Source organism: Dasypus novemcinctus, chromosome 14 (assembly GCF_030445035.2).
Source record: "Dasypus novemcinctus isolate mDasNov1 chromosome 14, mDasNov1.1.hap2, whole genome shotgun sequence".
Classification (NCBI taxonomy): domain Eukaryota; kingdom Metazoa; phylum Chordata; class Mammalia; order Cingulata; family Dasypodidae; genus Dasypus; species Dasypus novemcinctus.
The window spans coordinates 11744920-11817008 of record NC_080686.1 but is presented as its reverse complement, the minus strand read 5'-3'; the positions used below and the strand labels follow the sequence as shown (position 1 = coordinate 11817008).

Below are 72089 nucleotides of genomic sequence, written 5' to 3'. Positions count from 1 at the left end.
AAGGAATGACTTCTTTGCATATGGTTGCTTTCATGTTACAACAGCAGAGCTGACTTTTTACAATGGTAATCATATGGCCTGTGAAGCATAAATTATTTACTATCTGTCTCTTCAAAGAAAAAAATTTACCAGTCTCAAACCTAAAGCCACAAACTGAATTTTAACCCTCTGATGAAATCTATCAATGACATTTACCTTGTTGTGTGGATTGAAGTTACTATGTTTAATTCAGGACTTCCAGAAGTAATGAGTGAGGCAAATCCTCTTCCCAAAGAACTGAACAGAGCTATCAGAACAACAATTCGGGATGCTGGAAATTAACCAAAGGTATAAAACACATTTATTCAAGAAAAAAATGCTGAACCTTAGTAAGAAGACTGAGAATCTGTGTTACTTTAACTTGTGGCAGCTCCGATGCCTCCATTACCCACTGGTGCAGTAATTCTACCAGAGTGGGGGCAGGATGACAGGGCAGTGACTCAAAAAGAGAGGAGAAAGCAAAAGGGACAAAAACGTGTTTTAATAACTTGAGGCCAGAAACTCCCCCCAAACATGATGAAAAGCATTGATCTACACATCCAGGAGGCTCAACAAACTGCAAAGAGATTACATATAAAGACATCTACAACTAAATACATTGGGTGTCGTGGTTAGAGTCAAAGATAAACAGAAAAGCTTGAAAGCAGTAAGAGATAATTACTCTTTGTGTAAAAGGAAACTGCAATAAGAAAAATAGCTGATGTTTCTCTGGAAATATAGGAGAACCACACACAGTATGATTATATCTTCAAAGTACCAAGACATTTATACTCAATAAAACTTTCCTTCAAAAATTAAGGCAAAATAAGGACATTAACAGATAAAAAAGACAGAATTTGAGACTGCCTTAAAAGAACAACTAAAAGTTGTCTTTTAGGCTGAAAGGAAATAACGACAGATGCTAACTCTAACCATATAAAGGAAAAAATCACTGATAAAGATCATGTAGTAAATGTAAAAGTGCATGTGTGTGTACATTTTCTATTTTCTTCGCATATTTAAATTAAAATATTATAGAACAATTACTAGGTAATTAAATGAAGGAACTGTGTGACTTATATGTTAATACATATAAGATAACATAGCATATATATATATCTCATATATATCATATAGATATATATACACAAAGGAGGAGAGAGAAAACTGTACAAATGAGGCAAAGTTTCTATTGCTTACTGCAATATATATCATGGTAAAAGGTAGACAACGTAGAAGAGAAAAGAGAAAATAATTTGTTGATTGTGTAGTATTTGGCAGTATCTCATTTAACTAATGGAAAGAAATAATGAATAAAGTAACATTTTATCAGTTACAGATCCTTATGCCATTATATGGGGAAATATTTATTTAAAAATCAATTTATAATAGTTAAGACCCTATCTTTTTAAAACATATTTTGAACATCAGTCTGATTTTGATTTAGCAGGGATGTGTCTGTGTACTTATGATTTGGGTAGTGAATGCTGAGGTAATCACTATGCCTAGAAAAATGCCCCTACTTATCTTCAGTGAAAGATGGGGAGTTGGAAGTTTGGCCATGACCAAGAAGAATACTGAAACATAAGAACTGACCAGGTTTTCTAATTCTGTATAATTGCAAAGAAAGTGTTGTGTGCCTCCTTTAAGTAATTATTCTCTGATTTCTTCTTTAAAGTTGCAGCCAAGATTTAGAGATTAAAATCTATATATTTTACAGTTTTTTTAAAAAAAATCAATCCTTAATGAATAATGACCAAGCAAGTTCTGATGCGTGGTACAGCATAACTTTAAATGTAAAATGATACACTGATTCATTAATGAATTTTATTGCTCCCAATAAATAAAACAATCCAACTACATAAACATAAAATAAACTTGAATTTATTTTTGTAAAACATAAAATACACTTGAATTTATTTTTGCATCAATAAATATTTGATTTTAGTTACCTGATCTTAAAATAGTCTTATTAATAAATCTATTTATGTTTCCAGTATTACATATCCAATAAACCAGATGTTTAAACATAGTTTCCAGCATAACAATATATCACATAAATAAAATTGAGTAGAAATGATGTATATAAATCGATTCATATACAAATCTTAGTTTTAAAATGTTTCACAAAAATATACAAAAATATTTTGCAATTTATAGAAAAATTATTTCCTGGAACTATAAATAATTTTATCTAAACATGAAAAATCTAAGATTAAATGGAATTTAAGAACTAATTTTGATTGCAAATTATATGCAATACAAATAGACATAACAGAAATTTCTTTATCATATTTCAGTTTCTGTACAAAAGAGTTTTCTTTGCATGCATTCACATGATTGAACGGCCTGACACGTTTTCTTGCATTAAATCTTAAGCATAACTTTTCAACAAAATTCCCCTCATAACAACCATAAACTGAAATAAACAAACAAAATAAACACCAAAGCATCACATAAGAATGAAAAAGAAAATATGCCAATATATTTGCAAAGAAATCACACCTATTTCTTTGTAAATTATGATAGGTTTATTTATCAGCATAAAATTAAAGTCTCATAAAGATTGCATAAAGATGGAAGCAACTTACTACACTTTATTTTTATAACTTAACACTTAAGTAAAATTATAAACGATGCCGAGAAAGCTCAAAATTAAATCAAACTAAATGCATTTTTTTTCTAATTACGGCAGTAACTTCTTATTGTATTCATATTGAGTTCAACTCAATTTCTTTCATACACTTATTTGAAATTTTTGTTTTCTTTTTGTTTACTAATGTAGTAAAATTATTTTAATCATAATTAGCTTTGTCAATATCAACTGCACAATTATAACTACATATATATTTGTCTATATATTTATAGTCTTCCTTTCCTGTGTCTTTTCTAAACTTCAATCTATAAAATTTTTATTTTTAAACATTGAAGTCACACTAAAGAGAAATCTAATGATGTAGATTAAAAAGATCATTAGCAATTAAAATATATTGAGTGTTTTGTATGTGTCAAGCCTAATAAGAGTTTATATTTTCCAAAAATGAAACTAAGATACAGAGAAATTAATTACTGATAGTTTCCCAAAAGTAACCAACAGAATTGGATGTAAAATCAGTTACGCTTGGCTTCAGTCTAATCACTTAACCAGTGTGGAATACTAAGAGGCTGGTAGTGAACTGGCTCCGTTGGTCAGACTGATAGAGCCAGCACCGCACAATAGGTTGGCTCAAGCAGCAGGAATATATTGGCTCCTGGTTTTGAGGGTAGAAGAAGCCTACAAGGCTTGCTCTCTCCCCAAGTCTAGCCCTCTGGTGCTGGCAGCTGGCTGGATTTACTCGGCTCGCATTTTTACCTGCTTGTCTTGATGAGGACTCCAGTAATCTGAACAAAGACCCTCCCTGTCTCCACTGGCCACACCTTAACTGGAAACACCACCTCGGAGGGCTCCTGTTTGCAAAGGGTTCACAGCCACAGGAGTCAGGAGGGAGACTGAGAACCTGTGGGTCAGACTACACGATTCCACCTTACCAATGAGGCATGAGAACCTGAAAGAGCTGCCATTCCACCCCCCAAGGGAATACCGCGGGTGAACTGTGGAGGTAAATTTGAGGTCAATTTCCCTCAGCGGTGTAGCCGCTCAAAATAAGTGGCACCGCGTCAGCTCCCCAAAGCCGTGGGCACCGCTTGCCGACGAGGAGTGCCGGTTCCTGCCGCTGCGCACGCCGTGGGCACCGCTTGCCGACGAGGAGTGCCGGTTCCTGCCGCTGCGCACGCCGTGGGCACCGCTTGCCCACGAGGAGTGCCGGTTCCTGCCGCTGCGCACGCCGTGGGCACCGCTTGCCCACGAGGAGTGCCGGTTCCTGCCGCTGCGCACGCCGTGGGCACCGCTTGCCCACGAGGAGTGCCGGTTCCTGCCGCTGCGCACGCCGTGGGCACCGCTTGCCCACGAGGAGTGCCGGTTCCTGCCGCTGCGCACGCCGTGGGCACCGCTTGCCGACGAGGAGTGCCGGTTCCTGCCGCTGCGCACGCCCGCCCGCTCTCCAGAGGCCTGCCAGCCGTGGAGCACCTGCCGCCAGCGCCGGCACCAGGCAGGCCTCTGCTGAGAGGAGAGGAGCAAGGGAAGGAGTGAGAGAGGATCAGGAAAAGAGGAGGAATTAGTGCACGTTTTCCCTGGTTCCTCCTGCAAAATTGGTCAGGTCATCATGCATCAATCAAACAGATTCTCATTTCGAGGGAATTCTTGCAACCTATTTACATTTTGTCGTGATTTTAGTGGGCCAACAAATAACACCCTTCTCTGTCTCCAACTCTAAGCTCAGAAACCAGTGGGAAACTAGATAAAGGGACCGTATTGCTGGAGAGAACAGTCCTAGCTTTACTGGTGGAAAAAAATGTTTGTGTGCCTGCAAGGCGCGTCTCCACAGCACGGGACGGCAGTGAGGAGGTGCGGGCCTCCTCGGCAGGGCACCAGCAGGCCAGGGTGCACAGAGGTCTGCAGAGAGCCAGGCGAAGGGAAGAAAGGAGAGCAGGGCAACGGGGAGAAGGGGAGAGGCAGGGAGAAGGGGAGGGGGTCAGGCAGCGGTAGAAAGCAATAGAGGGAGAGAAGGAAGGAGAGAGAGGGGGCAAGAAGGGACTGGGAGGAGAGAGGAGGAGGGGAAAGAGTAGGAGAAAGGGAAGGAAAGAGGGGAGGGGGGAGAAGGGGTGGAGAGAGGGAGCAGGAGAAGGAGGAATGGAAGAGAAAAAGGGAGAGAGGGAGAGGAAGAGGGGAAGGGGAGAGGAGGGGCTAGGTGGCATGGGGGAGAAGAGTGGGAGAGATGGAGGGCGGGATAAGGAGGAAGTGAGAGGAGAAGAGAAGAGGGGGAGAGAGAGAGGAGGGGAAGAAAGGGGAGAGGTGTTCGGGAGGAATGGAAGAGGAAAAGACAGAGAGGAAAGAGGGGTGAAGGAAGAAGCGAGAAGGGGAGAGAGGGAGGTGGGAGCCAAGCAGGCTAGGAGGAGGGGCAGAGAAGCGCCAGTGGGCCAGGCACGCTGGGGTGGACTCTGAACAAGCCAGGGGCGCATGGCAGTCAACGAGCAGATAGGCTGGTCCCCGACAGCCTGTTGATGACCTCTCATTTATTCCCCATTGATGCCACAGTAATGTGATAATGTCTAGACATATATCTGTTAGAGTCATATTATCTTCCTAAATATATTTAACAAATTGGAAATACACATATAATGTATAATTATTAAGAGATTTCTCAGTTCTTTTAAAAAGACTGAGTCAATTAAAGCCAGACCAATACTGCTATGAAGTATTTATCACTTAAGAGTTTGAGGAACATAGTTTATAAATTTTAGTAAATAAATGTTTAATTGTTGTTAATTATAAGAAAAGTCCTTATAAAATAATCTTCAATAGTTCAACAGTTCTCTGACCTATTTTCTATGTTCTTTCAAATAATGACAGTATTTTTCCCTTTCCGCCAAATAAAACTAGACGGAAAATCAATTATGATATATTAAGATACTGAATAACTGTAGACAACTGAATTTTTCTGGCACCAGGTATATAAATATTTACCGACTTCTTTTGTACAGAACAAGATGTGACTGGCAATTCAGGAACTGGAATTTCAGAGCACCTGTGTTAGCAGCTGCCTGTCCTTTCAAGGTCCTTCATTAACAAAATTTATTAACAAATGCTATCTGAGACCACAGAGCTCTGGCTTCATCTTTTTTTTTTAATGATTTTAATTAGAAAAGTTGTGGGCTGTCACAAAAATCATGTACAAAATAAAGTGTCCCCAAATACTCCCCCCCCCAAAATTAACACTTTGCATTAGTGTGGTAACTTTTTTACAATTGATGAAAGAATATTATATATGCAGTATTGATGCAGTATATATGCATAGTTTATATTAAGGTGTATCTTTTCCAGTATACCGCCCCGTTATTAACATCGTGGATTAGTGAGGTACATTTGTTATAATTCATGAAAAAAAAATTTTATAATTGTACTGTTAACTATAGAAAATAATCTATGAGAGGATTCACCGTGCTGTACAGTCTCATGTTTTATCTCTCAATTTTTATTTTTGTAACATATTTATTACCTAAAATTATTCTTTATCCAAATTGACATATATAATTCAGTACTGTTAACTACATTCACAATAATGTGCTACCATCACCACCATCCATTTCTAAAACTTTACAATCAGCCTAAATAGAAATTCTGTAAAAGTTAAGCATTATCTCCCCATTCTCTAACCCCAGTCTATCCTCAGTAACCTAATTCTATATTCTAACTCTGAGTTTGCTTATTCTATTTATTTCATATCGATGTGATCATACAATATTTGTCATTTTATGTCTGGCTTATTTCACTCAGCATAATGTCCTCAAAGTTCATCCATGTTGTAGCATGAACCAGAATTTCAATCCATTTTACTGCTGAGTAATATTCCATCGTATGTATGTACCACATTCTGTTTATCCAATCATCATTTGATGCTTCTATCTTTTGGCAATTATGAATAATGCCTCTATGAACATCAGTGTGCAAAAACCTTTTTGAGTCCCTGTCTTGAATTCTTGTGGGTATTTACCTAGTACAGGGATTGCCAAGTCATATGGTAATTCTGCACTTATCTTTCTAGGAACAGCTAAATTGTCTTCCACTGAGACTGTACTATTTTACATTTCCACCAACAATGAGTGTTCCTATTTCTCCACATTCTCGCCAACATTTGTAGTTTTCTGATTTCTTAATAATAACCATTCTATTTGGTGTAAATCTATCTCATGATGGTTTTGGTTAGCATTCCAAATTTTAATAGTTAATGAAATTGAACATCTTCTCATGCTTTGTCAAGTCTTTTGCCCATTTTTTATTTGGGTTGTATGTCTCTTTATTGTTGAGTTGGAGGGTGTCTGTGTATATTCTGGATATTAACTTTTATTAGATATGTGGTTTCCAAGTAGTTTCTCTCATTGAGAAGGTTGTCTTCCAACTTTTGTGATAAAATTATTTGATGCAAAAAAACTCTTTTTTTAAAATTTATTTCTCTCCTCTTCCCCACCCACCCTGATTTGTCTGCTCACTGTGTCCATTCGCTGTGTGTTCTTCTTGAGTTCGGTTCTATTCCCGTCAGCAGTACTCGGAATCTGTGTCTTGTTTTGTTGCGTCATCTTGCTGCGTCAGCTCTCCGTGTGTGCAGTGCCACTCCTGGACAGGCTGTGCTTTTTTTTTTTGCACTGGGTGACTCTCCTTATGGGGCGCACTCCTTATGTGTGGAGATCCCCTACACGGGGACACCCCTGTATGGCACGGCACTCCTTGCACACATCAGCACTGCATGTGGGCCAGCTCATCACACAGGTCAGGAGGCCCTGGGTTTGAACCTTAGACCTCCCATGTGGTAGGCAGACACCCTATCCATTGGGCCAAATCCACTTTTGATGACGTTCCATTCATCTATTTCTTTTTTCTTTTTTCTTGTGCTTTGGATGTAAATTCTCAGAAAACATTGCTTAACACAAAGTCCTGAAGATGCTTCCCTACATTTTCTTCTAGGAGCTATATTGTCCTGATAATTTTATTTAAGTCTTTGATCTATTTTGAGTTAACTTTTGTATTTGGTGTAATATAAGGTTCCTCCATCATTCTTTTGCATGTGGATATCCAGTTCTCCCAGCACCATTTGTGGAAGAGACATTTCTTTCCCAATTGAGTGGATTTCATTAGGCTTGTCAAAAATCAATTGGCCTTAGATGTAAACTTCTAACTGAACTTTCTGAACTTTCCATTGATCTATAGGTCTATCCTTGTGCCAGGACCACACGGTTTTGACTACTGTACCTAAGTAATATGTTTTAAAGTCAGGAAGTATGAATTCTGAACTTTGTTCTCCCTTTTCAAGATGGTTGTGGCTATCTGGGATCCTTTACCCTTCCAAATAAATTTGATGATTGGCTTTCTTATTTCTGCAAAGTAGCCTGCTGGAATTTTTATTGGGACAGCATTGAACCCATAAATCATTTGGGATAGAATTGACATCTCAATGGTATTTATTCTTCCAATTCATGAACATAGAATATCCTTCTATTTATTTAGATATTCTTTGATTTCTTTTAGCAATGTTTTGTAGTTTTCCATGTAAAGGTACTTTACATCCTTGGTTAAATTTATTTCTAGATTATTGTTTCTTTTAGTTGCTTTTATAAATGGAATTTTTTCTTGATTTCTCCCTCAGACTTTTTATTAGTTTATAGAAAGTTATTGCATATTTATCTTTACCCCAGCATATTGCTGAATTCATTTTTCAGCTCTAGTAGCTTTCTTATAGATTTTACAGTACTTTCTATATATAATATCATGTTATCTGCAATTAGTGAGTTTTATTTCTTCCCTTCCACTTTGGATGCATTTTATTTCTTTTTCTTGTCTAACTTCCAGCATAATGCTTAAAAATAGTGGTGACAGTGGGCATCCTTGTCTTGTTCCTGATCTTAGGGGGAAAGCTTTAAGTCACCTGTCATTGAACGTGATGTTTGCAGTGTTTTTTTTTTATATGCCCTTTATAATGTTGGGGAAGTTCTCTTCTATTCCTGCTTTTCTAAGTATTTTTTATCAAGAAAGAATGCTGGAGTTTGTCAAATGCCTTTTCCTTGTCGGCAGATGATCATGTAGTTTTTCCCTCTTTCTTTGCAATGTGGCATATTGCATTAATTGATTTTCTTATGTTGAACCACCCTTGTATACTTGGGATAAAACCCACTTGATCATGCTGTATAATGATTTTAATGTGCTGTTGAATTCAATTTGCAGATATTTCATTGAGGACTTTTGCATCTATGTTCATGAGTAACTGATATATTTTTTTAAAAATATCTTCACCTGGCTTTGGTATTATAGTGATAGCTACAATGAGCTAGGTAGTATTCATCTAGTTTGTCTAATTTGTTGGCATATGGTTGTTCAGAGTATCCTGTTAATACTGTTTTATTTATGTGGGGTCAGAGGTAATATCCCCTCTTTCATTTCTGATTTTATGTGCATCTTCTCTTTTATTCTTTGACAGCCTAACTTTGGCTTTGTCAATTTTATTTATCTTTTCAAATAACCAAAATTTGATTTCGTTAATGTTCTTTTATTTTTGTATTTTCCATTTCATTTATTTCTACCCTAATCTTTGTTATTTATTTGCTTTACTTGCTTTTGGTTGAATTTGCAATTCTATTAGTTCCCACATTTGCACACAGGTTTTTTTATTTTACCTCTTTATTCTTTTTTAATGTACTCATGTAGGGCCATAAATTTCACTCCCAGCTCTGCCATTACTGTATTCCATAAATTTTGATATGTTGTATTCTTGTTTTCATTTGTCTCAAGATATTTACTCCTTGCCCTTGTAATTTCTTCTTTGACCCACTGATTATTTAAGAGTGTGTTATTTAACCTCCATATTTTTATAGATTTATCCAGGTCTCTGCCAATTTTTTTTTTAAATTTCCAGCTTCATTCTATTATCATCAGAGATGATGCCTTATTTAATAATTTCAGCCCTTTGGAATTTACTGAGGCTTGTTTTGTGACCCAACATCTGGTCTGTCTTGGAGAACAGTCCATGTGCTTACAAGAAGAATGTATGTACTGATGTACTATAGTGCAGTATTCTGTATATATCTGTTAGGTCTAGTTCATTTATCATATTATTTGAGTTCTCTTTTTCCTTTTTTGGTCTTCTGTCTAGGTATTATACCTATTGGAGAAAATGGAGTATTGGGGTCTCTAGTTATTTTTTGTTGAGGTATCTATTTCACCCTTCAGTTTTGCCAGCGATTGCCTCATGTATTTTATAGCACTTTGGTTAATTGAATACATATTTGTGATCTTTCTTCTTGGAGAATTGTCCCTTTTATTAATATATAGTGTCCTTCTTTGTCTCTTAAAACAGCTTTTGACATAAAGTCTATTTTGTCTGATATTAGAATAGCTATCCAAGCTCATTTGTGTCCACTGTTTGCATGGAATATCATTTTACATCCTTTCACTTTCAACTTTTTGTATCTTTGGGTCTAAGTTGAGTCCATTGTAAACAATTCATTGTTGGAGCATGATTTTTTAGCCATTCTGAAAATTTGTGTCTTTTGAATGTGGAGTTTAATACATTAACTTTCAGTATTAATATAGTAAAGGCAGAATTTACTTCAACCATTTTGTCCTTTGGTCTTTATATATCACATCTCTTTTGGTCTCTCTTCTTTTGTTGCAACCTCCCTTCCTGTACTGTTGATCTTTTGTGATGTGTCTGATTGATCTGTTCTTCATTTCTGTTTCAGTATATCTTTTAAATATTTTCTTTGTGGTTACCCTGGAGTTTGTATTATACAACCTATGTCTATATGATACTAATTTGAAAAAATATGAACTTAGCTTCAATAGCATACACATTTTCTGCTTTTTTGACCCTCTCTTTCCCCTCTTTATGTCATTTTGTCCCACATCGCTTATTATGTTTGGTGTGCCCACTATCAGGTAATGTGCTTTATCTTATTCAATTGTTATTCCGACACTTATAGGAATTAAAGAGAAGAGTTGCATACCGAGGATACAGTACTATTGAGTTTTGCATTTACCTTTTTAGTTACCTTTACTGAAGATCTTCATTTCTTCACACTTCTCCAACCCATTCTCTCTTGTCTGTTCCTTTCAACCTTCAGAACTCTCTTTAGCAATTCTTGGAGATTGGGTCATTTTTTGATGAATTCTCTCTATTTCTGTTTTACTGTGAATATTTTAAAATCTTCCTCTTTTTTTTTTGACAGTTCTTACAGATAAAGAATTTTGCATTGACAGATTTTAGCTTTCAGTGCATTAAATATATCCTACCACTGCCTTCTTGCTACCATGGTTTCTGATAAGGAATCAGCACTTAGTTTTATTGTGGACCACTGTATGTAAAAAAATCACTTCTCTCTTGCTGTTTTCATAATTCTCTTTATATCTTTGGGATTTGACATTCTAATTAGTATGTGCATACTCAGAGTGGGTTGATGAGGGTTTATTCTGTTTGCATTGTTCTTCATGGACATATATATTTACATCTTTCATAAGAGTTGTGTACATTTCAGCCATTATAACCTCAAATATTCTTTCTGTCTCTTTTCACTTCTTTTCTTCTGGGGCACCAATGATAAGTATATTTGTATGCTTTATACTGTTGCTCAAATTCCTGATATGCTACTTATTTTATTTTTTCCTAATTTTTTCTCTATATCTGTTCTTCAGACTCTATGATTTTGATTATTCTGTCTCTGAGCTCACTGTTTCTTTCTTCTGCCTGTTCACATCTGCTGTAGTATACCTCTAGCAATTTTCAGTCTCCAATATTATGTCTTTTATACCCACAATTTCGTCTATGTTTCTTTTTAAACTTTCATATTCTTCTTTAGGTTTACACACTGTCTTCCTAATATCATTTAGCTCTATATCTTCCATCCCCTTGACTTGATTTAAGAGATTTGTTTTAATTTCTTTGATTAGTTGTTCCAATATCTGTGCCTATTCTGAAGTTTTAATTTGTTCCCTTGATTGAATAATATCTACCTGTTTCTTAGTATGGCTTGTATGTATTTGGTGATGTATTGGTATCTGATTATTTGATGTGGTAACTCTGAAGGTCGGTTTCTCCCTCTTGTCTAGGGTTTTGTTGTTAATTGCTCTTGTGTTAAGGGTCTCCTTTCACACTTGGTCCAATTTATTCTGGACCTTTAGTGTAGCTGATGTTTAACTGTTCAGATTTTCTTAGTTCTTCTTCATCTGATCCTTGCCCTGGCTATGTGGTACAATTTTTCAGACTGCACATTTTGTGCAATTGTTCATCTCCAGAAGAATACTTCCTTTCCTTTTTTCCTTCTCTAGAAATCTTAGTCTGTTCTCTTTGTTTTTGTGAAGAATGTCCTCCCCATCTCTTATGATTTGTTTAAATTCTCTTTCACTAAGTGCTCTCTTTTCCTTACACTTTACAATTTTGGGACCCACCTTGTCTTATAGCTGCTCAGTTTCTCCCTTTAATTTCTTTTTTTTTTTAAGATTTATTTATTTATTTTATTTCTCTCCCCCGTCCCCACACAGTTGTCTGTTCTCTGTGTCTCTTTGTTACATCTTTTTCTTTGTCCACGTCTGTTGTTGTCAGCAGCACGGGAATCTGTGTTTCTTTTTGTTGCATCATCTTGTTGTGTCAGCTCTCCGTGTGGGCAGCACTATTCCTGGGCAGGCTGCGCTTTCTTTCGCACTGGGTGGCTCTCCTTACGGGGCGCACTCCTTGCCCATGGGGTTCCCCTATGTGGGGATGCCCCTGCGTGGCACGGTACTCCTTGTGTGCATCAGCACTGCACGTGGGCCAGTGGACTTGGCCCAGTGTTTAGGGCATCTGTCTACCACATGGAAGATCTGTGGTTCAAACCCCGGCCCCCTTGACCCATGTGGAGCTAGTCCCCCTTTAATTTCTGTGAGGTTTTATTGTTTCTAGTGTCTTTCCTATTAGGAACGTGGTTAATCCAGAAAGGTGTGTCAATTCAGAAAGGTCTATTTCGCATTTAGGTTGTCCAGCAAAGAGAAACTGGATTGAGTGTACACACCTCTTGCTAACTAATCAGCCACACTCTCTCTCTTTTTTCCCTTGGTATCCTTTTCGTATGCAGCACTCCTCAGCAGCTTGTATTCTACCCTGAAGCTCTGTAGACTTGAGTCTCTGGTACCTAGATATGCATGGAGTTCTAGCTCACTGCTATAAAAGACTCTATGGTATGCATCCACTGCAGGAGGGACCTTGGCTATACTGCCCCTTTGAAACTTTCAAGCTGTGAGGGACCAAGTATAGGAGATGGGTCCAGATTGGAAGGTCCAAGTAGAAAATTTCCTACCTAATCTAGAGGATTATTCCTCTTTTTCTTTGATTCAGAATTTGTAGAATCCTTCTCCAGTCTCTATCATCTACCAGAGTTCTAAGCAAGTGGGATTTGTCCTTTCATTAGCTGATTTTGAGGGAAGACTTTTTCAGAGGTTGTCTTATGTCACCATGTTGATGATGTCACCTGACTACTTTTATTTAACTCCTCAGGTCTGAATAAGGAACATGGACTTGGATTTCCCCTCAAGTAGACTTTGAGGCAAGAATTTGGAGATTCTGATGCATCACAGGAGAAATGGGAAGAAGGGCAAAAATGGGACAAAGATAGCAAGAGCTGAGCGTGAGCCTACTATGTAAAAGACTTAGAAAGACAAAATGGATTTAATCCTATAGGAAATGTAAAGACTTGGACTTTTATTATATTATTTAGTACCAACTTGCCTTTGGTAATTAAAATAAATTAAAGATCTTAGGATCTTATATTGTGTCTTTTCCTTATTTTTGTCATGTACTATGTAACTATAGTTAACACTAGCACCCAGGATCAGTATTTTTTAAAACACTTTCATGAAACTTGTATACTGGCATGTGAGGATATTTTGTTTTTCTTGACTTATATGGTTGTTTGCTTCTTCTATGAGGCACAGGTTTCAAATTTTCCTTAAAGTGTGAAACAGAAATAATTTTAGGCATTACAGACAATGCATATCCTTTACTTCTGTTAACAGTTATTTAAAAGTTTAATAATTATTTTTATCTCATGGCCAATAGAAAAATGGCATGGACTAAATTTGGTCTTCTGGGCATAGTTAGTTAGCGCCTTCCTTAAAGGAAAAAATATCCAGTATTTGCAGTCTATGCATTTCAAAAGAACTTACTTTAGAAAAGGTAGAAATTTAGTTAATTTTTTAAAAGATATAAATGTCTTCCATAAACCTCCTCTTGCCTTCAAGGTGGTATCAGAGGTTCAGTAGGGAACCAGGACTTACATTTCCACAGGGAAGTAACATATTCCCTTTGCCCTGTGGTGTCAGTGGCAGTCACTTGGGTGGCTTGAACTTCCTCCTCCTCCCCAGGATGTACTGTTCAAAGACAGCAGGCTGACAGCAGGGCTTTCACCACCGTCCAGCAGTAGCAAGGTCATCCTCTGAAGTGTCAGTGGAACAGGAGGGAACATAATACTGCACCCAGTGGTACCAGTGGTAGCAGCGGTACCACTGGAGGCTTCCTGGAACTTCATTCTCACCTGGCAGGATCTGGAGAACACCCATCCATTTCCTTTTAGAGAATAGTGTCAAGCAAAACCACCTAAATAAGACCCAGAGTCTCAAAACATAATACAAAAAAAAAAAACCCAAAAACCCAGTATCCATAAAAGCCACTTATAACCAGAAAAATCTCATTTAGAATGGGGACAAATAATCAACAGATGTCAATACAGAGAATTTTACTGACGTTAGAATTATCTGACAGGAATTTTAAAATAGTCATCATAAAAATGCTTGAACAAACAATTACAAATACTCTTGAAGTAAATACCCTTGAGGAAAGTCTCATCAAAGAAATCAATTATATAAAGAACCAAATAGAAATTTTGTAATTGGAAAACACAATAATCAAAATTAAAAACTCAACATTGGGTATAACAGCAGATGGGAAGGGCAGAAAATGGTATCAGTGGATTTATAGAGCTATAGAAGTTAGCTAATCTGAACAACAGAGAGAAAATACCCTGAAAAATTATAAATGAACAGAAGTTCAGGATGTGGGATGATAAAAAATTCTAATATTTGCATGATCAGAATCCTAGAAAGAGAGGAAAAAGAAGGTGAGAATGAATAAGTATTCAAAGAAATAGTGGCTGACAATTTCCCAACATTGACAAAAGACATGAGTCTACAGATTCAAGAAGTCGAATGAACCATAAATGGGATAAGACCTTATAAAGCCAAACCAACATGCTTTGTAGTCAAGTTTCTGAATAATAAAGAAAAAAGAGAAGCATCGAAACAGTGAAAGAAAACCAACACCTTCTCTAGAGGGGTAAAATAAATCAAATGACAGCAGATTTCTCATTTGAAACTGTGGAGGTCAGAAGGAGTGAGCACACCATGATTCAAATGCTGGAAGAAAGAAAAAAAACACCTGCCAATACAAATTTCTTTATCCACTTAAAATATGCTTCATGAATGACGGGGAAATTAAGACATTCTCAAGTGAAGGAAAACTAAGAAAATTCACCACCAGATGACCTACCCTAAAAGAATAGTGAAAGGAAGTTTTTCAAAAAGAAAGTTAATGATAAAGAAGGAAACTTGGAATCTCAGAAAGGAAGATAGAACAAAGAAAATAGTAAAATTATGGCTAAAAGCAATAGATTTTCTTTTCCTATTGACTTTTCTAAATTATTATTAATGGTTGAAGCAAATATTATATATCACTTCACACCTATTGAAACAGCTGAGATAAAAATAAAAGTAGTGACAATGCCAAATGCTTGTGAGAATATAGAAAAATATATACCTCCTATATTGCTCATGGCAATGTAAAATTGTACAGCCTAGCCACTCCTGAAACTTACCTGGAAGTGTCTTTGTAAAACAGAACATGTACTGACCATATGACCCAGTGATCACAGTCTTGGAAATATTTATTCCAGAGAAATGAGACTTTAGGTCCATGCAAAAACTTGTACATGGTCATTTGTAGAAGATTTCTTTGTACTAGCTCCAAAATGGAAACAACAAAAATGCTCTACAGTAGTTGAATGGTTAAACATATCATGGTACACAATAAAAATACTACACAGCATAAAAAAGGAGTGAAATATTAATTCACAAAAATGTGGAGGTCTCTCAAGGGAATTTTCCTGAGTGAAAAGGGTCAATACTGAAAGGCCACATACTATATGATTCCACTTACAGAACATTCTCAAAATGACAGAACTACAGAAATAGAAATTAGTGGTTGCCGGAGTTTAAGAATAGTGGAGGTAAAAGAATGGGTGTGACTATAAAGAGGTAGTAGCACAAAGGAGCTCTTTTTGGTGATGGAATAGATAAAATGACATAGAACTACAGAGACATATTCCATCAATGTCAATTTCCTGATTTTGATATTCTGCTCTAATTATGTAAGCTGTAACTATCAGGAGAAATTGGATAAAAAGTACTTGGATTTCTCTTTATATCTTTCCATTTTCCTGTGAGCCTATAATTATTTCAAAACTGAAAGTTAGAAAATTATATATGAATATGATTTGGATTTTTAAATTTCTTGTAAAAGTCATTGTCATGAGTGTAACAGAAACTTGGAAAGTGTGTCTGTAACACTCAAAATATGTTTACCTTCATGGGATGAATAAAGAACAACACCATTATCAGGACATCTTATTTTGTAAATTTTTTTTCTAGTGTATTGCTAAAACAAAAAGAGGAAGCAAAATTAGAAGTTGAATATATTAATTATTACCAAGAATAGAAAGAGAGGCTATTTTATACGTCACTCTAGATGCAACAGTTTGTAAGAATAGACAATTCCTTCAAGAAATACCACCCTTTATTAATCTGAATTTGAATTTGAATTGCCACATTTTGTTCCTCTTACACAATACTCTTAACTTTGAAACATATGGGATTTTGATACCCTTGATATTTTGCATTTAATATGTGTAGAGGTCTTCACGCTACTATAAATTCCTATTAAAAGTTCTTCCTACATTCTTTTTGAGCTGGGAAGAATGTAGGCAATAGCCAAATTGAGTTTGATCAGTTCATTTTCAGCAGAAGCATTTTTTTCCAAAACTTGCTATGAAAGTTATGAATCAAAACCATTTTGTATAATTGCTTTACATGTGAAAAACTTTGTGCCATCATTTTGACCTAATAACCTCCATTATAAACAGCAGGATTTTAAATAAAACACACAACAACTTTATCATTTGTGACCCAGATATAAGCAGGGTTCATTATATTAATTGATAAACTTCTCAGAGTAACATGAAGAAGATCAATCACAGAATATCTCCTTGCTAATACTGCTAAGTAGTTAAATGCAAAATGATCAAAAGGATGATATTTCTGATCCATTTTTTGTTTGGCCACACAAAACTATAAAATGGTTTATGAAAGCCAATTTTTAAACTTTTTATTTTCATATCATTCTGATAAAAAAATGTGGAAACCATTCCTATTCTCAGAAGAACCACAGACTCCAAAGTATGAGTAAAATAATATGTGGAAGGAAAAACATTGCTGGGGAATTCTGTTACAAGTCAGGATGAAAGAGCAGCATTCTGGTTTAATACCACTCTTGAAACAAATAACAATGAGACAATCCATGAAATAGTGAATTTCAAGGCATTTGATATCGGGCAATGAGAGACAGTGGTCCCTGAGTGTGAGCAATCAATGAGGTATGTCCTATGATTGCCTCAGCTTCCATGCCTTGGTACAGAGAAGAACCCAGACAGTCCAGCATTCTCCCTGAGTTGAGGGCGTGGCTCTGGAAGTCTAAGATCTCAATTTATATCTAGAGTTTTGGGCAGAAGAACAGAGTGCATTTTAGAGACATGTACAAGGTCTCCCTCAACAGTGTGTACTGACCAACGTGTGTGTGTATGAGGAAACTTGTTGAGGTAGTGGAAAGAACCACCTCAAAGGATAAGAACAAAAAAAATTCTTAAAACCCACAGAGGGGCAGAATTCTTTCCTGTAACAACCAGGAAAACCTCATTTATCATCCAGGCATTGGAGGCAGGATTTGGCCTCAATAGTGGCCAGAGTTGGCACTTGACTTCAGGGTGACTTGTTCCTGGCTAAATATCTTAAAAGCAAGACACCAGGAACAAAATGTTTTCTTTCAAATATCTCTATCGCACCCAAGAACAAACCTTAAGAAAATTTATGGTGATACAAGAAGATCCAGCACCCAATGAAGTACATTTCAAATGTCTAGCATCAAATAAAAAATATCAGCCATGTAAGTAAGCAGTAAAATATACCTGACAAAGAGTTGAAAAAATCAACTGGACAAAAAACCCTGCAATAATAAGGAAATGTGAATTAATAGAGAAGACTTACAAGTGGTTATCATAACTCTGTACCATGCGTTTAAGATGTTAAAGGAAAAGTTGAGCATGTTCAATGGAAATATGAAAGGTATAAAAAAGACCCAAATGAACTTCTGAGAGACAGAAAACATCCGAGATGGAGAAAGCATTGGATAAGATTAAAGGAAAATTAGACATTGATGTAGAAAATAATAGTAACCTTGATGATGTAATAATAGCAACACAGAGAAAAAAGATGAAGAGAGCATCAGCAAGCTGAAGGACAATTTCAAGCAGTATAAATTCTCTAATATAGCTGTAATTGGAGACAAATATATTAAGAGAGAGGGTGGACAAATGAAAAAATTGAGGAAACAATAGTACTAAGAACTGCAACAAAGTCTATATGAAAGGAAGCTTAGTAAAAACATGCCGGGACCATCAAATAAAATTGCTGAAAACCAGAGATAGAGAGAAATCTTAAAAGAAGTCGGAGAAAAAAGACGTGCTCAGAGGGACTAAGATAAGGATCACAGCAAATTTCTCTTGATGCACAAAAAGAAAGACTGATATACAAAATGAAACAAAAAGAAGACAGCAGTACCACATGTTTTGATAAACAAAAAGAAAGCAGTGGTACATGTTTAAAGCACTGGGAGGAAAAAAATTGCCAACCTCCATCTCTATATCTAACAAAATGTTTCTCAAATATGAAGGTGAAATAAAAAATTTTTCATATAGACAAAAGTTGAAATAATTCATTAATAGCAGACCTTTACAATGAGAAATATTAAGGACGTCATTCACATGGAAGGAAAAATAATACCAGGTGGAAGAATGCACCTACACAAAGTAATGGAGAGCAATGGAAATGGTAACTATGCAGGCGAATAAGATGGACATTTAAAATTTATTTAGATAGATAACTAAATGGTAGCAATATACAGTGGCCTTATAATGTATGTAGAATTAAAATAATCAACAAAATGACATAAAAACCAGGAGGGAAAAAAATTGAAGGACATTATTGTAAGATTTTTATACTTTTCATGAGGTTGTATATCACTTAAAAGAGAACTGTGATAAGGTGAAGATGTACATTTTAAACCCTAAAGCAAACATTAAAATGACAAAAGCTCATAGTTAATAAGTCAATGAAATCATGAAGAAGAAATCCAATAAAAATGAAAGCATGAATAAAAATGGGAATTTTAGGACAGTGAATTTATCGTACATGATATGCGATGGAGGTTACATGACATTATCCATTTGTCAATACACATAGAAATGTAAAACCCAAAGAGTGAAACCTAATGTTAACTATAGTCTTTAATTACTAATAAGGTGCCAATACTTAGTTTTACCACACTAATAGAAAATGTTAATAATAGAGAAAACTGTGTGTGGCAGGGAGGTGTATGTGAGCTCTGTACTTTTGTTCAATTTTCCTATAAACCTAAAACTCTTCTAAAATAAATTATATATTATAAAACATAACAATGAAAAATATATAATGGAATCATGAACATTACTCAGTTTATCCAAAAAAGAGACATATATAGGAAAAAAAGCAAAGAAAAAAGTAGATAAATAGAAAAGAAATAGAGTAAGCTCAATCATATAAATAATACCATTAAAAGTAAAACATCTAAATAAAAGGCAGAGATTTTCAGTTTAGATTAAAAGTTAAGATGCACTGCCTACAGTGAAGCCACTTTATGTACAAATGCAAAAACAGCTTTAAAGTAAAAAGATGAAAAAATATTTCATCCTAATCAAAAGAAGGCTGATATAACTATATTAATATCCAAAAAACAAATTTGGGAGCAATGAATATCACCAGCCCTAATAAGGCTCGTTTTCTAATCACAAAAGGATCAATTCATCAGTAGGATTTAATAATCCTAAACTGCTATGCACTTAGTGACAGAGCTTCAAAATATATGAAATAAAAGCTGAGAGAACCACAAGGTGCAATATACAAATCCATAATTATAGCCAGAAATTACAATACTGCATTGGTAATAATTGATTGAACAAATAGCCAAAAAAAAAATTTGAAAGAAACCCAAATACCACCAATATGCAATATACTCATACATTGGAATGTGCAATATACTCATACATTGAAATGCTACTCGGCAATAAAAAAAATAATGGGCCATCGATACACTCAGCATATTTCGAAATAATTATGCTGATATAAATTAGCCAAAAAAAGCACAGTACCTATGGCATTATTCTATTTACATGAAACTCTTGAAAACTCAAATTAATCTCTGGGGCAGAAAGCTGATCCACAACTAAGGATGGGAGTATGGTAAAGAGGAAGCAGGGATGATAAAGGGTAAAAAAGAAACTTTCAAAGTGATTTTGGTGATGGACTCATTACTATATGCATATGTCAAAAATCACATTGTATGCTTTAAATATTTGCAGTTTACTGGGTGACAATTATGCCACAATAATGCTGTTAAAATTTTTCTGTTGTAGGAAAGTGAAATCTGTTATATGTTATCTTAGAATGAAGTGATGACTTTCCTACTTGTTTCATGTATGTAAGAGGGGAGACTATTTGCTTCTTTACCCATTTCACATTTGCTACCTGACATATAATTTCTCTGTCTCCTAAATCATTTCCACCACTCTACAATTGGATTCCACCACAGATGAGATGCATGGGCTCTGGCAATGTGTACCTTGGTGTTTCAGTTTCCTAATCTACAGAATTAAGGTGATAAAGGTACCCCAGGTTTGCTTTTGGTCTTGAGTATTAATGGGTTAAGTATGGTGACTATATGTAGTGTTTGGAGTGATGTTTTGCAGAGGTGAGCTGTCAAATGCATACTTCTTAATTTTTAACATTGCCATTTAAACAGGAAAAATATCCTTACTATATGTTTCTTTCAAATGACTATCCCATTTCTCTGCTTTCCTTTATTTCAAAGCCTTTCAAGAGTGTTGGCTGTAAATTCCTATATTACTTCCTCATTTTCCCTTTCATTTCAACCCACTCCATTAAACAGGCTGTCATGCCCATGTCTGTGCCAACTCTGTACTCCTAAATATCAGCCAATGACGTCTATGTTCCCAGATTCCCTGTTTCCTTCTTTGTCCTCATCATATTTGATAGCTCAGAGCCATATGAGGCTGTTAATCATTTCCTCCTTCTTAAAACACGCTCTTGGTTTTCCCCTTTACTCACTGACTTTATTCTCCATTTAATTTGCCAAATTTTCCTTCTGTTTCCAATCTCTAAATATTGAAATATCTTAGCAGAGTCTTTGGTTCCAGTGTCTTGTTTCTATATATCCACTCACTAGATGTCCTTATGTAACATCACAACTCACTCATAACTAACAACTTCCAAAGTTATATCTTCAGGCTTGATATTTTCTGTGAGATTCAAACTCCTATATCAGAACAAACCGATAACGTAAAATTTCATTTCCGATGTGTATGAGACATCTCAAACTGCACATGTCTAAAAGAGATCACCCGTCCTGCACCCTACCCCCTTACTATTTTCTTTGTCAAGACAAACTCCAGGATAAATCTAGGTGGCACAATAGTCACAGCCTCATTTCTGGTCACATTTCTGGTTTCCCCACGTTCACTCACATTGCCTGAATCTGTTCTTTTTTTTTTTTTCTTTCTTTCTTTTTTTTTTAAAATTTAAATTATTTATTTATTTTTTTTAAATTACATTAAAAAAAAATATGAGGTCCCATTCAACCCCACCGCCCCCGCCCCCCACTCCCCCCACAGCAACACTCTCTCCCATCATCATGACACATCCATTGCACCTGGTAAGTTCATCTCTGAGCATCACTGCACCCCATAGTCAATGGTCCACATCATAGCCCAGACTCTCTCACGTTCCATCCAGTGGGCCCTGGGGGGATCTACAGTGTCCCATAATTGTCCGTGAAGCACTATCCAGGACAACTCCAAGTCCCGAAAACGCCTCCACATCTCATCTCTTCCTCCCGTTCCCCACACCCAGCAGCCCCCATGGCTACCGTTCCCACACCCATTCCACATTTTCTCTGTGGACATTGGATTGGTTGTGTCCATTGCACACCTATGAATCTGTTCTTTATATTTCAGCCAGAGGCCAAAACATACACAGATCACATCACTAGCCCAGTACAAGCTTTCTTGGTTTCCTAATTGATTTGGAATATAATTTAAACTCCTTCCTGAACTATAGGAATCTAAATGATCTAACCCATAGCTAGCTCCCTCACCTGATCTCTCACCCTTTCACTTCAGCTTCTGCCTTCAAAGTATCTTGCGCTCTTTACTGTTCTTACCATGCAATAGACTCATCCCTCCCTCATGAGCTTCGAACTTGCTATGTTTTTCTTCATAGAACGCTTTCCCCCAGACTTTTGCACAGCTCACTCCCTTACTGCACATTCTCCAAAACACTTTTTTTTTAAGATGCATAAATCACACAAAATGTTACATTAAAAAATATGGGCTGTCCCTATACCCCATTCCCCACAAACCCCCACTCCTTCCATCTCAACAACTCCTTTCATTAGTGTGATACATTCATTGCATTTGGTGACTATGTCTTGAAGCACTGCTGCACCACATGGATTATAGTTTACATTATGGTTCACACTCTCTCCCAGTCCATTCAGTGGATTATGGCAGGATATATAATGTCCTGCATCTGTCTTGTAAAACTACTCTTGTAAAACAACTCCAACTGCTGCCACCTTCCCCTTCCCTTGGTTTATATCCAGCCAATCAGTTGCAATTGCACTATCTTATATCACAATTGTATTTATTTATTTTTATCATTTTCCCTCAACAAATTGTGTCTTTTTATTGGGAAAGTAATGATTCTTTATCTACTTCAATTCAAAATTATTGCAATAAACAGCACATTATTTTTTTACAGAAAGCATAAAAATAAACTTTTATTTTTAAAAAAGTGGTTTGTGTAATGCTATTGTAATCCAGGAAGAAATAAATTCTAACTAAATAAATGTTATGAAAATCAATGTCTCAATAAATTCATAGTTATTTAGTTAATAAATATTGTACAAATACATGTCAAAATTACTCTTAGACTCTTGGAAAAATAAACATTATTGCGCATGGTAGGAAAGGAGAACCACTGCTAACTATTTAGTATATTCAATGTCCTATTGGTGACATTACAAAAAATTAGTTAAGTGAGACCAAGAATCTGAAAAACCTTGTATCATGCCCAAGTTTTCACGGAAGATCTGGAATTAAAATACATGGCTTCATGGTTCCTAAGGTGTCTCCATTTTTAATTCAGTAGCCTAGACATCATTCTACATCGTTAAATTCTCTGCCTTCAAGTTTCTTAAAATATAGTTAGGTGTCTACACATCTATATTGATATTGATACTGATAGCTTTATTATTTATATATTATCTATCATCCATATAGCTATATCTATGTATATGTCTATCTAACATTTAGGAATTAATTATAAATAAATAATACTCTCCAGGGATTCACAGAAGGCTTAGAGCAGAGGAAGATTTTGAAAGTAAACTGGTGACGGAGTAAAAAATCAATAGCAGCACTATACACAAAGGATTTTCAGAAAAGTGTTCTAAATGTGTTTGCAGTAATTAGTAAATTGGCAAGCAATAAGACGTGGATAGAACACTATGTTTTGGGGGAAGGGAAAAAGGAATATAGGTAAAGAGAGAGATTCCACATAAGTGGGGTCAAATTATAAATAACTTGGAGTGCCACTCTAAGAAGATTAAATTAGACAATGATCAGGAGCAGAGCAATGCGAGTTTGTTAGAAACACATAAAAGGGAAATTTACTGGGAGACAAACTAAAGATAAATAATTTTGGTTTGCAGGCACTCGCTTTAATAGTCCAAATGAGAGATTAAAACACAACAAGCAAAAATTAAACCTGTGACATTAGGATATAGAAATTGATTTAGAAATAATTGTGGAAGATCTGGCCCTGTTTCATTCAGGATATTAATGTTAGAAGTTTGCAATAATTAACAAGCTGTAGCTCAGTTTCCCCTGATATGCCCTGGGGAAAGACTAACCCCATGCCCCATAAGCCTACACGTCCAAGGGCATGGTGCTTCCCCACTGGTTAAATAAAGAAACCACATAAAGACAGGAGTAACGGGAAATGGAAACCTTCCCTACCTACATATCAGAGGGAGATAAAATCCCTACAGAACAAAGAAACATCTGCTCCTGCAGCATTCCAAGAAACCATAACTCCCTAACCCACTGTCCTCTAGTCACTGTCAGGGATAGTTTTCACCTCTAGGGCTTCCTATTGGCCCCTACACTTCACTCGGACCCTCAACCCCCTCCCACCAACTATCATTCCCCCGCATAGGAAAGTTCTGTATAAATCCAAATCCCCCCTTCCAGGAGTGCGCTGAAGTCTCTCTTCAGACCCTGTCATGCTGGTGGGGGGGCTGAAGTCTGTTCTTCAGAACCCCTCCATTGGGAGAGCTTCTCAATAAATTCTTTCTTTGTCTATAGTCATTTCAGTCTCCATGTCCCAGTAAGTGCCATGTTTTCTCCAATGACTGGTTTCTGTATTTGTTGGGAGCAGGGCAAGGTCCCTAAATTAAATATTCTTATCTGATAAAGAGTAATAAAAATGAGTTAGTTCAATATGTTAACTTAAGAAGCTATTGAAAGTTATTATTGACATGATGTTCAAATGGCTTGGTATAACAAGTATTTTTTTTAATATGTAAGTCATTATTCTTCTCCACACAGATTCAGAAACAATTTAGAGATAGATAAAAAGCCTGGGCAAGACATGAGTGAGAGACTAGATAATGGCCAGGAGAATGACTCCAAGGAATGAGCCATCCAGGTGGATGGAAACATCCTTACTCAGGAAGAGATGTGTCGTGTTGGTAATAATATGTGAGTGGGTTAGAAGGGCAGTGGTGGAAACCAAGAAAAGTGATTCAAGATCAAGATGCGGCTAATTAATGTTTGTAGTTTGTTTTCCCATCATGATGCTGATATATAAACAAGAAATTGCAAACAAGAAAGGTACAGGCTGGTAAAGGAGATGCAGTAAAGTACCACTGAATGTGTGACACAAGATCAACGAGCCCAGGTAGGAGGGATGTAGGTGACTACCACTGCTATTCCCTCTGCATACTCCAACCTCAGCAGGACAGAATCTACTAAGATCACAAGTCCAGGTACCACTGTCTAAAGATTTGGGAGCCTTTTTCTAAAAACAAAAGCATATCCATTTAAAACCTCCCACTCACTCATCATATTTACATTTTCTTCTTCAGTTCAGGAAACAAAATAACAACAAAACAACCTAGCAGGTCATCAAGGTAGATGAATAATGACAGTATTTTCAGTTACTAAAGCATTTTTTGTAGCATGAACAGTGTTTCTGGGTGAAAACACTAAACGTTGTAGACCAACTAAGAGAAAAAAGAATAAAATAAAGTACTCAAGGAAAAGGTTTTTTTTTATAAAGGATAAAGTTTTATCATAAAATCCTTGTGGTCCTCATTGAAATAGTAAAATAAGAATAAAATAACTATTAAATATTATTAAAACATTTAAAATTATTAATTTACATATCTAAAATGAAGTATAATATATATTATTAAAATTTTATGTTTGATATTGATGATGACAGATAATGCTGACAATAGGAATTTTATGTTATTTTAGTCCAGTTTTTAAGTTTGTTTTTATTTTAGAAAAGTTTTAAAAAAATTTTTATATTATATAGAATAATTTAAGTTCACAGAAATGTCACAAAGCTAGTGGAGAGTTCCTGAATACCCCACAATCATTTCCCCCTATTTATAATACCTTATGTTATCATGAACCATTTGCCACAACTAAAGCGCTAACATTGGTACATCACTTTTAACTATTAACTAAACTCCACACTTTATTCTCATTTCCTTAGCTGTTACCTAATTCCTTTTACTGTCTCAGGATGCCATGCAGGATACCTCATTATAGCTAGTCATGTCTCCTTTGGCTTCTCTCTCTTTCTCTCTTTTTTTTTAAAGATTTATTTATTTATTTATTTATTTATTTCTCTCCCCTCCCCCCCCCCACCCCAGTCGTTGTTCTCTGTGTCTATTTGCTATGTCTTCTTTGTCTGCTTCTGTTGTTGTCAGCGGCACAGGAATCTGTGTTTCTTTTTGTTGTGTCAGCTCTCCGTGTGTGCGGTGCCATTCCTGGGCAGGCTGCACTTTCTTTCATGCTGGGCGGCTCTCCTTAAGGGGTGCACTCCTTGTGTGTGGGGCTCCCCTATGCGGGGGACACCCCGACATGGCACAGCACTCCTTGTGTGCATCAGCACTGCGCATGGGCCAGCTCCACACGGGTCAAGGAGGCCCGGGGTCTGAACTGCGGACCTCCCATGTGGTAGACAGACACCCTAACCGCTGGGCCAAGTTTGCTTCCCTCCTTTTGTTTCTCTTGGCTGTGACAAGAGTCTGTGTTTTGATGAACCTAAGAGTTTTGAGTAGTATTAGTCAGATGTGTTGCCACATATCACTCAATTGGAATTTGTATGTTGTTTTTCTCATGGGTAGACTGGGGTTATAGGTCTCTCAAGGGAAGACAACAGAGATAAAGTGCCATATTCATCACATCACAAGGAGGGTGCATGAGGTCAACATGGGGTAGCATTGTTGTTACTCTTTTTTTTTTTTTTTTAGTATTTAGAAAATTTTAATAGCATGCTGAAATATTTTCAAAGTCTTTTTTGTTTCACTTAAAGTTATAGGCAAGCAGAGACTACAAGAATGTACAACAAAAATGCAAACCAACAATATAATTGCACAAATGAAAAAAAACATAAAATCCAAGAAGTAGTCAATAGAAGTAACCCTGATAAAATAAAATAGCCTGACAGATACTATCTCTAATTAGAGGTCCAAATGCAGTATGGAATCCTCTTTTTTGAATGATTTTAGCAAGTTTACTGGGAGAGAATCTAAGCACCAGGAATCTAAGTGAATAATACTGTGGATGGAGTTGTTACTCTTGACCAGCTGGCTAAGGTAGTGTTGGTCAGGTTTCTCTACCACCAAGTTACTCTTTCCCCCATTTCCACACTGTGTTCTTTGGAAAGGAGTGACTCTAAGAGCCCATTATTAGGAGGCATGGAGTTATTCTCCCCTTCCATTTTATCTCTTCTCCACCACTTATTTATTCATTCAATCACTTATTTATATCAGGATGGTTATAACTCAGTACTATATCATTTATCTTTTTGCCCTAATTGTTTCTGTTCTTTCATTTGACTCCTATGTCCCTTTGACATACCTCTGTATTATGGTTTTTGAGCACTTCCTTATTTCTTGGCACTATAAGGTATTCAGTATCACCTTTTATATTCTCTGCCTAAGCTCTAGAATTAGTCAGTTTCCCAAAAAGACTTAATTCCATTTATTGGAAGTGGCATGATACACCAAGATCTGGTTACTATGTCTATTCATAGTTACTGGATGCCTTTGCTTCATTGCCCTCTCAGTGGACAAAGCTAGGAAATGTGTGTGTGCAAATTAACCCATATATACACACACATCTATAATTAATGGATGTGATTAATGGTTATCTATTATTGTTATAGGTTCCTAAGTCCATTTATATCTATTTTAAGATAAATAAGAATTTATACTGATATCTCCAAGTCAGATTACGTTCCAGAGGGTTCATTCCAGCCTCTCCTACTTGCTTGTCTGGAGTCTCTTAATCCACTAGTGAAGTATTTAGCACTGGCCACAAGCCATCCACTTACTTATTTATACAATTGCCAGTATCATATATAGTGGCCTCAGAATTGTTGACACATACTACACAGAAATCAGTTTATCAGCAACAGTTCTTAAGTGCATGTTGCTAGCCTTTAGTATTACAATCTCCACTCATTTACAAAGTTAGTTAGGTCAGCACCTTTTCCCTCAAATACTTCATTAAGGTTATGTCATATATTTGCAATGCAGATAGATTCTTTTGTCTCACTCTGCATTCCGTCCTGAAATAATGCATCTTCCTAATTTAAGTTTTGTTTTAAATTTGCATATATTAACGTTCGCTTTTTGCAAGGTCAAGTTCTTTGAATTTTGATAAATACACAGTGTCATGAATTCCACCATAGTATCTGTGGTAGATTGATTTATGTACCAAAGAATAAACAAAACCAAACCATGTCCTTAATCTTAATCCCCCATTCCTGAGAGAACCCATTGTACATAAGACCCTTCAAAGATGTTAGTTATTAAACTAAGGTGTGGTTAACAGAATCGTGAGCATACTTAATCCTCATACCGGAGGCCTTCTAAAAGAGAAAGACACAGGGAGGAGCTGATGCCAGAAGTCAACAGAGCATGGGAGAAAAGGAGAGGACATCACCATGAGACACGAAAACAAAGGAATTCAAGGATTACTGGCCAGCCAGATGCTACTGATTCCAGAAGGAAGCAAGTCTTCCCATCTCTGAAACCCTGAGCCAATACATTCCTGTTTTTAGGCCATCTCATTATGTGGTATTTGTCATAGCAGCCAGGAAAATAAGAAAGTATCAGACAGAATAGTTCCATCATCATAAAACATTCCCTGTGCTTCACCTTTCCATCCTTCTTCCCTGTCCCACTCTTGTTGGCAACCACTGATCTATTTATTATCTCAATAGCTATGTATTTTCTAGAATGTTAAATAAATGGTATCATGCAGTATGCCATCTTTATAGACTTTTATCATTTAGTAATATGTTTTTAAGATTTATCCATGCTGTTTTTTGGATTGGATGGTATACCATTGTTGATTTAATTTCCTTTTCCTTAATGAAGAAAAAAATTGAACCACCTTTCATATGCTTATTTGGCCTTGGTATATCTTCCTTGGTGTGGTATCTTTTCAAATCTTTGCCCATTTAATCATTGGATTGTTTGGTTGTTGTTTTTGAATTATAAGCTTTCTTTGTACATTATGGAGGCAAGTCCTTTTCCAGATATGTGTACTGCAAATATTTTCCTTCAGTCTCTACCATGTCTTTTTATATTTTTAAAAGTGTCTTTTACAGAGCAGTTTTTAATTGTACTAAAGACCAACTTACCAATTTTTTGCTTTCATGCATTGCGCTTTTGTTGTAGCAAAGCACCATCTATCCCAAGTTCATGTAGATTTTCTCCTGTTCTGTTTTTGAAATAATATAGTTTTGAATTTCATGTTTATCTCTACGGTTCCATTGTATTAATTTTTGTGTAAAAGTCTGTGTGGAGGTTAATTTTTTGCTTATGGAGATGCAATTGTTTCAGTAAAATTTTTGAAACAACTATCCTTTCTATTGAATTATCTTTATAATGTTAAAAAATCAGTGGATTATATGGGAAGTGGACTTGGCCCAATGGATAGGGCATCTGCCTACCACATGGGAGGTCCGTGGTTCAAACCCCAGGTCTCCTTGACCCGTGTAGAGCTGGCCCATGTGCAGTGCTGATGTGTGCAAGGAGTGCCATGTGATGCAGGGGTGTCCCCTGCATAGGGGTGTCCACCGCATAGGGGAGCCCCATGCACAAGGAGTGTGTGCACCCCATAAGGAGAGGCACCCAGCGTGAAAGAAAGTGCATTCTGCCCAAGAATGGCACCACACACACAGGGAGTTGACACAACAAGATGACACAACAAAAAGAAACACAGATTCCCGGTGCCGCTGATAAAGATAGAAGCAGTCACAGATGAATATACAGCGAATGGACACAGAAGAGCAGACAACTGGGGGGTGGGGTGAGAAGGGGAGAGAAATAAATTTAAAAAAATAAAAATAAAAAATCTAAAAAAAATTAACCATCTTTAAAAAAATAAGTGGTTTATATTTCTATGGGTCTATTTCTGAGATATATTTTTTGGAATAATACCTGGTATTAGTCAGCATTTTCAAAGGAAATAAATCTGGCAGATAGATAGGTAGACAGACAGATGGACAGAATGTAAACATCATGAGATTATTATAAGAATTTGCTCATGTGACTGTATGGATGAGCAAGTGCAAATTCGGTAGGGTCAGCCATAAGCTGGGGACTCCAAAGAAGGTTTTCATTGAAATTCCTCAAGAGAAGCCAGCTGGCTGAAGAAGAGATGGAAATTTTTCTTCTGATTGGTGAAATCATCACTTCTTATTATAAAGCCTTCAACTGACTGGATGAGACTTCGTTCTTGGTTGAAGGCAATCTTTTCGGTAGATTGGTAGATTATAGGTATAATCATCCATAGATGCCATCAATTTACTGATAATTTAAGCCCACATAATATCCTCATAGAAAAAATCAGGCCAGTGTTTGCTTGATTAAATAACTGAGCACCACAATCTAATCAAGATGACATGTGACCCTAACCATCACAGATCTCTATTCTGATTCATTAATTGGTATGCCTATTCTGTTGGCAATACTATGATTGTCTTGATTATAATGGCTTTGAAGTTAGTCTTGAATCAGGTAATATGAGTCCAACTTTTTTCTTCTTTTTCAGAATAGTGTTGGTTATTCTAAGTCTTTGTCTTCCATGTAAAATATGAAGTCAGTTGGTTGATACCTGCAAAATAACTTACATTTTAATTGGGATTGCATTGAATCTATAGATCAACCAGGGAATAATTTATTTCTTACCCATATTAAGTCTTCCAATCCATGAACACAGACTATTTTTTATTTATGTAAATTTTTGATTTCCTTTATCAACATTTTATAATTTTCCACATATGGATGTTGTGCATATTTTTTCATATTTATACATAAGTAGTTCTTTGTATATATATATATATACTATTATAAACAGTATCTTTAATTTCTTATTTATTTAATTAGAAATTTCACTTTTTAATAACTGGTATATAGCAAAACAAGTGGCATTTTATCCAACAAAATTGCTAGTTACACTTACTAGTTTCAGGTGGGTTTTTTCATGCATGTTTTGGGGTTTTGTACATAAATAATGATACCATCTGCAAAAATAAAATTTTCATATTTTCCTTTTAGTCTGTGCACATTTTCTTTCTTTACTCTTGTCTTATTGCAATAGCAAGTTTGAATAGGGGTGGAGAAAGAAGATATTCTTTTCTTAGTTACAATTTTGGGGGGGAAGATTTCAATCTATTTGAAGTGTGCTGTTTTAATTGCCAAATACTTGGGGACTTTCCAGCTATCATTCTATCTTACTGTTCTTTTGCTGGAAAACATACTTTTATGATTTCTATTCTTTTAAATTTGGTAAAGTTTGTTTTGTGACCTTGAATGTACTCTATCTTTTAACTGTTTCATGTGAGTTTAAGAAGAACATACATTCTGCTGATGCATGGACTTTATAGGAAGGAGTATCATATAAATATCAATAGATCAAGTTGAATGATAGTACAGTCTAGGACAACTATATGCCTAATATTTTCTCCTTGTTTTATCAATTATTGAAAGAGAGATGTTGAAGTCCACACCTAAAATAGTGTATTTGTCTATTTCTTCTTTCAGTTTTATCAATTTTACTTCATATATATAATTTTTTTAATTTTTAAAGATGCTTAGAGGATCCTCACATGCCGCATTCCCCCCATCTCTCACACTTTCCCATGTGAACAACTTCCCTCATTATTGAGGTACATTCGTTGCAATTGATGAACACATTTTGGAGATCTGTCAGAAAGCATGGATTACAGTTTATATTGCACGTTACACTCTCTCCCAACCAATTCCATCAGTTATGGCAAGATATATAATAGCCTGTATCTGTCATTGCAATATCATTCAGGACAATTCCCAAGTCCCCAAAATGCCCCCATATTACACCTGTTTTATCCTCTCCCTTCCCCCAGAACCTCCAGTGTCCACTGTCTCCACATCAATGATGTAATTTCTCCAATTGCTAAATCACAATAAATCTATAGTAGAATATCAGTAAATCTCTTTTAGTCAATAGTTCATTACCCAATCCTGAGGATACTGGGATGGTGATGTCCACTCCACCTCTCATTGAGAGGGGGTTTTGATCCCATAGGGCCAATGGATGAGACTGCCTTGCTTGCAGTTGTAGACTCTCTCAGTTCCTTGGTTTGATGGTTGTCCATCAGCACCTCCTTGTTAGTTGTTGTGGGTGAGAACAATAAACTGGAGAGTATATGTTGCAACTTGGTTGAGAATCAGGGTCAAGTTGTCACATGGACAGCCCAAAGTTTTAATTTCTTGGACATATACCTACCAACTCTAGTACTAATTATAGGTTCAAATAGAAGGACAAAAGAGCCATGTGTAGGGAAATCACAACTGAGTCCACTCTGTCACCCTGGAGAGCATAAATTTCAAAGTAGGGCCCACTGGCAAGGCACTAACTCCAGAGCCATCTCCCCTGACTGTAGTGTCTGGATGTCTCCAGAGCCCTCAGGAGCCACACCATTTAGGGTAGTATCTACTTTGGCAGTCAATGAAATCCTGCTGAGACATGCATAAGGGTAACCTCTGGAATGAACTTCTGACTCACTTTGAAGTCTTTTACCTATATAAGCTCATTTCTCTTTACCTTTTCCCACTTTTGGTCAAGGTATTTTTCCAGTTGCATTGCTAGTTGGTGCTTGGTCGTAATCCCTCAGTGCCAGGGAGGCCCATCCCCAAGAGTCCCACACTAGGGGGAAGGTAACATATGCTGAGCTCATCTTAGAGAGAGGCCACACTGGAGCAACAAAGAGGCTCTAAGAAAGTTAACTCTTAGGCACCTTATAACACTATGCAAAGTTTCAATTTCAAGTGTAAAGTTTCATAAGTAAAGTCATCAATATCAAGGGCCCATTAATGCCTTATACATTTTAATGCTCATTTATTCATACATACATGTTTCGGATTCTTGTCTTCTTGGATAATTGACTTTATCATTAGGTAATGCTTGATTTTTCCCCAATAATCTTCATTATTACGAAGCCTTCTATATCTAAAATAAATATAGCTTCTCTACCATTCTTTCAATTAGTGTTAGCAGAGAATATCTTTCTCCATAGCTTTACTGTTGATCTTTCGAAGTTTTATTTGTACTATGGGTTTCCTGAAGAATCATACATTTGTGTCTTGATTTTTTTTAATCCAATTTGACAATACTTTTTTACAATTGGTGTACCTAAACCATTCACTTTTAATGGAGTAATGATATTTGAGTTAAAATCTACCATAATTTTAACTGCGTCCTATTCATTGTATTTTCTTTGTTGCCCCCTTTCCCTTTCGCTTTCTCTGGTTTTAATTTAGGATTTTATATTCTATTTTGCCTCTTTTCTTGATACATCATTTTTACTTCTTTTTAAAACTTTTTATGTGCTCCCTTAGGGGCCACACTCTTCCCTAAATCACCTGAAAATAAAAATATTCTGTTTCATGTGTAATGGTGTAATGCAGGTTCCTAACAGAGTATTCCCAATCCCTCCTTTCCACCCTGTGTAAAATGGAGGTCATTCTTTGACTTATCCATATGTTACAGTAAGTCTCTATATTGTTACTATTATTGCTTTAAACAAGCATCTATCTTTTTAAAGAAAGAATTAAAAAAATATATTTTACCTTCATTTAAATGTTCCCTCATGCTCTCCTTTTTTCATGTAGATCCAATTCCCCTCTCTCTGAAACACTTTTAACATTTCTTACAGGTCAGGTCTGCTGAGAATTTCTGTGTAAAGTATTTGTGTCTGGTGAAGAGTTTCCCCTGGAAGCCAAGCCTTTCTTAGGGGAAAGAATATGGTCATCTTTCATGATAGCTACCCTTCTCCTTCTCCTGCAGGACCACAAGGAAAATTCTCTCTTAATTATGGGGTTCTGTAGGGGAAAATGCACAATGGTAGTGAATCCAAGAGTTTCTCACTTTCACACTAGTCTACACTAGTAGACTTCCAGCAGTTTGTCAAAATTGCTAGGTATGTAATAGAATCTTTTGATGAGTGAAAGATTGTGATGTCAATGGAATTTAATTTACCACCATTGTTCATTTACGACTGTTTTATCCCATCTATAAAATGTTATTTTTCTCCTCCGGCTAGAAAACAAATAAATGCTCAAGAACGAATGAAGGGGTAAGGTCATCCAAGTGGTGATGTAACACATACCCTGGAAAAGTCTCCTCCCAGAATCGGTTCATCAAAGGACAAATCCCAGGTGTTTGGATCTCTGGAAAATGATAGAGATGGAAGAAGGGCTCCATAAATGCTGAGTAAAATTAAAGCCACCTAAACAAAGTGGGGAATTTGTGTGCGGGACACACTTGTCCAGCTCCCTCCCCACCACATGGTCCTGTGCAGCCTGGGGGTCACACAGGGGCAGCCTGGTCTTCCTCCTCCTGCCAAAATCCAACCAGGAGCCGCTCACCGCAGCGAGAGAGGGCCCCACTCATGTACAGGCACAGGGACCCAAGTCCTCAGCCACCCAGGTGGAGCACCAGCCGCTGAGGAGTGCCACGTTCAAAAGAACGCTGGGGAGAAGGGAAGCGCCTGTGGCTGGAAGGCTGGCAAGGGTGCCTCCATTCAACGCAGTCTGTTTGCAGGACCACCGAAACACAAAACGGATTTTGTGGATTGATGCAATGTGGCTCCTCAGGATAGGATACCCTGAAAGGTAAAAAACTAGAGGCAGAAAAGTTTCACGGAAAATAAAAGATGTGGGGACTGAACTCCTATAAGACAGTATGGGTCCAAGTGCTGAAAGGTATAATTCAAATATACCTATAATTCAAACACAAACTCAATCAGGGAGAGAATGAAAACAAATCATACAAACAGCCAAACTGCAAATCCTGAAGCCAAGGGGGAAACCATCATTTTTAAAGACTCTTTTATACTTTCTTCCAAGCTCTTTCAGGATTGTTGGTAAACTATATACATAAAAAACAACCAAGTACACTCATTCAATTCTGTTTCAAACAATAATCAATATGTGTTATTATTAAAGTTTGACAGATAGATATTTTAATGTTATCAATTATACATTAAGTGACTTCCCTTGAGCCACAAAGCTTGTGAAAGGCAGAACCAAGATTAAGGAATAGCTCTTTTGACCTCAAATGTGCAAATACTGTCCAAAATGCATTGTTAATAAAAAATGTTCAGAAATATTTGATTAGTATAGTGGAGTTCCCAAATATGTTTTCTTAATTTTTTTGTGTTTTTTTGTGTTTGTTTCTTTGTTTTTATCTGAAATTGGGAGATGAGGAAAGGAAAGAAAATGATGAACTTCCTTATGTATTATTTTAAGAAGGAATATTTGATTTTCCCCAGTCAGAATCTGTGGACCATAAAATTTTGTTGCTAATTCAAAATATGGTACTACCCAAAACTGTATGGTAAAGAAAGGGTCAACGAGCTGGAATCAAAATGCCAGCTTACACAATTTCATAAATTTTGCATATGGTCATTATTTTTGTTATTACTAATAATTAATCATCCTAGTAAGATATAAAAAATTAAAAAAACAGACAAATCATAGAAAATACTGCACAAAAACAAACAGAACTGATCAAGAGCTACAGAGAAAGAACAGGTAAAAGGAAACTTTTTACTGGAGGTGAAACAACTGCATGCAAAAAAGGTAATAATAAAAATTGTACTGCATATCTAGGGCAAGAATCAGATGAAGAAGAAAGAAGAAAATATGAGCAATTATATCTTGGCTAGTCTACAGATCCAGAATAAGTTGAAGTGTGCATCAAAGAAAAACGTTAATGAAAAGCCTATTGATGATAAAACTCTAGGCACCAGGGAGAAACTGACCTCCAGAATAAACACACACAAATAATCAGATAGCCAGATACCAGCAAAAATTACAAGTAATCCTAAGAAACAGGAAGATATAGTTCAATCAAGGGAACAAATTCCAAACTTCAGAGGAGAGACATCATTTTTAACAGCTAATCAAACAAGTTCAAACAAATCTCCTAAATTAACTCAGAGCAGGTGAAGGAAAATATGAAGAGAAATAAATTAATGGTAGATATAGAGCTAAAGCATATTTGGAAAAGAATATGTGAGCATAAAGAATAATTTGAAAATTTAAAAAGAAGCATACAGAAATTATGAGGATGAAAGATGTAATAATGAAGATTAAAAATACACTCAAGGCACGCAACAACAGATTCGAACACAGAGAAGAAACAAAATCAGCAAACTAGAACACAGGAAAATTGAAATCACACAATCTGAAGAAAGGGTAGAGAAAAAAATTGAGCAGTGTCACAGGGATATGCACAGCCCTAAGCATGCAAACCTATGTATCATAGGTATTTCAGAAGAAGAGAAAGTAAAAGGAGTAGAAATAATATTTGAGAAAATAATGGCCAGAAAGTTCTCAATTCTTCTCAAAATCATAAACATATGTGTCCAAGAAAAGCAACATACTCCAAATAGAATAAACCCTAATAGACCTACTCTGAGAGACATACTAATCAGAATGTCCAGTGCCAAGGATAAAGAGAGAACTATAAAAACAGCAAGAAAAAAGTGATTTGTCACATACAGGGGATCCTTAAGAAGTCTAAGTGCTGATTTCTCATCAGAAACTTTGGAGGTAAAATAGCAGTTGTACAATATACTAAGGTACTGAAAGAGAAAAACTGCTAGCCAAAAATTCTTTTCTGGTAAAACTATCCTTCAAAAATTAGGGGCAATTTAAAATATTCACTCCAAACAGAATCAGAAAGCTTGTCAACAAAAATCATCTGCCCTACAAGTACTACTAGGGAAGTTCTTTAGAATGAAAGGAAAAGACAGGATAGAATGACTTGGAGTAGTCTGAGGAACTGAAGATCTTCAGTAAAGGTAACTAATGGGCAAAAGCAAAACCCAACAGCAGTATATCCTTAATATATAAATCTACTCTTTAATTCCTGTAAGAGTCAGAATACAATTGAAAAGGAAAAAAAGTCATATTTCCTGATAACAGACTAGCAAAATAGAAATAGGTGATATGGGACAAAAGCAATATAAGTAGGTAAAGGGAGGGATTTGGGAGCAGAGAAAGTGCATGCTATTGAAAATAAGTTTGAATCTTTTCATATTAGTAGATTACAGATGTAGGTTGTGTAATACAAACCACAAGGTAGCCACAAAGAAAATTTTTATGATAAACAGAAGCAGGAATGAGAAACAGATCAGACAGATACACCACAAAACATCAACTATAAAGAAAAAGATGCTGCCACAAAGGAACAGAGAGACAAAAGAGATACGATGTATAAAAATCAAAGTATAAAATAGCTGAAATAAGTATTGCCTTTACAGTAATGAAACTGAATATTGATAGATTAAACTTGCGAATTAAAAGACAAGACTGGCAAAATGGATAATAAAGCATGATTCAACTGTGTGTTGTCATAAGAAGCTCATCTTATTCACAAAGACATAAATAGATTGAAAATGAAAGGTTGTAAATAGTAACCAAATAGTAACCAAGAAAGACCTGGGGAATTTCTACTAGTATTGAACAAGAGAGATTTCAAGTCAAAAGCTGTTACAGATAGAAAAGTGTTATTTCTGTTTGGGGCTGATCTATCCCGGTCATGGCATGATGTTCGACCACAACGATTGTAAAGTCTTCAGATTCTGTAAATCAAAATGTCACAAAAACTTTAAAAAGAAGCGAAATCCTCGCAAGGTCAGGTGGACTAAAGCATTCCGGAAAGTAGCTGCTAAAGAGCTTACAGTGGATAATTCATTTGAATTTGAAAAATGTAGAAATGAACCTGTCAAGTATCAGCGAGAGCTATGGAATAAAATTATTGATGCAATGAAGAGAGTTGAAGAAATTAAACAGAAACGCCAAGCCAAATTTATAATGAACAAGTTAAAAAAGAGTAAAGAACTCCAGAAAGTTCAAGACATCAAAGAAGTCAAGCAGAACATCCACCTTATGCAGGCTCCACTTACAGGCAAAGGAAAGCTGCTGGAAGGAAAAACGGTGATACAGCAATTACAACAGGATGTGGACATGGAAGATATTTCTTAAAAATCTCATCGTCACCTTTCTACATGTGCATTTGGAAATATCTGAAGGCTTGGAAATTCTAAATTATTGATTTATTTTTTACATAAGGTCACTCAAATGAAAGGCGATTAAAAACACTTCTCTTTTACATTGCTACCTATAAAACATCCAATGTTATGCATGGTAGATTTTATCTCCACTTCAAACCTTCCCTGATAAATTGTATCATGTAAATCTTGAAAATTTTGAGTGTAATTATGGAAGTGAATTGTGGGCATAAAATGGTCATATCATCTGCATAATGGCCATAGGCAGCACATACGTAATAACTAATGACAAAATGCTCCCTTTACATATAGACTAAGGAACTAACAATCTGTATGGCAATTGTTCTCAAATGATACTTTTATTTTAAGGTTTCCTGTTTTGGCTTACTGTCACCTTAGATGAGTGTTTTGGCCCTCGAGATTGAAGCCTGATTGTGTTGGGCTGTTCTGACCTGGTGTAAGTGTGCTGTTCTGATAGCCATTTCTGGATGTTATGGGTGAGAGTTGAATAATCTTTTCCTGAAATGGTACTAAACTCTATTAATTTCCACTAATTCGAGATTCCTTGTGGAACAAGCTTTATTTTTCCAGCCTGGCACTAATTTAGATGCAGAGGAATCCCAGTGCCTTTTAAAAATTGTTGTGTTGTTTTCTTTACAAAAGCTTCTGTTGATTTTGGAAAAAGAGTTTATGGGTAGAGCATCAGTTAATTATTTTCACATGAAATAAAATCATTTCTAAAGTAAAAAAAAAAAAGCTGTTACAGAGACAGAGAATAACACTATATATTAATAAAAGGGTAAAACCACCATGAAGAACTGACGATCAAATACTTATGTACCTAACCACAGTCCTCCCAAAATATGTGAGGCAAACACCGGCAAAACTGAAGCAAGAAATAGACACATCTGCAATAATATTTGGAGACTTCAAAATACCACTCTCATAATAGGTAGAAATTCTAGATGGACTATCAATAAGGAATACAGAACTTAAATAATTTGATAAATGAACTAGACCTAATAAGCATCTCTGGAACATTGCACCTCAAAACATCAGGGTATACATTCTTTTCAAGTGTGCATTGATCATTTACCAGTATAGACTACATGTTAGGTCACAAAACAAATTTCAACAAATTTTAAAAGATTGAAATTATACAAAAGATCTCTGATCATACTGGAATGAAGCTAGAAATAAATAACAGGCAGGAGACTGGAAAATCCTCAAATATATGGAAATTAAATAGCACAGGCTTAATCATGATTGAAAAAAGAGATTACAAGGGATATTATCTACACTAAACAAAGACAGGTTCTTAAGCTTTACTATGTCCCTGTGGGTGTGGCCCATTGTAAATAGGACCTTTTGGAGATCCTTTCTAAGTTAAGTTGTGGTCCATCTGAATTAGAGTGGGCCTTAAGCCATGCAACTGGAGGATTTATAAAGAGGAGTCAGAGGAAGCCATGGGTTGGAGCCAGAAGCCAAACTCAGCAGACACCAGAAAAGAAGATACAAGGAGAGAGAGATAGCCATGTGACAGGAGGCAGAGGTGCAAACCAAGGAACCCCAAGATAGAGACAAGGCAGCAGGAAAACACTACTGACTCGGGGGGGAAAGCATAGTCTTGCCAACATCTTGATTCTGGACTCACAGCTTTCAAAAGCAGGAGTTAATAAGTTCCTGTTGTTACAGCAATCCATTGTGAGGCATTTGGCATAGCAGATTGGCAAACTAAGACAGAATGTTGCAAGAAAACAAGGAAGTCTGGGAAGTGGATGTGGCTCAAGTGATAGGGCTTCCACCTACCATATGGAGGACCCCAGTTCAATCCCTGGGGTCTCCTGGTGAAAATGAAAAAGAGAAAGCATGCCCATGTGGTGAGCCAGTGCCCGCACGGAGAGCCAGTGCTCACACAAGTGAGTTACGCAGTAAGATGACAACGCAACAAGAGAGACGAAGGGGAGAGTCAAGGTGAAGCACAGCAGAAACGAGGAACTGAGGTGGTGCAGGTGATAGGGAACCTCTCTCTACATCAGGTCCCTAGAGGAGGAAAAATGAGAAGAGAAGACAAAAAGAGAAATAGATACAAGATTGCACAGTGAATAGACACAGACAGCAAAAACAGAAGGGCAGCAGGGGGGAGGAGGGGTAGAGAGAGGGGAAAAATAAGGAAGTCTACTTTAATCTCATCATGAAGGAACTACAAAAAATGTAGCAATTCTACCAGATATCTGGAAACAAATTTAAAAAAAGTCAGTGCTGTTAAAAAATGTATAGGCAAACCACAGAAAAGAAGAAAGTATTCTGAAAATGCATTTTCCTACAGAAAGCATCTGGAATATGTATTTCAGTCTTCTACACATTATTATAAAAATAATAAATAATCCATAAAAATGGACAAATGATATAGACACTTCATAAATATAGGAATGGCAAATAAGCATGTGGAAAAGTACCAACCCTTATTAATCATCAGGGAAATGAAAGGTAATTATGAGATGTCATTCTACAGGCTCCAGCATGGTTAAAATTAAAAGCGCTGATAAGGCTATTTGTTGGCAAAGATCTGCAGCAACCAGAACTCCCATCGATTTTTGATCAGAGTGAAATGACACAAAAGCTTTGGAAAAAGGTTGACAGTTTCTTATGAAATCACACATGGAACACCTCTATGGTTGAGAAATTGTATGCCTAGTATTTGTCCAAGAGAAATGTTAACATGTGTAGAAAGGGGTTTGTTCAAGTCTGTCATATCAGCTGTATTCTTTATAATCAATCACTGGAAACAGCATAGGTGTTCAACAGGAGAATGGATTAAAATGTTGTGAAACAAAAGGATATTAGGGACATAAGAAACATTGAACTATAGACTGTAAGCTCTATATCAATGTAAAATATCTTGAACTTAATAATTAGTTAAGGTTGTTACATGAGTGACTATCCTTATCCTTAGAAAATGTACATAAAAGTATGTGTTTGAGGAACATATGTATGCAACCTACTCAAAGATTTAGGAAATAGACAAATATATAGGAAGATGATGATGACAATAGATACAGATAGATCAATAGATCAATAGATCGATAGATCAATAGTTAGGTAGGTAGATAGATGATTGATAGATAGATAGATAGATAGATAGATAGATAGATAGATAGATAGATAGATAGATAGAATCATATGGCAAATGTAGCAATATATTAAAAGTTGGTGGATTTGGGTATCTGAGTGGAGGGTATGTTTAAGTTCTCTGCATGGGGTTTGTATTATTTTTGCAAATGTCCTGCAGGTTTGAAATTATGTTTAAAAAAAGTTTTAAAAAAGGCAGTACCACATTTCTATAGTGCACTGCTACCCTGCAGTAAACAGCAATAGCATGAATGACGTGCAAACACAATTTGCTCAGTGAAAGAAGCCTTACTCATACAGTATACAATGCATATTTCAATTTACACGAAGCCATAGAACAGATATAACTAATCTGCTGTGAGAAAAATCAAATCTGGGGTTGTCTCTGTCAGGTGGAGATTTAGTGGGAAAAGCATGAGGGACTTTCTCAGTAATGGAAGTTAGCTATCTCTTGATAAGATGTAGGTTTCTTGTGGATATGTGGATTTGCACCATCATATAGGTGCAAGATTTGTGCATTTTCACTGTATGGAAATTGTATCTCTGAAATAAAGGAAATATAATCAGCTATTGAACTGTAGTTTATGATAAGCAAGCTGAAATTTAAGAGTGAAGTCTACTGATAACTGCAACTGAATCTGAAATGTATCAAAATAAGTAAAGGATTGAGGGATGGATAGAATTGTTCTTATCACAACGTTTTAATTTTAGATTTGAAGTGGTGCTTATACTTCTAAATACTGTATATGTTTAAAATGTTTCATGATAAAATTTTGGAGTAAAAATTAATATAAGAATAGGCTATTATCCATTAAATCCAATTAACTTTTGCACAAAGACTGATAGAAGTTTCAGTGAGACAGAATGCATAGATAGCTTTGAATTTAGAGATACTTCATTAATAGGAAAAATCATGCACAAGAACATTTAACATATTTAAAGCCAAGAAATGAACCAGAAAAAAGAGCCTTAGCAATGAACTTTACTATACATCAATTTAAAATGACACAGCATCACAAAGGATTTAAACAAGCTAGAATCGCATTACAATTATCAAAAACTCATTGCTTCAATCCTTTGCTTTCTTAATCTTCACAATAAATGTCTGAGATTGGTGGTATTATTATCCTTATCTTACAGAGACTGAAAGATAAGACATTGTGTCCCTGATAAAAACTACCCTGTTAAAAGTAGAAACCAAGAGAAAAGAGCTGGGAAATAGGAGAAAAGCCAGAAAGCTCTAACAATAAGAAATGCCCATGCATCATATCAAATGCTAAAGTTTGACATTTTTTTAAAGTCTGACATTTTTTTCAAGTCTGACATTTTTTTCAACAGCTTCAAACACCAGTATTGTTTTTCATACCATTTTACCATAAAAAGTGTTTTTGTTTTAAGTCACAAATTATCATTGGTAAGATTATTTGCTAGCTTCAATCACGATTGAACTGACTTTATGTGCATTCCATTGACAACTGTTAAGGATTTATATGGGAAGTTGAATGTCATCAAATTTAATATTCTTTCTATCATTTTTCCTAGAGTTTTAATTTCTCTCCTTGGTGAAAGATGGCCTTTGGGCCAGTATCTAAGGATTTGGGGTGCACTGGGACCGAGGCTTCAGCACTAGGGAACACAGGCGAATTAGAGTCAATATCTCAGTAGAAGAAAGCAAGGATGGATTTGTGAATCTGACCTAGGGATCAGATTTCTATACTATTTTGTAAATATACTATTTTGTAAATATACTATTTTGTAAATAGTATAGAAGGAAGTTACCTTTTATGAAGGAATTGCAATTCAACTTTGGGACAGAGAGGGGGACGTGCAGGGAAAGTTTCCAGTTCTGAGCATTATTATGCTACGTGCACAAAAAATGGAAAATTTGACAATTTAAAGTCTCATAACTGGTTAATTTTTGTATTTAGGTTAAAAGACCCACTCACCTCCTCCTATCCCCTTTTAACTGCAAGTTGGTTCTTCAGTAGCCTAAATTTTGCATCTTATCTGTGCAAAACATTTTATGTGTGGAAACTTACTTGGAATTTCACAATTATACAAAAATTGTATTGTTATAGAAACTGTATGAAAAATAACCAAGATGCTAAACACAGAAAAATTTTAAAAACACAATTTTTAATTTTGGTCCAAATTTTGATTTATACCTAGGATATTCACTTAAGAGCTCCTGTTTCAAAGTGGAGGAAAAGAGATCAGACAATCAAATTGCCTAGTTTCTTGAATTAATTTATTTGTGTGAGGGACGAAACGGGGTCCCTGCTATGGGACGAGCGGGGTCCCTGTTGCGGGACGAGCGGGGTCCCTGTTAAGGGACGAGTGGGGTCCCATTGTGGGACGAGAGGGGTCCCTGGGGTGGGGAAGAAAGCCTCGTACGGCCACTGAGGCTTCCCTCGGGGGCTCCGAAGGCGTGGAGGGCGCACAACCCAGGAAGGAGTCGCGGAGAGAGGCTGATGGCACAAGTCTGGTCTATTGTGGAAGGGGATACAGATTTATAGGATTGGGGAGTGGTGTGGCGGGTTCTGATTGGCTAGGGCAAATGCTGTTTCCATATAAGGCAATGTTCTGGCATTGGGCTAGTGATTGGCCAGTAGAGTATGTGCTAACTCTTGATAGGCTGACACTGTTACTAAGCTGATAGGTGGTTGTAAGCTGTTGCTGGGCAAACAGCGTACTAAGAGATTAGGTTTAAGGGAGGGGAGAGGGGAAGTGAGAGCTGGGCTAGGCGGGAGATAGGAAGGGGGAGGGCGGTGCCGGCTAGCCGTTAGCAGCAAAGGCCCAGTCAGGCGTGGTCACCTTGTCCAGGCCCAGTGGGCAGAGGCGGTGTCACCTCTTGCCGCACTGTTTGCCACTGAGGCAAGCCGGGTGCCCCTCCTCCCACATCTGTGCCATGTTATTTCATCACTTTTTAGAGCAATAGTCCTTCTTGCTTATTCTATGCTTGTAAAACCATCTCTGGGAATATCACACACATAGATATTATTTCAAATCAATTTCATTTAATTTATTTAAGTACTTAACTATGAGAAATAATCCAATATTTGTAAAATATCCAAAATAATGTGATTTTCTTATCTTTTGTCCCTAGGAATTCTATGACTATTTTCAAAAGCTTTCATTTCAACAGAAGGATTTAAATTATTTTAAAACAATTTTATATTCCTTTATCCTCATCTTTCTTCCAAGATACAATTTAAGTCTCTAGTCTAAATTGCTTCATGATATATGTACCATAGAAATAATTTCTGAGATTGACATATCAACAAATTTTCTTTCAAATTTCTTTCCAAACACTCTCAATATTTTCTACTGTGACAGAGCATATGTTTTCTTCTTAAAAGTTTCTAATTAAAAAATAATGAATAAACTTATATTGTTATATATCCACCAAAATTAAAATGTTACCCATTAAAATATTTTAAAACACTGTTTTCAGAAAAGATACTGAAATAACATTTCGGTTTATTATTTTCATTTAAATAGTATGCCCGCAATAGTACTTCTTCAGGAAACCAAAGTAAAGGGTTGCGTGACTTCTATTTTTTAATAAAGAGTGTATTCTTACTTGACTTAAAATTATTGAATTTGCCTCATTTGATTTTTTAATTATTTCAAGAAGTATCAATAAACATAGAATAGATTATCTCTTAGAATATAATAAATAAAAACAAGCCATCCCTTGTCCAAAGAATGTGGAATCAAATATGATGGAAAATCACTTCTGTCATTAATAGCATTTGCTATGAAACTTAAAAAATTTTATGGTAATAAGGTGTCAGAGAGGAGCATAGTCCATCTGTCCATCCCATGCGGTAAAATAGGCCATGGAAGGAAAAGAAAGGTCTGGAGAGGATGGTGGGAATCGCAGTCTGTGCTTCCAGAGAGGGGTGGACCAGCAAAGAGGCTGTGGGCTGTGGGCTGTAGGCTGTGAGCTGAGGCAACACTGATTCATGTAGAAATGATTAGCCTTCTTCTGCCAGTTGGGGAAAGAAAGTTTTCCATACACGCTTCTTGGAGCATTTCCAGCAAGGCGGCCTCAATTCAGCATCAAGTACTATTGATTGTTGAGCAGTATCTCCCTCTCCTAATGTTTGTCAGAAAATGTGTCCTATGGTCTGGCATGTGTAACACACCACAGAGATATCTGGGAACTTAGGTTAGATAAAATTACTTCGCAAGAAAATCAAAGGCTTGCTTGAAAACATTGGAACCTCTAATTTAGAAGTATTGTAACAATTAATGGAAAATGTAAATAGCTGTCTCTACATCATTTTATCCTTTTAAAAATAGTTATCTCTGCATCATCTATCTTCCTGACTACATATATTTCTATTTTCTAAAGTACTTTTCAGGCTGTGGGCAAAGACTGCGACCACCAATGGCTCAGATCTCCTGCCTGGTCTCTCCAGAACATATTCATTCCAAAAGCACCAAGAAATCAAGTTTATTTTGCTAGCGACTCCCTCTTAACCTCCTACAATCTTCTCAACACAGTGCTCCAGGGAGCTAACAACAGACAACTTTCATTTCCTATGCCAAATCCAACCTGTGATCCTGAAATGTTTCTAGCTAAATGTGGGAATAGCCACAGGGTATTGAAGATGGTGTTCCCAGTTTCAAGAAGCTTGTTATTTAGTTGGCTGGATGAAATATTAGAAAATTAACTCAAAATCCACCAATGTGGTAAAAGGTGGTAATGTAGTTTGATTGAGAGTAGTTTCTGTTTGAAATCATGAAAAAGTGAGGGTAATGGATATCAGTGATGGTAGTAAAGTATTGTGAATATAAGTAATTACTGAACTGTACACTTGAATGTGTTTAAAATGGGAAATCCTGAGCTGTATATTTGTCACTACAATAAAAAAAGTTTAAAATTAAATGCACAGACACACACAATGAACCAAATCTGCTTGCACTCAGTTTACCTCTCTTTTACAGAGAAACTTAGAACTAATAAAATTGAGATGGCCTCTGTTGGTTCTACTGAAGCATTAGAGAGGACAGAGCAAACGAATCTCAGGGCAGAGGAGCGCTGCCGTCTTTCACTGATACACTGTCTGATTTTGTTAAATGGTGATGTAGGGACAGAGGGATTCTGCGAAGATAAATGAGTGCAGGCAATGAGTTTCTATTTAAGGGGCATTACATAAATAAAGGTTCACCTTCCTGGGGAATGAGGAGTTAGTTAACCTTTCTATTCTTGTCGTACCTTTGTCTTATTATGTGACATCAAATATGTCATTCTTCTCTGTCTAGAATATAGTTTCTCAGGACAGGAGAACAGAAGCGATGGAACTGGTCTTCTTCACAATCATATAATAAAGACTTTTAAATTAAGTTTTATAGCAAGAATATAGTAAAGCAATAATTGCAAAAGTACATTTTAGAGGATCATGCTCAATAAAATATTTATTTTGTGTTTAACACAAAACTAAAATGAAAACAGTAGTCTGGGCATGAATTTATTAATCCACTATATGAAATTATATATAGACAAGAGAAATGATTGGGTTCTTATAGTTTCATATTTACACTTTAAAGCAGTTTTCAAAAAATGTTGAAGAATACTAATGCATTAATAGTTACTATTTTTATGACTTTGAGCATTATTTTCCTCCACTGGAAGAGTAGATGCTGCACCGTAATTCCTAGGTTTCCCCTTCAAGACCCAGGCGCTGATTTTCTCAGCTACTGAACAGTTAGCTGCTAATTTCTAAAAGCCACCTGAAACTTTTACAAGACACTATTGCTAATATTTTCTCTCAGTCTATCAAAAGTCTACTTTGTATTAATGGTATATTTCATTGTACAGATTAATTTTAATTGTCTTGTATAATTTATCAACCATGTATTTTACGCATTGTCTTTGATATACTATTTGACAAAGGAAAATAAACATTCTTTTTTCTAAATTTTTTTATCACTTTGTTGTTTTAGTAGTTATAAAAACTGAAAATGTTATTGTGAAATATGTGAGATGGAGATTTATATATCTCTTCTGAATAAATAACTATTTTCTACCAAGTCATTACTTAATTAATTATCCTTTTCATATATTTGAAATTTCTTCTCCAGAATATTATCTGGACTATTCTCAATTGTTTTAATTTTTCTGTTTCTGTATAATTTTGGAAATATGTTGTAAATTTGAAAAATACATGCTGGGGTTTTAGCTGTGCTTTTTTTGAATACATAAAAATATTTGGCTAAAATGGGCATCCTAACTAGTTTGAGTATTCCAACCCATCAAAATGACATATATATGCATATATATGTCTTCTTTAATTTCTCTCAGTGATATTTTGTAGTTTTCAATATATAGGTCTTGCACATCATTGCTACGTTAGGTTTAGTAGGTATTTAACTTGTTAATACTATATTTCTTTCTTATTGACTGTGAATCCAAGCACACATTCTAAATCCACTTATTTGCAAGTGTTCATTACGTATAATTGACTATTTGAAGATTTATTAGTATTTTATACACAATCATTTCAATTGCAAATACATACATTCTTAAATTTTCTTCCTAATCTTTCTACTCTTCAACTATTTTTCATACCTCATTGTACTGGCTAGGACATCTAGTATAATGTTAAAAGAGTCATGGTGGTCATCTTTGTCTTTTACCCACACTTTCACAATTATGATGATAGGTATAGTTTTTGTAGGTGTTTTTTATAAATTAAAAAGTTTCTTTCACATGTCTACTTTTTAATGAGGGTTTTTTAAAGATGTGGGATGAATTTTATCAACTGTTTCTGCATTTATTGAATTAACTATGTTTTCAGGTTTTTCTTCTTTATTCTGTAAATGTGGTGAATTACACTGATTCATTTTTTCAATGTTAAATGAATTTGTACTATCACAAAAGCACCACATAATGGATTGTAGTCTTAGTAATTCTGAGGATTCCCTTTGCTAATATTTTGCTGTGATTTTGTGTCCACGTTCATGAGAAATATTTACTGTAATTTTTTTTCTCTCTTCCCTCATTCCTTCTTCCCTCCCTCCCTCCCTCCTTCCTTCCTGTTTTCTTGGGGGGGAGGGGAGAAGGGAGAGGAGGAAGCATAATTGAATTTTGCTGACCTCATAAAACAAGTAGGAAAGTATCTGCTCCTCTATTTTCTCTAAGAATTTGTTTGAGATTGATATTTGCTCATTAAATGTTTGATAGAATTCAACTTTCAGGCCACCTTACTTTGAGTTTCTTTGTGGGAAGAGTTTTAATTATGAATTCAACTTATTTAATAAATGTAGAGTTATTCAGCTCAGTTTATACTTTTGTCAGCATTTGTAATTTGCTATTTTCACTAAATGATGTGTTCTTAATAATTTCCTAATTATTAATGGCCACAATATATATAGTTGTATCCCATTGTCTATTTCTGATTTTAATAATTAAAATAATAAAACAATAATAATTTTTTAAAAATTCTTCATCAAATTTCTTAACTACTCCTTTAGCTGTATCTGACAAGTTTTTCTATTTCCTACTATTGTTTCAAATCAAAAAACTTATTTCCTATTTTCCCCTCTCTTTTCTCATAGATTATTTAGAATGGTTATCTGATTCTATATATCGATAGTTATAGCTATCTTTCTGTTAATGAATTCTATTTTAATTCCCCTAAATCAAAGAAAATACTCTGCATGGATCCAATCCTTTGAACATTTTTGAGACTTGTTTTAAGGCCTAGCATTTAGTCTCTTTTATTTAATGCCACATTTGAAATTGAAAATAATATATGTTCTGGAATTTTAGCATACAGCGTGTATTTTTTTTAGTGTTAAAAAGGTTAAATTGGCTAATTATGTTGTTCAATTTTCTATGTTTACTATTTTTTTCTGTTTCATTTATCAGTATTGAGGCAGGTATGTCAACATTTAACAATTATATTTTTGATTGTTTCTATTCCTTTATCTGCCATTATAGCTTAAAGTAAGAAAATAAAGTATCCAATTATTAAAAAGCTACACAAGCATCTATTGAATACTGTTTTCATGGTATATCTTTTCATCCTTCTACTTTAGCTTTCTATGCCATTTTACTGTGTCTCTTGTAAACAATTTAGCAACTGTGTCTTTTGTTTTTGATACCCAGTATGACAGTATTTGTCTTATTGATATCGCTGGGTTTTAACTCTACAATACATTCATTGATTTTCTAGCTTCCCATACTTGTTGTTTTTATTTCTTTATTCTTCCACTCCCTGCCTTCTACGGATAAAGCAAGATTTTTAAAAAATAATTTTCTCTTCACTTAGGTTACCAGTTACTTTGATTCTAGTAATTTAATATGCACATTTGGCTATTTAGAGCTTTCTTTAAATAATTATTTTAAACATTTGCAAATAATACAAATAATTTCCAATAATTTGCCTGCATTTATTTTTAATAACTTTATTTCAAATTTAAAAATTAAAATAACAGAAAAAGGCAGCTCAGCAATTTATGGATGCATCACTCCTAAAAATTCCTGTCTAGGCACTTTATCTCATCTAATTCCAAATGCTCACTCAATTGTTCCTCCAGTATTCAGAAAGATGCACTGATGAACTCAAATTAGTTAAATGACATAGTCAAAGTCTCCTTATTAATGAAAAAAATGAAGGAAAAATGCTTAATCATATTCATATCTCATATCATACAATATGAATTCATATTCATATCATACAAAACCAAACGCTATATTCTTTTTTACCTTTTGCACTAATAGAGTACTAACTTTGCTTTTGCTACAAAAACAATACAATGTTTTTAACTATATTTTATATATTACATTAGTTATATTTCCCCAAATACCTACATATATTGCCTTCCCAATTCTTTACTAATGTCGTCATGTTTTGCTGCTATATGTTTAATAAAACCCAGAAGATATTATTGTTGCTTTAATCAGTCCAATTTAGTTCATCATTGTCATAGTATTTATCTTTACTGGTGCTCTTCATCAGTAAGATTATTGCATCTATTGATGATTACTTCAATAATGAGATAAGATATTCCATCCCTTGAAGGCAATCAAAAGGGAACTGACGATTTTATCAGTCAGAAGGAAGAATTTCCATCTTCCAGTTTCTGACAGCCCATGATGTGAACTGGCAATAGAGATACACAAAATATCACCACTGGTTACTGATACTCAAATGCTTATAATAGGAAAGGCTCCATAGTAGAGTGTATGTGATACCTTAGAGTTCTATGGAGTTAAAAAGTTTAACGATGTTGGCCAGTAGTTCCTAAATATGCTGGATACAGATGTTAAGAAAAGGACTGCCACAGGATACACTGTCTTTTTTTTAATTATTATTTTTTCAAGTTCATAAATCACACAAAACATTACATTAAAAACATAAAAAGTTCCCATATACCCCACTCCCACCCCCCAGACCCATTATTTTTTAATTGTATTTTTTTGAAGATACATAGATCACAAAAAATGTTGCATTAAAAAATACAAGAGATATCCATATATCCCACACCCCACCCTCTCCCACTTCTCCCATGTAAACAACCTCTTTCATCACTGTGGCACATTCATTGCACTTGGTGAATAAATTTTGGAGCTCTGCTGCACCACATGGATAATAGTTTATATTGTAGTTTATACTCTCTCCAAGTACATTCAGTTGGTTATAGCAGGATATATGATGTCCAGCATCTGTCCTTGCAATATCATTTAGGACAAATCCAAGTTCCGAAAATGCCCCCACATCACATATCTTCTTCCCTTTCCCTATCCTCAGCAACTACTGTGGCCACTTTCTCCACATCAGTGCTACAATTTCTTTCATTTCTAGTCACAATAGTTCTATAGTAGAATATCAGTAAGTCCCCTTTAATCCATATTTATTCTTCCATCTTATGGACCCTGATATGGTGATGTCCCCTCCACTTCTATATTGTGAGGGGGCTTAGATTCCACATGGATGATGGATGCAATTCTCCTGCTTGCAGTTGTAGGCATTGTTGGTTCCCTGGTGTGGTGGTTGACCATCTTCACCTCCCTGTTACCTGACCTGGGTAAGTCCAAAGAACCAGAGAGTAGGAGTTGCAACTCTACTGAGGCTCAGGGCCCAGCTGGCACATGGCCAGTCCAGAGATTCAAGTCTCCTGAGTATATACCAATCCTTGCACCAACCACAGATTCAGTAAAAGTGACAGAAGAGGCATGTGTAGAAAGGTCACATCTGTGTCCAACTCCATCACACTCAGGAACACAAATTCCAAAGTAGGGCCTACTGACATGGCACTGAACTCCAGAGCCATCTGCCATGACCATAGACTTGTGTGTCTCTGTAGCCCTCAGGAGAACCAGCACCTGGGGTTGTACCTACTTTGGCTGCCTCTGGGATCCTGCTGAGTCATGCATAAATGTGATCCCTCTGATGACCTCTGACTCTTTTTTGAAGACTCTTAGCCTTATAAACTCACTTTTCTTTTCCATTCCTGAGGGCTCTAGAGATATTCAGAAACTGTGAGCAAGGCAAACAGCTCAGGAATTTGGCACCATGTCAGTGGGCCTAATTTTGGAATTTATGCTCCAAGGATTAATAAAATTAGACTCATTTATAGGTTCTCTACACAGGGCTGTTCTGTCCCTTGTATTTGAACCAATTATTTGCACTATACTTGTTAAGCATATATCCCAGAGACCTAAATCTTTGGTTCATCCATGTGTCAGTTGAGCCTTGAATTTCAGCAGAGATGCAAAACCTACTCTACAGTTCACCGGACTCACCTAACTAACGAGGAGATGATGGTGGACAATGCCCATCCCAAGGAACAGAGAGTGTCTGCAACTACAAGCAAGACAGTCCCATCCACCTATCCCCTGGCATCTAAGTCCCTCTCAGTCAGAAGCAGAGTGGGCATCACCATGCCCAAATCCTCAAGATAGGAGAATGAACAATGGACTAAAATAAGCTTATTATTATTCTACTATAGACATTATTATTCTAGCAGTGGAAGAACCCTTATCATTGATATGTAGGTAGTGGCCACCAGACGTTCTGAGGGAAGAAGAGGTGAACTATGGGAACATTTTCAGGACACTGGATTTGTCTTGCATAACATTTCAGTGAGGGATACAGGCCATTTTATATTTCATCATAACTTACAAAATTGTGTGGGACGAAGTGTAAATTATAATGTAAACTTTAGGCCACGGTTAGTAGCAATGCTTCAATATGGGTACATCAATTGTAACAAATGTACCACACTAATAAAGGATGTTGTTAATGTGGGAAAGTGTAGGAGGGAGAGGGAGGGAGGCATATGGAAATCCTTTATATTTTTTTGTAAAATATATGTAATCTAAAGCTTCCTTAAAAAATAAAAGAAAATTATTTTTAAAAATAACTATTCATTCCTGGGGAGTTGATATGACTCAAGTGCTTGAGCACCCACGTCCCACATGGGAGGTCAAAAACATAAATAAATAAAATAAACGGGTGTGCTTAAGGCTTCACATTCCAGCTTAACTGTTGCATGAAGGATATGAAAGTTTCTTTGTGTGCCCTGAAGGAGACTCTTATTTCTTCTAGCTGCTGACTTGCAATTTCTGAAAACTGGAGTTTCATTGTGCTGGTGGCTGAATTACAAGAGATATTGAATTTTCAACTTGCAGGGTGTCTGCTGTTAAAATGCAGATATTGATTGGAAAGGAGTGAGATCTTACAAATTGGAATGGGCACATAGGGGCTGATAATGATGATGATGGGAACATTTAAACCCTAGATTCTTCTGAGTCTCCTTTTCCACATAACCCTGTAATGGTCTGCCCTGAGGCATCAGCCATCCGATATCCAGTCAGCCTTGTGAAATAAGCCTTTCGGTCTCCTCCTGAAAAGATAAGCACTGCTTTGTCTGATAAACCTGAGGAAAGAACCCTCACATCTCTGAAGATATTAATCCTGCTTCACAAAATAAAAATTTAAAGGAATGCTCTGAGGCTAACTACTAATTCCTGTTATGAACCACCCTTGTCCCCCTTTCCTTTCAGACTTATGTGTCGATAGGTATTGAGAGATGAGCTACAAAGTGGGCCCCATACGGAGGTATGTTAAACCCCAAGAGAATTGCATGTTTTGCAATCTATAGAGAGAGAAGTCAGAAGAATATGCATGAGAATGGCTATTCAGGGTGTGGGATAATGGAAAGGAATATAAACTAGATCATGTTGAGTTATTGATATGGGCCCACTTAGCAGAGATTCTGAATTCATTATTGTAGCTTGAAGGGTTAGAAAGGGGTCTGACGATTTGTTTGGTAGTTGGCTAAAACATGGACCAAAAGGTGGCCTACATTTCCTGAAGTAGAAATTCCAGAACTGCCCTGGTGTAATATAAATTACTGAACCAAAAGGCTTAAAGAGATGGAAATGTTAGATTTATAATGTAAGACCTGCTCACCCACCCCAGCAATGTCCAGAGGATTCGCCTTTCAACAGGACCGTGAGGAATCACTTTCTCAGCCTAACTCCATTATCCCTGAAGAACTCTATGGTTGCTCTTCTAAGTCAGCTATTACTATGGGAACTGCTGTCATTGAACTTGGATTCTTAAACACGATGGGGATAATCAGATCCCAGGATGGGAGACACAAAACGTCAGCACTTAACCAATAAAGGTAAGGTAGGTGAGGACACCGTAATGAGCAGCAGAGTCAAAGCAGTAAACAGAATTGTCTGATTTGCAGAGACCTCTGGTGTCGGCCAGTAGATCATGGGGTACATAGAAGAGAAACAGATGTGAAGTCTACTAAAAATACTTGATCTATATAAGCAGAAGAATTCTAGGTCAAGCGAACAAAGGTCTAACTTGAATCACACAAACAGAGACAGAACCCATTAATCACTTTTCAGACCTGAGGTAGTTTATATACACAGAGCCCTTGGATTAGCAGAAGGCCAGGTCCTCTTGGGGAAGGACCCTGTTACATGGTCCAAAATTGCTAGGCACTAGCTCAAAAGTAGCATTAATACCAGGAGACCCTAAATATCCTGCGGTCTACTAGTCAGCATAGGGGCTTATGGAATTCAGGTGGTTGATAGAGTTTTGGCTCAGGTCCATTTCACAGTGAGTACAGAGGATCTACCAACCATTCTGTGGTTATTTCTCCAGTTCCAGGGTGCATTATTAGAATAGACTTTTTCAGCCCCCGTAAAATTCCCATATTGGTTCCTGACTTATGGAGTGACAGTTTTTATGGTAGGGAAGACCAAGTGGGAACCACTAAAACAGCCCCTACCTAGCAAATATTTACACATTTTCTATTTTTTGGTTATGTTCATTCCTCTTCTGGCTGGGCTATTTAATATCCTGTAACATATACACTGACATATGAGAGTAACAATTTGAAACAAATCTTACAATAAATAGGTTAATGGGAGAGGGAAAAAGAAAAAGAAGCAAACTGGTTTATGTTTATGTGTAAGTGTGTATATATATATAAATATATTCACATAAATTTAGATGCAAACATTTGTAAGTATTTTATAGCCCTCATTTCTCAATTGACCACACGGTTATAGTCGGCTTTCATAAATTTCCTCTTTCTTCATATCCCCCTTGTCTTTAGGATGCTCCTCTTTTTGTCATGGTTCATTGCCTTGTGGAGTGATTCAAGTCTTCATCACTGAACAGTCTGTACAGTGAAAGTTATGACTGTATTGGGTTATTATAATTTAACATTTGCATTTGTCACAGGACGTGGGAATTCTAAGTAATGTACCAGAGAATTTACTGAATTTCAGAAAAACTCCTCCCTGACTCACCTGAGTAGTAAGAATTTAATTTCCCCTTGATATTCAGGATAGATCAGCCCAGCCAATATGGTCCTAGTTGATTCACTGGTTTGAGACCAATGTGACTAGAATCCCTCCTGATCTTTTGATTTAATGGAACTGTTGCATCCCATGATTGAAGAATTTCATCCTTGGAAACCAAGACAACTAAATTAAAAGAGACCACTGTTGTGGAATTGTGAGTCCACAATTTTGCTAATGAATCATTAGGGTCATAGTAAAAGGAAACACTTCCTTTCCACTCCTTAATTTCTAAACCCATGGTTCCTGGCTTTGGGAGAACTAACACGATATACTCAGTCTTGATTCATTCTAACAAAGTGTTGTTACCCAGCTGGCATCATAACTGAAACTTCCAAAAGTCAATCCATTACATAAATAAAGAATAAATATGAATAAAAAATTAAAAATTGGGGAGAAGAGACAAATCTCCCATGCAGCAGAACTCCAAATAATTTATGCAGATTCTCCACCTTCATGGAGCTGGAGTGTAACTCTCCACTTCTGAGGTGTGGACTACATAAAGTGACTTCCTTCCCAAGTATATAGTTGGGAAAGGGTGGGGAGAAGAGTAGCTTTACAGTGGAGACACATAACACATACCACCTCACTCAGGTGATCAAGATCAACATGAATAGCCATTAATCATGCTGATAATATGTATATTTGATATGTTATGATTAAAATGACACTTTGTTTCTGTGATTTTTCTTCCAAAAATCCATCACCCCAGTCTTATCATGAGAAAAACAACAGGCAAATTCCAGTAGTGGGCAATTCTACCAAATATCTGACTGCTACTCATTTAAACTAAGTCATTAAAAACAAGACAACTTTAAAGAATTGTCACAGCCAAGAGGTGCCTAAGGGGACATGACTACTAAATGTAGTGTGGCATCCCAGATGATACTTTGGAATAGAAAAGAGGCATTAAGAAAACTAAGGAAATACAAATTAAGTATGAACTACAGCTAACAATAATGCATCATTATTGGTTCTTTAATTGTAACAAATATAACATTAATATAAGATATTAATAATATACCTAGGTATAAGATATCGGGGAACTTATTATAATCTTCTAAATTTTTCTGTAAATCTAAAACTATTCTAAGATAAATTCTATTTTAAAAAGTATAATATATATTAGAGTAGAAAAAAAGACAGACAATCTATTAATACCATTCTTTTGGGCAGCCGTTTTGGAGAGATAATTTCCTAAGATAAGTGAATTCCATGAATGTGTCCCCATTTGCCATATGACCAGAAGTTTGGTCAGAAACAATGTTAGTGCTGATTTTCAGGACAATGAACAGCCACCAGGTAAATCTGCAGCTAGGCATTTTGGCAGAATCTCTGTGAGCAGGAATTGATGGCATAGCCATATCTAAAATAAATGTCTATTTCAGTAAAAACAAAGCACTGTCCATTACACAATGGGAAGTGGCTTTATAAATAAAACCTGTCAAATCCCTGGAATATGTCTTCAGAGAATAGTTCTATGCAAGGGCGACTGGCCTTTATGTTGGCAGGCTAGGCAATTACAAATGGTGACCAGAGTGCCTTTGTGGGTGTGTGCTCACACTGCTGAGCCTACTTGCAATGTCCATCCCTGCTTACAGGAGTGGCAGCCTGGCATCCACTTAACAGCTCATCTTGTCCTCCTTACTTTTGTGATCCTTTTCCATCGAGGTTACTTTTCATTGCACTTTTATATAAAATGCAAATATTTTCACTTTCTTCACCCATTGGGAAAGTCTTATTCACATACCTCTTCCCAAGATCTCTCTACACCTGTTTTCCAGTTGTGTTTTCTTGAAGTCCCTGATCATTGAGCCAAACAATTAGCGATTATTCATGAGTTAGTGAGAATCTATATGCATATCTCTCTGTCCAGGCACAAAGAATCATCAAATGTTGTACTCAAGGTGCTTCACACAGGAAGAGGGTGGATCAGTCCACTCATCATATCTTTCAGGATCACACCTGAGACTGTAACACTTCTACTGTCCACTGTTGTATGATGCTAATATCTTGTGCAGGAAAATCTGGAAACAAAAGCCCATGTTCTGTTTTTCTTCTTTCTTTCTTAGTTCACAGGTCACAGAAAGTACTTCATGAATGTTGTGAGAAAGGAAGTGAGGCACCAGGAATGGGTGCCATGGATATATGAGACATCTATTCATGAAAATTATTTTTGCTCAATCTCAACTGTACCTTTCATTTGATGATGGAATGCTTAGTGGGTCAGGCAACATGTAGTTCGTGTTGGGAAGCTCAGGTCACATGGTAACATGGTGGTCCATACATCAAATAATTTATTCTGAAAAAAAAAAAAACAAAAACAGAAAATGTAGGGAATGTTGCAAAAACCTGATTAGAATTCTTATAAAGTATAGTTTGGACTATTGTCTATTTAATAGAAAACAATTTTGCTTTTAATAAAGACCACACAAGCCCTAAAAATAAATCCAGATGATAAAATTCATAAAATATCCCATAAATTAAATAGAAAATTTAATTATGCAAGATATAAGATGAAAGTTAAGGAATCTGAAGAAAATGTTTATAACCCATATAAGTTGTGGAGTGAGGAAATACAAAATTTTGTTTTAAGATAGTCATCCAAACATTAAATTACAGCTTTAATATAAAAATTATCTGACTGGAGACAACCAGCAAGATGGCAGCAGAGTACGGAGCTCCTAGAGTCAGCCTGTGTTACAGGGTTGTTAGTAATCACCCAGAGCTATCTAAAACATCTATTTGGGAGCTCCAGGAGACCAGAAGAGCATCCTGCAATATCCTTGAAGGATTGGATTGAAGAGACTGTCCAACTGCAGAAAGATTCATAAGTGGAGCAATCCATCCCCTGAAGGCCAGTGCCCATCCTCCACTGATGGCACAGGCTGACTCAGGAGCTGATCTGTGGCTGGAATTGGAAGCTCCACTTCCCAAAACTGAGGGAGGAAGAGACCATGGGGCACCAACTTCAGCTATTGATTAGTAAATGTGGTGGGCTAAAGTATAGTCCTAAGAAATGCTAAAGTTTGAAACTGTCCAAGTCAAAAAGAGATCTGTAGTCAACATTTTAACTCTGCCCTGGCATGAGGGGAACCAGGGTGGATTGAAAATCACAGTGATGGTAGGAAGCATGTTCTTTCACCCAGCTCAGCCCACAGCCCTAACCTAGGCTGCAGCCCCACTTCTTGCAGGGAGAAAGATGACAGTCTCTGCACCAGGCTCTCCTTGTAACTGAAGGTACAATCAGCTGACAAATTAAATAAGCAGAAGTCTACCAGGGCAACAGTGGTCATTTTGAACCTGCACCGCAGATTGCTTCCCACACCTGCAGCTCCTTCCCTGTCCCAGGCAGGGAGAAAGCCATGTGAAGTTTCATCATCCTCTCTGGGCAGCTATAGTCTAGGCCTATGCAACTAGGATTATTACACACGGCTATAGCTCTGTCCTGAACACTGGCAGAGGATAAAGTCGGGAGTAGTTTCACTGGTCCATGAGCCAATGAGGCAGCTTGAGCCTCCACAGCTTACAGAACCAACTACATCCTTGGCTCCTACTAAACAATCCGCAAAGGAGAAAGGGTAAGAAAGCCCTAAACTAAAGAGAGAAACTTCACCCAGAAAAAATACATCTATTAAGCCAGATACCAAGACATCAACAAAAAATTACAATCCACACCAAGAAACAGGAAGATATGGCCCAGTTAAAGGAACAAGATAAGCCTCCAGATCACATAAAGGAGTTGAGACAACTAATTATAGAAGTTCAAGCAAATTTCCTTCATAAATTAAATGAGATGGCTAAAGAGATTAAGCATATTAAAAAAGATATTGAATGAGCACAAAGAATTTGAAAGCATACATAGAAAAGTAGCACAATGAATGAAATTAAAAATACACTGAAATCATATATTAGCAGATTTGAGGAGGCAGAAGGATTGGTGAGCTTGAAGAAATGGCCTCTGAAAGTGAACATACAAAAGAACAGATGAAGAAAAGAATGAAAAAAAGATGAATTAGGTCTCAAGGAACTAAATGACAACAAGAGATGCAAACATGTGTGCTAGGGGTATCACAGAAGGAGAAGAGAAGGGAAAGGGGGCAGAAGGAATATTTATTGGAAGAAATAATGGTAGAAAACCCCCAACCCTATTGAAGGACATAAATATCCATGTCCGAGAAGCACAACATACCCCCATCCAAATAAATCTGAATAGACCAACTCCAAGAAACATACTAATCAGAATGTCAAATGCCAAAGACAAAGAAAGAATTCTGAGAGCAGCAAGAGAAAAGCAATACATTGCATATAAGTGATACCCATTAAGGTTAAGTTTCAATTTCTCATCAGAAACCATGAAGCCAAGAAGACAGTGGCATGATATATTAAAGATACTGCAAGAGAAAAATTTCCAGCCAAGAATCTTATACCCAGCAAAATTGTCTTTCAATAATGAGGGCAAGTTTAGAATATTCAAAGATAAACAGAAACTGAGAGAGTTTGTAACCAAGAGACTGACTTTGCAGGAAATATTAAAGGCTATGTCTGGAAAGAAAAGAAAGGAGAGAGAGGCCTGGAAGAGAGTCTAGAAATCAAGATTATATCAATAAAAGTAACTGAAACTGTCAAAAGAGTGCTGAAAATAAAATATGACAGATAAAACCCAACTATTCAGGAATAAACTTAACCAACTAGTAAAGCACTTGTATTCAGAAAACTACAATTCATTGTTAAAAGAAAGAAAAAAGACCCAAATAATTGGAAGAACATTCCATGTTCACAGATTAGAAGACTAAATATCATTAAGATGTCAATTCTACTCAAAGTGATATACAGATTCAAAGCAATCCTTATAAAAATTCCATCAGTGCTTTTTAAATAAGTGGAAAACATGATTATTAAATTTATCTGGAAGGGCAAGGGGTTCTAAGTAACCAGAAACATCTTAAAAAGGAAAAGTAAAGCTGGAGGACTCTCATTTCCAGACTTTAAATCATATTACCCAGCTACAGTTGTAAAAACAGCATGGTACTTGTATAAAAACAGACACATAGACCAATGGAACTGAACTGATGGTTCAGAAACAGACCCTCAGATCAATGATCAAGTGACTTTTGATTAGTCTGTCACACCCATTCTGCTCAGGCAGAACAGTCCATTCAACAAATGGTGCTGAGTGAACTGGCTATCCATAGCCAATAGAAGGAAAGAGGACCCCTGTCTCACAGCTTATATAAAAATTAACTCAAAATGGACCAAAATATAAATATAAAAGCAAGAACCATAAAGCTTCTAGAGAACAATGCAGGAAAACATTTTTAAGACCTGGTGCTAAGTGGTGGATTTCTAAAGGAGATAAGAGGAGGATTGAGATGGACTACTGATGTTTAATGTATGTAGAAGTTTTAATTAGCTTTACTATAAAAGCGTGGAAATATGCAGAGTTGATGGTAGCAACTTATAGTGAGTAACAACTGGTTTATAAATGGGACTGTGACTGAAAATGGTAGTCTAGGGATGTAAATGCCAATTGACAGAAAGCAAGGGAATAATCTAGGGACTGAATAGCACAGTAAACCCAGAGAGGGATGAGAATTGTGGTTGATGGTACAGATGCAAGAGTGTTCTTTGTGAGCTAGAGCAGATGTACATCACTATTGCAGGGTGTTGGGAATATGGGAGAAGCATGGGAAAAATACAACTGGAGTGATCTATGGAGTGTGGTTATCATAATAATGTAATGTTCATGCATCTATGCAAAACATGTAATGTGTTGATAATGGGAGAGCATTGGAAAACTGTGCCAAATGTATGCTCTGGACCTGATAATAATCTGAGGATATTATCTCATAATCTGTGACAAATGTTCCACCAGAGTGCAATGTGTTGATAGAGGGGTGTTGTATGGAAATTCTTCACATGTGCATGATTGTTTTGCAAGTTTACAACTTCTATCATAAAAAATATGTTTTAAAAATAATAATAGGGCCAGTTGGGTGGAAATATACCAAATATAAGATAAGGACTATAGTTAATAGTAACATTTTGACAACATTCTTTCATAATTTTTAATAAATGTCTCACAGCAATGCAACACATTGGTGGTAGGGTGAGGTATGAGAGCCCTGTATGATGCTATGTATGTTTGTTTTATAATTTCACAACTATTACTATACACTTATTATTTATGTATGTTTATATATGACTGATATGCTTCAATAATTAAAAAAAAATCAACTGATTGCTGTATGTGAGTGGTAAAAAAAAAAAGATATTACTCTTCCATTTGATTAGTGGGTCTGAATATCTGCTATTGACCAAGCACTGTGAAAATAAAGTGGTGAGCAAAATACTGGATATCATCCCTGCCGTCATTGAGCTTACACTCTTATAAGAGAGATGAGATTAATGAAAGGTACACATGTAGACATATAAGGATGAAACATTAGTATGGAAGAAAGTCATAGAGCATAAATAAAAGATTGAAAGAATGAACAGTAAAATTTAATAAGTAATTTAACTGTGCCAAATATTCATTCATAATAGGGTATGGACATTGGTGTAAATTTTGAAGAAGTAATTTCAGCTTTCAACTTTTTTTTTCTAGTATTTATTTGTGAATCTTTGGAAATGATAATCATTGTACCAGAGACTATGAGTAAGAAACAAAATTTCCAAAAAAGACCAGAGAGTATAAAACAACCTCTTATTAGGCTAACAGATACTTGGTCAAGTATTTGTACAGAGCACAGCAGGGATGTTTTTTCTTCTCCATAACACATGGGTTCTTAGCTGGAAGAGGCAAAACTTATGGGATGGAATCAGTTTAGCCTCACTCACTCACATGCCAGGTGGTTATGCTGCTTGACAACTGAAATGTTAACTGAAGTTGTCTAACAAACCGCCTACATTCATTGCCTCCATGTGGTCTGTGCTCCTTCAAAGCATGGTGACTAGGTTCTAAGGACGAGAATCCCATGGGATAGAGGGAGAGAACAATAGTGAGAGGGAAAGAAAGTCAGGTAAAAGGTGCATTCTTTTTATAATCCAGTCTTAGATGTTCTAAAGCATCCTTCACACCATACTTTATAGGCCAAAGCAGTCACAAACCTTCCAATGTTGAAACAGAGTAGGAGTAGAAATAGCCTCTATTTATTGATGGGGAATGGCAGGGTTTTGATAGAATAAGTAAAATTGGAAATATCATTACAGGCATTTTGGGAAAATATAATGCCACAGTATTAAGAAAAAAAATTTCATTTACTTTCTGTTTAGAAAAAGCTGATTCATCAATCATCAAACATTTATTGATTTGAATTGACAAGCATTGTTCTAACCTTTAAGAATATGAGTACATGCAATTCTACCTATATTCATATTCCACATAATATATTTGTATTCCACATAATATATTTAGTTCATAATATGGCAGTCATACAGTATTTGTCATCTTGTGTCTGGCTTGCTTCACCCAACATAATGTCCAGAGGTTCATCCATATTCTCATATGTTCCATGACTTCATTTTTTCTTACCATTGCATAATATTCCATCGTGTGTATACTCCACAATTTGTTCATCCATTCATCAGTTGATGGACATCTAAGTTGTTTCCAAACTTTGGCTATCATGAGTACTGCTGTTATGAACATCGTGTGCAGATATCTATTCATGTCACTGCTCTCAGTTCTTCTGGGTATATACCTAGCAATGGTATTGTGAAGTCCCATGGCAAGTCTATATTCAACTTCCTTATGAACTGCCAAACAGTCTTCCACAGTCATTGTACCATTCTATATTCCCAAAAAATGAATAAGCATTCCTATCTCTCCACATCCTTTCCAGCATTTAGTTTTCTGACTTTTTAGTAGTGGCCAGTCTAATAGGTGTGAAATGGTATCTCATTGTAGTTTTGATTTGCATTTCTCTAATCACTAGCGATGTTGAATAGTTTTTCACGTGTTTTTTCCTATTTGTATTTCTTCTTTGGACACTTGTCTTTTCAAGTCTTTGACTCATTTTGTAATCAGATACTTTGTCTTTTTATTAAGTTGTACAATCTCCTTATAGATCATGAATGGTAAACACTTATTAAATATGTGATTGCCAAATTTTTCTTGCATTTAGTCAGCTGCCTTTTCACCCTTTTGACAAAGCCCTTTGAGGTACAAAAGTGTTGAATTTTTAGGAGATTCCATTTATCAATTATTTTTCTTTTGTTGCTCAGGTTTTGGGCTTAAGCTTTAAGAAATTACTGCCTATCACAAGATCTTAAAGATTTTTTCCTACACTTTCTTCTAGGAGTTTTATGGTTGTTGTTCTTATAATTAAATCCTTGGTCTATTTTGAGTTAGTTTTTGTAAAAGGTGTGAGATAGGTGTCTTCTTTCTTTCTTTTGGACATGGCTATCTAGTTCTCTGGGCACCATTTGTTGAATAGACTGTTGTGATCCTGCTTGGTGGGCTTAGCAGCCCTGTCAAAAATCGTTCGACTATAGATGTGAGGGTTAATTTCTCAGTTCTCCATTCAGTTCCATTGGTCAATCTGTCTATCTTTATGCCCATACCATGCTGTTTTTACCACTGGAGCTAGGTAATATGCTTCAAAGTCAGGAAGTGAGAGTCTTTCAACTTTGTTCTTTTTAAAGACATTTTTGGCTATTCAGTGCCACTTACCTTTCCAAATAAATTTGATTATTGGTATTTCCATTGCTGCAAAAAAGGCTGTTGGATTTTTATTAGGATTGCACTGAATCTGTAAATCCATTTGGGGAGAATTGACGTCTTAATGATATTTAGTCCTCAATCCATGAACACAGTATATCATTCCATTTATTTAAGTCTTCTTCAGTTTCTTTTAGCAATGTTTTGTAATTTTCTGAAGAAAGGTCTTTTATGTCCTTGGTTAAGTTTATCCTTAAATATTTGATTGTTTCAGTTGTTATTATAAATGTACTTTTTTTTCTGATTTCCTTCTCAGATTGTACATCAGTAGTGTATCGAAACACTACTGATTTTTCCATATTAACCTCATATCCCACCACTTTCCTGAACTCGTCTGTGATGGTTAGGCCAATGTGTCAATTCAGCCAGGTAATTGTTCCCAGTTGTTTGGTCAAGCAAGCTCTGGACTGATTTTAATACAAGGATATTTATGGACATTAATCACCAATGAGTTTACTGCATATATACATCAATAAGGGAGATTGCCATTAGCAATTAATGACACTTCATCCAGTTAGTTGAATGCCTTAAATGGGAAGTGATTTCAGCATTCAGAGAGAATTTCCCAGTTTGTCTTTGGACAGCCAACATCTCCCAGAAATGCTTCAAGGATCTCCAATGGACTTTCACTGGAGCCTGTGGTTTGCAGCCTGCGTGCAGAACCTGGATTTGTGCATACCCATGGTCATGGGACTCTTGTAAAAGCTCATTTTATTGACAGATATCTCCTGTTGATTCTGTTTACTTAGAGAACCCTGACCAGTACATTGTCTAATAATTCTAGTAGCTTTGTTGTGGATTTTTTGGCGTTTTCTATATCTAGGATCAGGTCACCAGTGAAAAGTGAAAGTTTTACTTCTTCATTTCCTATTTGAGTGCCTTTTATTTATTTTTCTAACCTAATTGCTCTAGCTAGAAGTTCTAGCACAATATTGAATAATAATGGTGATAGTGAGCATCCTTGTCTTGTTCCTGATCTCATTGGGAAAGCTTTCAGTCTTGTTAACCATATGTTTTTCATATATGCACTTCATATTGAGAAACTCCCTTCTATTCCTATCTTTTGAAGTGTTTTTATCAAGAAAGGATGCTGTATTTTGTCAAATGCCTTTTCTGCATCAATCAAGAGGATCATGTGGTTTATCTTCTTCAATTAAGCAATGTGGTTTATTACACTAATTGATTTTATTTTGTTGAACCACCCTTGCATACCTGTGATAAAATCCACTTGTTTGTGGTGTATAATTCTTTTAGTGTATTTGGTTACTATTTTCAAGTATTTTGTTGAGGATTTCAGTGTCTGTATTCATTACTGGTCTGTAATTTTTTTTTTCAGTGTCTATATCTGATTTTCGTATTAGGGTAACATTGGCTTCATAGAATGAGTTTGGTAGAATTTTTTCCTGTTCAATTTTTTGTAAGAGCTTGAGGAAGATCTTTGTTAGTTCATCTTTGAATGATTGGTAGAATTCATCTGTGAAGTCACCTGGTCCTGGGCTTTTCATCTTTGGGAAGTTTTTGATGACTGTTTCAATTTCTTCACTTGTGTTTGGCCTGTTGAGGTCTTCTATTTCTTCTAAAGTCAGCAAAGATGGTTCATGTGTTTCCAAGAATTTGTCCATCTCCTCTACATTTTATAGTTTTTTTAGCATAGCATTGTTCATAGTATCCTCTTATAATCTCTCTTATTCCTACAGGATCAGTGGTCATGTATCCCTTCTCATTTCTGATTTTATTCATTTGTGTCTTCTCTCTTTTTTCTTCATTAGTCTAGCTAAGGGTTTGTCCATTTTGTTGATCTTCTCAAAGAACCAACTTTGGGTATTGTTGGTGCTCTCTATTTATTTTTGTTGTTGTTAAGCTCAGTTTCAATGTGATCTTCTCTGATCTTTACTATTTCTTTCCTTCTGCTTGGTTTGATTTATTAGTTTGCTGTTAGTTTTAGTTCTTCCAGGGGGGAGTGAGACCATCAATTTTAACTCTTCTTTTTAAATGTAAGTGTTGGGGACTATAAATTTCCCTTTCAGCATTGGCTTTGCTGTGTCCCATAGGTTTTGTTAGGTTGTGTTCTCATTTTAATTCATCTCAAAATATTTGCTTAATTCTCTTACAATCTCTTCTTTGACCCACTGATTGTTTAAGAGCGTGTTGTCTAATCTCCATACATTTTTGAATTTTCTCTGTTTCTGCCCATTATTGATTTCCAGCTTCATTCCGTTATGATTAAAGAAAGTTTTTTGTATAATTTCAATAATTTCAAATTTATTGCAACTTGTCTTGTGACCCAACATATGGTCTTTCTTGCAGAAGGACCCATGAGCACTTGAAAAGAATTTATACCCTGCTGTTTTGGGGTGCAATGTTCTATAGATGTCTGTTAGATCTAGTTCATATAATTATATTATTCAAGTTCTCTGTTTCTTTATTTATCCTCTGTTCAGATGTTCTATCCAATACTCATGGTGGTGTATTGATTCTCCAAGTATAACTGTAGAGACTTCTATTTTTCCCTTCAGCTTTTCCCGTGTTTGCCTCATGTATCTTGGGGCACTGTGGTTAGGTGTATAAATACTTAGTATAGTTATTTCTTCTGGTTAATTGCTTCTTTTATTAATATATAATGACTTTCTTCATCCTTTTAACAATTTTGCATTTAAAATCTATTTTGTCCAATATTAGTAGTGTTACTCAAGCTCTTTTTTGATTACTATTTGCATGGAATAACTTTTTCCAATCTTTCACTTTTACACTGGTTGTGTTCCTACATCTAAGGTGAGTGTCTTATAGATAGCACATAGTTGGGTCATAGTTTTTAATCCATTCTATCAGACTGTGTCTTTTGATTGGAGGGTTCATACCATTAACATTCAATATTATAACACAAAGGCACTCCTTATTTCATCCATTTTTACCTTTGGATTTCTGTTGTCATATCATTCTATAGTCTATCTTTTTACCCTTTTTAATATTCTTCACTCCCACATTCTTCTCCAAGTCTCTCACCTTTGTTTTTTCCTTTCTGGCTACAGCACTCTGTTTGGTAACTCTTGAAATTTTGGTCTTTTGGTAACATAGTCTATCAGTTTTGGGTTGTCTTTGAAGACATTGAACTCCCTTTCTTTTTGAAGGACAACTTTGCCAGATACAGAATTCTTGATTGATCATTTTCTCTTTCAATACCTTAAATACATCATACCACTTCTTTCTCTCCCCCACAGTATCTGATGAGAAGTTGACACTTAATCTTATTGAATTTCCCTTGTATGTGATGCTTGCTTTTCTGTAGCTGCTTTCAGAATGTTCTTTTTATCTCTGATGTTTGTTTCTGAATTGCAGATGTCTTGGGGTAGGTTTGTTCATGTTTACTCTGTTTGGTTCTTGGATATTGATATTTATGTTCTTCATAAAGGTAGGCAAGTTTTCAGTCATTATTTCCTCAAATATTCTTTCTGCCCCTTTTCCATTTTCTTCTTCTTCTGGAATGCTGATAATGCATCTGTTTTTTCATTTTATGTTATTCAATTCCCGGAGAGTTTGTTCCATATTTTCCATTCTCTTCTCTTTCTGTTCTTCTGGCTGTTCCAGCTCAGAAGCTTTGTCTTTCAAATTACTAATTCTGTCCTCAGGCAGATCAAATCTGCTCTTAGGTGCCTCTACTATATATATACATATATATATATATTTTTTAATCTCATCCATCATGTCTTTCATTCCCATAAGTCAGCTACTTTTCTTTGAAGACTTTCAAATTGTTCTTTATGCTCTCCTAGTGTCTTCTTACTATGCTTTATCTCTTTAGTTATATTTTCTTTCAATTCTTTAAATTGATTCAGGAGAGTTGTGTGGTTATCATTGTTTAACTGTCTTAAATCCTGAATCTCTTCAGGATATTTTGTTTGTTCATTTGGCTGGACCATCTTTTCCTGTTTCCTACTATGACTTATAATTTTTTATTGATGTCTAGGCATCTTATATGTTGGTGAATTTACTCTGAATGTCAATTTCTCTCATTTGCCTGTTGTTGTCATTTGTTCACAGTGCTTTGATATTTGGTTCAACTTACGCCTAATTCTTTAAAATTGCCTAGCTTAAGTTACCAAAATCATGCCAGGGACTCTCTATTGGGGTGCAGACCTTCTCTCATGGGTGGGGTAAAGATAACTCAAAAGCAGTTTCTGTCTATGTAATTTCCAGACTGGCCAGTAGACAGCACTTGTCTCACCTTTCCTTTATTTTCCTTTGGCCAGAACCCAGTCTTAAAGTGGGCTCCACTGGTGGAATTCACTGAAGAAAAGCCCCTGGTCCCCCTCCTTTTACCCTTGTAATAGCTGCCTGGGAGGAAGACTTTTCTGTTTCCTTTTCAGTCAGCTGCAATGAGCAGGGTTTTACTCCCACTGAATATCTCCAGAGTGGAAGAGAGGAGCCCTTTCCAGCATCATCTGGAAGGTTTAGTAACTCACAGTTAGTGTTTTGGCTCCTTCATCTCTCTGTCCCTCACCCTCCTCACCCTCCTGGGAGTTGTGAAGCACTGTCCTGGTCTGCTGACTCCTAAAGCAGATCCCTCAGGCAGCCTTTGTCTCTTTCTCCTTTGTTTATGTGAAAGCTGAGCCTTTTCTGCCTAACTCAATACCATATTCCCACAATTTCTCCAACTGTTTTTCTTTGAAGCTGAACAAATGCAAATTAATACTACAAAATGTTAATATCAGAGAAAGAAAAATATTATTATAAGTGAAGAAGAGCAGACATAGGATACTACATATTGTATGCTTCCCTTTATATAAAATGTAAGTATAATCTAATTGATAAAGATGAAAGGAGTTTAATGGTTATGTAGGTCTGAGGAAGGAATACTAAGGAGTGTGGAGTCTTTCTTTTTGGAGTAATGAATTTGTCTAAAATTTTTGAGGTGATACATGTTCAACATGGAAGACTAGAGTATGGATTAGAGTGAACTTACTGATATTCTACTATGGAACTATTGTGATTAGCAATGGAAGAAATTGTAGCATTGATGTGGAGAAAGTGGCCACGGTATCTGCTGAGGGTAGGGAGAGGGAAGAAGAGATGTGATGTGGACACATTTTCAGGACTTGGAGTTGTCCTGGGTGGTACTGCAGGACAGATGCTGAACAAACAATGTAAACTATTATCCATATGTGCAGCAGTGCTCCAAAATGTATTCACCAAATGAAGTGAATATCTGGGGATGATGAAAGAGGTTGCTGATGTGGGACAAGTGGGGTGAGGGGGATGGGGGGTATATGAGGACCTCTTATATTTTTGAATGTAACATTAAAAAAAAATAGGCTGATCCTTATCAAAAATAAAAAAATAAAATAAAAGCCATCGATTATAGACTTTCTGTTTTTTTGTTTTCTTTTAAAGATTCATTTATTTATTCCATTCCCCCCCTCCCTCATTGTCTGCTCTCTGTGTCTATTCTGTGTGTTCTTCTGTGTCTGTGTGTCTTCTCTTTAGACGACACTAGGACCTGATCCTTGGACTTTCTGGAGTGGGTGAGAGGTACCCAATCTCTTGTGTCACCTCAGCTCCCTGGTCTGCTGCGTTTCTTATTGTCTCTCCTCTGTTTCTCTTTTTGTTGCATCATCTTGCCTTGCTAGCTCTTTGCTCAGGCCAGCTCACCTCATGGGCCAGCTTGCTGTCAACCAGGAGGCCCCAGAAATTGAACCCTGGGCCTCCCATATGATAGAGGGGAGCCCAATTGCTTGAGCCACATCCAGTTCCCTGATTATACACTTTGGGTAGAATAACCAGGAACAGTAGTTATGTACAGTGGGGGAAGAATGGAGAGATTGAGAGGTTAGGAATTTTCTTGTTTGTTTGCCCGTTTTTTGTTTATTACTGTTATTATTGAATTAGTGAAAATGTTCTAATAATGATTGAAGTGATGAATACACATCTATGATATTATAGCAAATATGGTTGAGTGTACACTTTGGATGAATTGTATGTTTATTAATATGTATCGATAAAATTTATTTGTTAAAAAATATGAGTATAGTATGGTAAACCTTCTTTGAGAATACATTTTTGTAGTATATTTTGAATCAATATTATTTATCTCTAAGAATTTCCTTAAACCAACTCTAGTAGGATACTATAAGTTCTACTGTAGACAAATGATGCAATCAGGAACAAGATGTGAATTTGAGCGGGTCACATAAGAGTGGGTCAACATGAAATGCCTAATGTGGAAGTAGGTAACATTTTGAGCATTATATGGTATTTCTGCTACTCTGATGATAAAGTGGACAAACTGCTCAAGAAGAGCCTATTTACCTTTGAGGTAGTATATGATGATCTCTACTAATAAGCCATTGAATTTAAGAAGCTCCCTGTGAGAAATATGGGAGCCCTTAGAGAGCCACGTCACATAACCATGCCCTCTGTACTGTGTTTCCATTGTACGGCCTTGTTAATGGGCCAATAGTGTACTCACATGAGAACAACCTTGAGCTTGTGCCAAATCATCATCCTCACCACCATCTGAAGACCATCTCTGTGCTGTGGCTTAGTGCATCAATGCCAGCTAACTCCTTTCTTCTGGCTTCTGACTGGTGCTTCTTCTTTCCAAATCACTCTATTCTCTTGGTCAAAGAGTGATTTATAGTTTGGGGTTGGCCCAATTAGCTATTTCAGGAAATGTTCCACAGTGCTTGGACAATTTTCTAAAACCAAGCAAATGATTTCACTTTATTTTTTAAAACACTAAATCTTTACGAGAAATTTCTGAAAAGGAAAAGTTCCTGACTCTGATAAAGTAGAATAACTCAAAGTAGAAAGCTTCTACAACCTTCCTCCCATTTACAAGGGTATGTAGTTCTAATTGTTTTTTTGTTTGTTTGTTTTTCACTTTTCTTTTTTAGAGAAGTTGTGGGTTTACAGAACAATCATGTATAAAATACACATATAGCACCCTACTGCCAATACCTGACATTGGTGTGGAATTTGTTACAATTGATGATAGCACACTTTTATAATTATTCTATGAATTAAAATCCATGGTTTAACTGAGGGTTTGCATAGTGTAATTCCATGGATTTAAAAAAAGTTACTCCGTTCCCATTTATACAATCTAACATTTCCTTTTTTAATCATATTCAGATATATATTTCAGTGCTGTTAATTGCATTCACAACGTTGTACTAAATCACACATTGAAGGATACTCTAACAGCTTTACTTTCTCATTTTTTACATCATTTCTCCTCAATATAAAAGAATGAAAGTTCCTTTCTCTTTATCAAAAATGCATTAAACTCATACCACTTCATCTGTAAAGTAATTACTTTATTCTCTGAAATTTCCAAATCCTGTTTTTACAAGTATTACCATCTGAAATGAAGGAATTGTTGGGAAAAAAAAATTCAAACACATACTACAATAACAAAGTTATTATTGGGTTAGCAAGTATTTCTCAGACAAACGAAAAGAATTTCATCTATTTTCCAAGACATCTTATGTGCAAATTGTATCCCTTAAATTCTATATTGAGGTAACTCAAGAAGTTCCTCAAGTATGTTTCAGAGAAATGAAAGTTAACACTTACTTAAAGCTCTACAGAACATGCAGAATATATCCTGTTTTCCTAATTTAATATTCATGATACTCCCGAGAGATGGTACCATTACTGTATACTGATTAGGAAAGCGCACACAGAGAGGGTCAGGAATCGGCCCAAGTTCCCACAAATTTTAAATGGGTATTTCTCTAGGGTCTAGGTCTTTACTACAATATGCACTGCTTCTTAGAAAAGGAAACTAAAGTGTGTGAGGTTACCTTACTAGCCATTTGCCAGACTGGGACTTGAGAGGAACCTTTTGCATTTAAACCCATCTCTCTTCTTATTCAATTTCTTAACTCCAAAAAATGGTGAAAGTAGAAACCAAAGAATATTTCTCTCTGCAAACTTTCTGGGAAGGACCTAGCTTCCTAGGTTTTAATTAACACGTGTGAAAGGGAAATTGATAAGCTCTACAATAAAGTACAGCTACTAAGAACAGAGTAAAAATTAAACAGATCTAGATTCAAATCTTTATTCCATGATGTACTGTCTGTGTGTCAGATAACTTTTCTTCAGTAGATTTCAGCCCCACCTCATGTAAAATTTGAATAAAAACATTTCCAGAATTATTGTAAATATTAAAGGAAATAATATAGACAAAGCACTTAGCCCAGGGCCTAGAATAGAACAAACACAAAATGAATGTGTTAACACTTTTTATTCTTATGCAGAATAAGGTTTGAAAAAAGTTTAACATCTTTTCCTTCAGTTGAAAACTGCATCAGAAACTATACATACGATCAGAACAATTTCAGTGTTAATGAACAACTGATTTCTTTATCTTCATGAAAATAGAGAAG

At 36.0% G+C, this 72089-nt stretch overlaps 1 pseudogene; it reads left to right on the top strand.

Annotated features, from left to right (window-relative positions):
• The first annotated feature begins 18124 nt into the window (after window positions 1–18124).
• Window positions 18125–38070, top strand: LOC101430367 (probable ribosome biogenesis protein RLP24 pseudogene; annotated as a pseudogene).
• The last annotated feature ends 34019 nt before the right edge of the window (window positions 38071–72089 follow it).